The sequence below is a fragment of the Vigna umbellata genome, chromosome 11, assembly GCF_029865625.1.
Source record: "Vigna umbellata cultivar VRB3 chromosome 11, Vumbellata_1.0, whole genome shotgun sequence".
Taxonomy (NCBI): Eukaryota; Viridiplantae; Streptophyta; class Magnoliopsida; order Fabales; family Fabaceae; genus Vigna; species Vigna umbellata.
Window position 1 is genome coordinate 29,267,481 of NC_142175.1, and position 71,442 is coordinate 29,338,922.

Consider the following 71,442-nt stretch of genomic DNA (forward strand, 5'->3'; position numbering starts at 1 on the left):
TTAGTTAAAAACAGTCAAGTGATTATTTGAGATTTAGGGTGTGTTCGTTTGGAGTGATTTGGAGGAGATGATTTGGGGGAGATGATTTGAATGGATTTGAGTGGATTTGAGGGTAATTTTTTTGTTGTTTTTTTGAGTGGATTTGTGGGTAATTGAGAGTGGATTTGGAAGTAAAGTTTGTGAAAATTAGTGTAGGATTTGATTGATGTGATAGATTTTAAAAATTAGTTTAATTGATATAAATTGAAGATTACCAAAATGTCCCTAGTTATAAAATGTTATTTATAAATGTTATATTTAATTGTAAAAATGTTTATAAAGAAAAAAAAATTATGAATAATTTATAAAATTAATGTTTAAAAATTTTAAAAACTAAGTAATCAATTTTTTTAATAAATTAGAATACTAAATAATCAATTTATTAAAAATAAATTAGAAAATATAATAATCAATTTATTAAAAATAAATTAGAAAATATAGTAATCAATTTATTAAAAAAAATTAGAAAATATAATAATCAATTTATTAAAAATAAATTAAAAAATATAATATATCTAATTTTATTAATATTAAAATAATTATAAAAAAACTTGAAAAAAAAAATAAATAGGAAATCACGTAACCGGTTACGCGAACGCGTAACCGGTTACGCGAACGCGTAACCTGTTACGCGAACGCGTAACCGGTTACGCGAACGCGTAACCTGTTACGCGAACGCGTAACCGGTTACGCGAACGCGTAACCGGTTACGCGAACTCGTAATCGGTTACGCGAACGCGTAACCGGTTACGCGAACATGTAACCGGTTACGCGTTTCTAGCGTTTCTTAACCGAGGGCACACGCGACATTTCGCTCACAATCCGCGCAAATCTCTTCACAACCACGGGTGACTGAACAGTGCAACCATCCCGCATTTCATCGCAAATCCGTCCGCGCATTTCACTCCAAACGAACGCATAACGAGCTGAATTCTTCGCTCGCAAATTCGCATGAACAGTAAATTCCGTTCATGCGAACACAGCGTTAGATTTGCAAATGAGAATAGCTGGCCACGGTGTGGATCACGTTTCAGTTGTGCTTCTTCTGCGTCATTTATTCCTAGGAATCATGGCCAGACAGACACCAATGATTCAATTCTTACCTGTTCTTCACCTCATTCTCACACATAACGCCGTTAATTCTGCAACAGTATTCACCTTCCCTTAATTTAGGATACTAAACCCATGTTTATGTGTAATAACCAAGAAGAAAAGGTGAGATTATCAGATCAGGAACACGTTTTCCATTATGAATCACAATACAAATAAGGAATACTCATAATTTGATTACGCTGATTCTTCTTAAAAGGTATCCTATCTAACATTAAATCTGACTCTTAAAATAAAATTTAAACTCGTTTATATAATCTTATCCAACATTTATTTTTCAATTCATTAATTCTTAGTGTAATAAAGCACAAAAATAAAAACTGATATACACTCTTTCCTATTTTACAGTGGACCATTATCTTTTTTCTAACTTTCCTCCTTCCTACTTTCACATGCACTCTTTCATTTCCCTCTACCAAACATATCCTATTTTTGGAGTGATTAACGCCTACCCTTTTATTATCTTAAGGAGGTTCGTGTTTACAACATTCACACACAACTTGGAAATGGAGAGTTGACAGTAAAATCTTCTCTGTACAGTGAAAACTGTAACACTTTTCTAAATATGAAAAGTTTGGTTAAGAAAAAGTAGCATTTGGTTGTAATAATTTATCCTAGTTGCAGAGTCAATTGAATAGGCATGTTTGTACGTTAATAAATGTTAATTAACATTAGTGTAAAGCATATTCGAAGTCCAGCTAAGGTACAGTGAATGGTGAGAAATAGAGAGAGAGAGAGAGAGAGACAAAATAGGAGAAAGAGAATGGAAGAGAGATTTGAGTGATTGGTGTGATCAGTCACGTTGATGACGGTCTAATGCCTCATCATAGTCTATCTGTTCTTTCTGTCATGCATGCCTCTCTTTCTCTCTCTCTTTCTTTACTTTTTTATTTCACTCTTCTCTATAAAATTAACTCCTCACCTTCCTCCAAATTCTCTTCATCAAACTTAACGTCTACTCAACTCAACTCATCACCTTCACCTACACATCTATCTTTCTTCTTCCCTACAAACAAAGATCTCTCTCACTCAAACAACACCAGCACTGTCTATCTCCATGATGACCACCAACACAAATCCCAAAAACAACAACGTTGGAGAATTTGGGGACACCACTCTCACCAAGGTTTTTGTTGGGGGCCTGGCATGGGAGACTCCCAAGGATGCCCTCAGAGACCATTTTGAAAAGTATGGTGAGATCCTTGAAGCTGTCATCATTTCTGATAAGCTTACTGGCAAATCCAAAGGCTATGGCTTTGTAAGTACATCGTTTGTATATTGATTGAATGAAGGTAGCTATATTCTACAGCAGTCAGTTAAAAAGTTTGTTTTTTTTTTTGTTCTGAATAATATAAAAAAAAGGTGACTTTCAAAGAGGCTGAGGCTGCCAAAAAAGCTTGCGAGGACTCTGCAACTCTTGTTATCAATGGCCGTCGAGCCAACTGCAATCTGGCTTTCTTAGGTGCTCGTCGTCCAAGGTCTTCTTCCACTGCTTCACCACCTCCACACCCACAAGGTAAAAAATGAATCTTGTTTTTTTTAACTACTTTGGTAGAATCTTATATATTCTATGACAGACTTACATATTCATGTGCATGCAATGCAATGTAGCATTTTCAGTTTTTGTGGAAAGTAGTTTTTTCTGTATGTTGAATGAATGATGAATTGATAAATCTGAATGAATGATGGCCTTTTGGTGATTATGAACATCATGGGGGTATAACATTGAGATGCTACTGGCAGGAGGATCAAACAGTGGAGTGGTGGTGAAGAACAATGCAGCAGGGAATCACGTGCAGCCATATTATCATCCACTCAGAACAACTGCCATGCCCTTCCACAATCACCCTCTTCCTTTCTATGGGTTTGTCACGTGCTTTTCTCTAGCCATCATGAACTCAAACCTTTTTCCATTCAACTAACATACTTTTAACTTCCCTCTTCTCATTCAGGTACACTCCAACCTACATTGTGACAGACATAAACTACAATTACAACCAGGTAATAATGTGATTGTAACATAACATGTCGGCACTGTTCCATCAGTTCTTGAACAACAGCATTTTCTTTTTTGTTTTCATAGAAAGTGAATAATTATTATTGTATGTAACTTAGTAATACCAATAGAATGCACTTTTGTGGACAGAAACTGAGCTATGGCAATGGTGGGGCCTACCAGCAGATGTCCCATGTGTACCCTAGGCAGGGGATTGTGGGTGGCAACACAGTAATGCCAGTGTACCCTCTCTATCAGTATCATCATCCAACGGAGACCATTGGCCTACCAGCTCACAACTTTTATCCAACGGCACCCTGGGCCCCATTCACCATCATTTCCAAACCATCCTCTATAATTCCTTATACAGGTGTGTCTCGCGATAGCATGACATCTCCAGCCAGATCATGTGTACTTATAAATTATTCTTTTCACTTAGTTTAATTGCATTAGTTAATATTAATACCCACTTAATCATACCTAGTTTCTTTAGTTGCAACTTGATTATGACATATATAAAGTATAGTACTAAACACATGAGTTCATGTTCTGATGTTATTATTCTTATTGAGGAGACAGTTGTAGTAGAAAAATACAACTGCAAAAACATGTTAGCACTGGTACTATGAATCATTCTTTGATCAGATTTTGTTTTTGTTACAGGTACAGTTGGCACGGGTGAGTGCTTTAAAAGGGTTGTCTGACAGTTGAGCTGAGCTTAGTTGGCAAAAGAACAGGAGGGTGGCCTCGCAGACCAACATTATTATCTGATCTGTCATGGCTTTTTTACTTTGTTTCTTCTTTTGAATATTGTTTCATTTCATTATTAATTGTTAATTTAGGCATTTTGTTGATTGGTGAGATCAGATTCTTTCATTCTCTTATCTGTCTATCACCTCAGCATGTGCTGTTAACAGTTCACATTCAATTGAAACTACCCATTAATTCATCACTGTTGTAAGTAAAAAAAAATATATCATCTCAATGCTCATTTTTCTTAATCCTTCTAAACAACACTAGGATCAAAATAAATAAATAAAAATCATCAAATTCAATTCTTTTTATTATAGAAACTTGATTTCAGAAGAAATATATATATATATATATATATATATATATATATATATATATATATATATATATATATATATATGTAAGTTATTGTTGATAGTCTTAAAGGCTAAAATGGGAACAGTGAGATTTCATCGTTTCGTTAGAACATGTTTGAATGTACCTGGATTCCGTAAAACTGTGTACTACAACACAAGTTGTATAATAATAAGAAGACAAAAGCTGTATGTGTATTTTTTTAGCAATGCCAACTAGTGACACGTGTAGATCACATGCTGCATAATGCACTGAACTTCTCAGCTTTTAATTTGTCTTTTTACTCTCACCTCACCTATAAAGTTGTAGAGAGGAAATTCTTGATAGTGAAATAGAAAAATGAAAAAGATAATTACCAAAAATATGTTTTAGTTTTGATAGAAAGGCTATTTTAATTTTTTGAAATATGTAATAAAATTATATTAGTTTTCTAATTTTATAATATTATTTATCATCAGAAAAATTTATTCACTTACAATTTTTCTTGCATTAGCTCTAAATATAATATAGATTTCTATATATATATATATATATAAATATATATATATATATATATATATATATATATATATATCAAATACCAAATATATATGAAATAGTCTATTTGAATGAGATAATTTAGAAATTTAATTCATTTATTTAATGATTTACATATTTTTGGAGTGAAATGAGTTGTTTAGATGAAAAAATTAAAAGAAAATTGAAATTTCCAAATTTTTATGTAATATTTTAAATAAATAAAACAGAAAAAATTAAAATTCATTGAAAATGAGAAAAAAAATCTACAACTAGATATGATTTCTTTATATTCATCAGTATTTTATTGTAAAGCTTTGCTTTAAAATTGTATGTTTTAAAGTAAATATTTTCAAAGTAGAATTTTATCATAAAAGAAATTTTCAATTATTTTATGTAAGATATTTTAATTATTTTATTTAAATAATGTTTATGAAATAAAGTTACAAATAATTAAAATATCATACATTTCAATTTCTTAAATTATATAAATGCTTTATTAAAAAAAGGTAAGTGTTTTATTGAGTTCCATTTTAGTCTAACAGTAGACAGCCCCAATATCATGCGAGTTATCAAGTTATCTCACGTAAAAAATAATTATAAAAATTCTGAAAATTTGCTGGAAGCTGAGAAAAGTCTTTATAGACCTTAATTACACTGTTAAAATTAGAGAAACCCGTATAATTTGCAAAACAATTCCAAAACAAAAAATTGAAAGTCATTTAAAAATAAAATCAGCATAAATAGATTTCACAATTAAAATTCTGAATAAATGATTAGTATATTTTAAATAGGAGTGATAAAAAATGTTATTATTAATAAAAAAAAGTAATAGAAAAAAGGTAATCACCCATGAAGGCCCGAATGTGATCCAATCAACCCTTTTTGCTCAAGACCAACTAACATATGGGCTATTTAAGGTGAGCCCAAGATTGAAAGAAATTTTTACCATTTCATGTCAAACAAAAACAAACTTCTAAATGAAATTTTATTATAGTTCCAAATAATTTCACCAAGAAAATACTGAATTCAGTACAAATAATTTTTCCTAATATTCTCTAATGATTTTAAATATAAAAAATGTTTTTATTTTAATGATACTTTCTGGTTTTACTTTTTTAATCAATTAGTTACATAAAAGATATCAATTAATAATTTCTTAAAAATTGTGATTTTAGTCTTTTTTTCACTCTATAGATGTGAGGAAATTTTTGGGTTTCTTCTAAAGAATTTTTAAATGAAAGTGAGAGGATTTGGGAAAAGAGTCTAAGAAAGTTTGTGAGAATGTGATAGATAAAAAAAAAGTTTTAATAGATAGTAAAAATATAGTATCAAATTGTCCTTGATGATAAAAGTAATTTGAAATGATTTTTGGAGGAGTGAAAATGTTTTTTAAAAAAACTATTATTCAATAAATTTAATAAAAAAAATTAATAAATATAATAAATAAAAAATACATGTCATTTTTGGTAAAAAAAAATTTAAATATTTAGAAATTAATTATTATTGTGGATAAAAGTTGGTTGACATTTTGTATTATTTTTTGACATAAATAAAATTATAAAAGTTATGTTTTTTATTTGTAAAATGAATTATTATTGTTAAAAATCATTAATGATTATTGTTGCAATTAATTTAAATAAAACTGTGAAAAATAATAAACACAGTAAATATAATTTATAAAATTGGAATAAATCATTTTTGTTTTAAAAATCATGAATTGGTTCATCAAATTCATGAGCATGCATCATCCTAACTTGGAAGAAGATGATTATGGTGAACAGGGGATGACAAAGATAATGGTGCAGACAAATAAAAGAAGACAAAGAATCACAACACACTGACAAGAGAACCGATTTGTAAAGCATTGAAACCGGTTCCATCAATAAGAAAACCGATTCCCATTCATATATGGCATTTTTGGAATCGGTTCTCACACTATCGAAAACTCAGCCATGCATTCCTTACTTGAACGAGTCGTAGAAAATCCAATCAAAAAAGAATACAACATTAGCATTAATGTTGTTTGGCAACATATTCTTTAATAATCAACTCTTCTACTCAATCTTTAATGTCCCAAAATCAACCTCTACCAAACATAATTAATATATTCTGGAAAAAAGTCTATGTTAATATAAATGTTGATTTTTTTATTCTTTAAATAACAATTTTGACTAACTTTGCTTGGTTCAGTGTTCAACAATTAATTTATCCAATGCTTCTTGCCTTCACGTTTATAGCCAAATCTATCTTATTTTTATTAAGATTAGTTATTAATTTAATTATAAATACAAAAAGTGTCTTTAATTGTGGTATTTTTTAAAATTAATTCTAAATAATTAATAGACGAAGAAATAATAGTAATAATAACATAATTCTAATCAACTTTTCAATTCTTCAATTTTTGAAAAATCGAGATTTTAGATTTCAAATAATGTGAGTATCTTTCTATACGAATATCTTAAAATATAAACTTTAAATTTATACCTATTGTGCCTCTTGTGTTGGAAATAATTAACTAATGTATTGTAAGCCGGATCGAATTCACTTTTTAGTAATTAAAAATTAATCGGTTTAATTTTTGCGAGTTATAAATTTTGTAGTTAATGGGTTAGCTTCCTTAATAATATTTTGTTTATTATAAAATAATAGTTGAAATTTAAAGTATTAATCTAACAAATAAGTAAACATAAGTTAATTCACTTCAATTTGGTTCAAACTTATTTAATATGCTAAGTAAGTTCTATTCAGTTTGATCCCTATTAAAAAAATAATTTAAAAAAATCCAATTCAATTAAATTTGAACTCTTGATAAGTTAGATTTCCTTTTAATATCTTTAATTATAAGTATCTTAAAATCATTTTTTTTTATTAAAGAAAATTTAAAAGGAGAGGATAACGCCTAAGTTAAATGTAATTAAAAAAAATTTGCATTAAAATTTACTTTAAAAAAGTTATATTTACTTTATTGTAAGAAGACTAATCCCGTAACGAATTTTCGATTATTAAACTTCCTCTTAAAATAAATAAATTAATTATGGAATTTAATGAAATGTTAGAAAATTAAACGTGAATACATGACATAAAAAGTAATTAGAATGTCTTATTATATTGATGTGAAGGCTAAGTTTAATTAATAAAATGGATGATGCCAACGTGCTTTCTACTATATTGTTGTTATTGAGTTGGCCTTATAATATTTTTTTTTTGTGTATTTGAGGATGTCATCATAACTAATTTATAACATATATAAATAAAAAGGTTTGTGATTTTTCATATATTATAATTGTATTGTTTTAAAATACATAAGATTAAGTTGACGTTAAGTTAAACACATACCCACGTCTTTCGAGTATTGTGAAAAGGACACATCACCCTAAAATTCTGATTTTATTTTATTTTTTAATAAAAATAGAGAGGAAACAATTAAGATAACACACGTGCACACATATATTAATATGTGGATGGGTGAAGTAGGGTGATCTATCAACGTTTTAATAATTAATTAGCCACTAAACCACTGAATTAGAAAGCAATAACCCCTTTGAATAATGCTGCATAATGATGAATTGATTGAATGCCATGTCTTCCAAAAAGAAATTAAGTACGAGATTATGAATTCATTAAGGTCGTAATTATTCAAGTCTTTCTAAATTTAATAAAAAGATTTAAAATTATTTATTTTGTTTTGTTTTGTGAATTTCATAAAAATCTAACAAGGAAAGAGATTTTTTTTTCTTAGTATTTTGTTTAGTAAAACGTAATGCATTTAAAACTTTGATGTGAAACAATGTATATGTAATTACCATCCCTAAATTGTTCCAGACCAAACACGCTTAACCATGGAGTTCTTATGGGTCAGACTATCGAAAAGCAAATGCATTTTGGTGATATGAGTAGCCAAATCAATCCCTTTAAGCTATCATTCAACTGTATAGTATCATACCTATACAGTCTCTAGATCCCTCCTCATTCCGGTGTATGTTCGATTCGTCTATGTGCCCCTTCCACTGGAAGTCTGCCTGGAGCCGCTCCTTGTCAGTGCCCCTTGCACCATGCCTCTTGCACCGGCGATCACTCCCCGCCCTCATCAGTGTCCGGGTGTCTCATTATACACATTTTAACATTAATGGTAATTTAATAATGATTTCATACATAATGATACAACAAATTTAATAAATAAAAAATTTTATTAGAATAATTTTCAAATGATTATAAAATTATCTTAAAAAATAGATTTTAAAATTAATTCAATCTTATAAAATTAGTTTATAAAATGAGGTTTGTATCTATTTATAAAATTGTATTATTTTTATTCAATATAAAATTTTCAACTTAAACAATTTATCTTACTTAAAATTAAAAAAATTTAAACTTATCAACAAAGACTAGGCAAAGGTAAGAAATTACTTAGCTTTGTAAAAGCATTAGTAGCATATTTTTACAGTAGGAATTATATATTTTTACACGAGTCTTAAAACTTCATCTCTTTGAATGTTGATATTACATAAAAGAGGATGAGACATAAAGTCTTAAATACAACCATAAATCATAAAAATACAAATGATTTTTTTTATCTAGAAAATATATATTTATTCTATTTATAATACAAAGTTCTCTGGTAATATAATTATAATTCAATTTTAAATATAAAATAATTATAATTTTTATACTTATTTAGATTTAAATAAATGAGAGTAATTATTTCGAAAAAAAAAATTGAAAACTTTTAATAATATTTTCATAACTTTGAAATTATATATATATATATATATATATATATATATATATATATATATTCACTAAAAAGGATAAAATAATAACTTAATCTAAAACAAAATATGATTAAACAAACTTGTCCAATTTTTCACCAAAATTCCTAAAATAAACTATGACATACGAAGAATGAATAAATTCTTCAAGAATCTAGAAAGAAGTCAAATAAAATATAAAAAATAGAGAAACAATGATTTTTGTGAAATAAAATTTAAATAATTAACTCTGTTTTATTTATTTATAAACTTCATACTAAATTAAAAAGATATTCATAATTTCACATATATTTGTACTCTTAAATAATTTATTATACTCTTATAAATTTAATCTAGAACATATAACGTATCCCATTACAACTCTTTTTATCAGAGCACAAGAAAACTAAGAAAAGTGAAAAGAATTTACTTCTTATAAATTTAATAGTATCTAATCAGAACTCTTTGTTAGGGCACAGATAAGAGAAAACTAAAAAATAAAAATAGAAGATGAAGAATGAGGTGAGAAAGGGGACTCACTGGTTTGGTTGAAATGCTCCAAACCACTTTCACTTTCAACTAAACAACATATTATTGTGTTTATATTACTTTTAATTTGGCTAAAAATATTAAATTTAAAGAAAAAGTATAAGTAATTAATTTTGAACTCCATCATCTGATTTCTTAAATGAAACCAAACACTTGCATTAAAAATGTAAGTCAATGATAAAAAGGAGCACCACCGACACACATGAATAGCAGTTTAAGGTGCATGCAGGTGATTGACTGAGCGGTGGTTGACATCTCATCACACATTGTCTGACAATGAATGCAACTACTGTTCTGAGGTTGTTTCATGGCAATAACAAAAACCCTTTTCTTCCATTCAACAAAATGGACCACACCATAAATTATGCTTTTCTTTGCCTTTACCCTCATGCAACTTTCCATCTCACTTTCAACAACCTTATCAATACCAAAAAAATGCCACTAATTTTCAAGGTTCACTTTGGTACCAATTTACCAGTATTTTATATTCATTTAAAATGAAAACATGGATTTTGTCGATTCAGTAAGCAATGGTGAACACGTATGTTTGCAGATTTGGTTTCCTTTTTGTCAACATCAAAGAGAAAGCACTTTGGTATAGAAAAGGATTGCGTTTGAGTGAGTATTTGACAAAGGTAGAATAAATTATATTTCATATCATAGTTGCTGTCTCTTACGATGTTGGTGTAAATAGTTGTGCTGTATTTTTCAGACCATCACACGCTTAGATACGTGTTTTCCAATCCAGTGCCGTTAACTTAAAGAAAACTGCCCAAAATAATTTCCAAATTTCTTTACTTCGTTATGTGATGTTTATACATAAAATAACCAACATATTTTACTTGGCATGGAATCATCATTTCGTTCAAATATGTCATATTGGTACATGATGTTAGAGCTTCATTATATTTTCTTGTAGGATTACTCTTAATTCTTAAACCTTTTCAATTGTTAATTGTTCTCATTGAGTATATCTTATCTCGATATAGATCAACCGGTTTAAAGAACCGATTCCAATAACAATTTTTTTAAACTGATCAGTTTATATTCTGATTATTATGTATATTAATTTTTAAAATCTAAATCCAAACATTAGATGCTCTATGAAAATGAGAAATTTTCTAAAATAAAATTCGTATTTTGAATAACAAGTATTATTCCCTTAGTAGTTGGATTTATTAAATAAAATAGAATGAGAAAAAAAAACATAATTTATAAAGAAAAGCTACTTTTGTTTAGTTGATAATAAAAACATTTATATATCTGTTTATAAAAAACAAGAACTATATTATCTTTACTAAAATATTTAACTCGATATCACATTAATTAAGAACTATCATAATTTATAATGAAAACCTTATTTTAGTTTGAGAAAGTTGAATTCTGAACTTCTATTACGTGCAATGATGTCACTTTGGCTCTAATAATGACTAAAAAAAACTTAATCTTCTTCTGGTTACGCGTTATGATTCCCATTACTATGACTCCAATGGCCAAAAGTCAACATAATCCAACCCTAATTCTTATTTTTAATTGCAGAAAGGTTAAAGCCATTTTTGGAGAAATTTATATTGATTTAAATCTCTTCCGATCATTCTATCATAATAGTAGTTGAAATTAATAGATTTATTTTAAAAGACATCATTCTTAATTACAACGCCTAATTGTTTTTAATTTATAAACTTCTAAAACAAAACTTTATCCAAAAATACTTTTATAATATATATCGCGAAATGCTTATTAATTTAATTAGTTTACAACAGTGTAGAAGTTGTAATTTTTTTTTTTTTGGTAAATGTCTCGTTGTATTTGTTGTTTGTTGGCGGTGCTAATAGTAATTAAATTTCTCTTGTTTGAGTTATCATAAAAGCCACGTGTGCCTCTTCTCGTTTTTATATGTATTTTTTGTCAAATTTATTGCGACTTAATCGAGTTGTTTTCAACCAACAAACTATTAATTTATCTATTTATGTAATAATAAAAGAGAAGTACACTTTTACGAGAAATGACTCACACCGTTTAAAACCAATTTTATTTTAAAGTTACGGTTATAGTTTAATCTTAGGTATATTGTCAACGAAAGGAAAGTAACTATATTTATTGCAAATTTAAAATTTTATTTTAACTCTAATAGATTAGACTATTAACTTGAACATCAATTTATCTTTAACATGTATCTATTTATGTAATTTGAAGTTTAGACATGACATAGTGAAAAAAAAATTAACTAAGAACATTTAAGATAATAAAAACAGTGTGAAAAAATGTTTTACGATGACCATAGATTTTACACTCGAAACAAATATAGATAAAAAAATAAATAAAAATATATATTATTAGTTCAATATATTATTTTAAGATTTTTTTGTTTTTGTTTTTATAAATCTATTCTTTTAATTAATTATTGTTTTCGTTTTAATAATTTTTTAATTATATTAATAATAGTCTTTTAGTTAGATGTAGATAAACATCTGGTATATATCAGAACGATATAAAATTAAAATAAATTTATTATAAACAAGGAAACCTGATGGGTATTGTTTATTTATAGGATACACATATTGGATATATATTTGTGTTTTCTTTTATTTACTTTTATCTCCTTTTTGTAAATTAATTATAACTCTTCTTTTAATTGCATGTTTCTTTAAAGGTATGTTTGACTATATTATAATTGTTCGATGTAGAAATTTACTGGATTGTTTATAAACCTTTGTGAGACTCAGTCCTTTTTTTATCATGTGATAACTAATAGCTGTTTCTATTTTATTTTATTTTATCTTAAAAAATGTATTAACTCTACCTTTTATTGCATTTATATAAAATAAAATTTATTATAATTTTACTGTTTTCTTAAAGTACTTTCATATTGCATTGTTTATTTTGAAAAATCCGTTATTTATTGTTATTTTAGCATTACATTTCAAAATATCATAATCAATTAATCATGATAATGCCCATGTTTAATGAAATTGGTATGTCAATAAAAATAATAAAAGTAAGATATAAATCAAAATATTTATTTATTTTTTTGCAAACTTTATGGAGAGTATTTTAAGTTATAATATAATAGTATAGTAGAATTTACTATAAAAAATAATTATTTTATTCAAACACGATTAGAGATCAAAATCAATTAAAATTATAATTACTGAAAACATTTTTTGTTAAATAAAATTGAAATTTATAAAAAACAAAAAACATTTTTGTATCATTTCGTGCTTAGCAGCTATTTCGGCATATGATTTTCCTAAATACTAATAATTTAGCAAGTTACTTTAAAAATATTCAGTTTTTATGAATTAGTCATTCAATGTGATCTAAAAAATAGAAAAAAAAATTAAGCAAAAAAAAAGACAGAGGAGAAATAAACGAGTTCTTTAATTATTTTTACCAAATAATACTCTTAATTCAATAAAGGAAATGAGAAAAGATATCACAGGTTAATTAAAAAGAGAGGACAAAGATTAACAACGGAGTAAAATATTTATTTTTATTTATTGAAAAATAAGTTTGTAATAATTTATTTCCTTAATTAGACATGACGGCAAGGAAGGTAATAAATAATTTCCAAAATAATGTGATAAGGCGATTCGTGCTTGCCAGCTTTACTGGGCAATGGTGGCAACATATATAGCCATCACTAATAATTAATTTTGCGAAAAATTAAAAATTGGCAAAAAGGGGTTCATTGCACATCCTTTTTGCTTTCTGGGTTGAAAGAATTTTCGAGAAAAGATTGATTCACAGGAAAGATGGTGTTGGATCCAAGGCTGGTGCTGTTAGTGTTCATCAGCACCTGCATTTTGGCCATTGATGGTGACACAGATCCAAATGACGGTTAGTGTGTGCTCTGATCTCACTCTCAGCTTTGCAATTTTCATCACTCCCTCTGTGTGTTGCATTATGCTACTGTTAGTTACGACTGCTTCTTTCTCTGCTTTCTTCCCTTATTGCTGAGATGTTTTTATTTGATTGTCTATCATTTTGTATGGACAGCTCTGCCAATTCATCATCAGATTAGTTTGATTTGGCTTATGTTTTGTGTCTGGTTTTATTGGTTTTTAAACCATTGTGAAGTTTTCCAGCTGATCTCTTGAGTGACACTTGTTTACTTTAGTTGCCCTGAATGACACTGGTACTCAATGATTTCAGCAAATGGAAGGACTATTTTTTTGGGTACTTTTTCTCCTTTTGTTTTCAGCGATGTTTGAGCTGTGAGTTCTGTCTGTATGTAGCCGGTTGATGCAATTCTCACTTCTTCACTGTAGAGAATGTTGTCAATGAATATGGACTGATTGAACATCTGGAATTTGGTGCAACAATACGGTTCCTGTTTTCTTATATTTTCTTCTTATTTTTACAGTCGAACGAATTTCCAAGTTTTTAGAAAAAGGAAAAACAAGTTAGAATAATATCCACTCATCCTTGTGACAGCTGAGTGGGACCCTTAATCTTCGACTTCAATCCGCTACCATGTACTTGTCTTCGATAATTTGTGTGTCGTTTGTTTGATGTTCAGATTTTTCCGTTTTTTATTGTGATATCAAATGCATTGAAACCTTGAAATCTATGAGAAGATTGAGCTACACATATTGCAGTTCAATGTTGTGTCTGATCTCCCTACGGGGGTATGTAAAAATTTTAATAAAGTACTTAGACCTCGTGTCACTGATATCTTGGGCTGTTAAGCTCACCACTCTGTGGCTGCTCTCCATTTGTAATAGGTTTCAGTGAGATTTGAATTATTACATATTGATTGAAACAATTCCACCGGCATGCTACATTCTATCTTGAGCTGTATGGAATATCTGATATACCAATCACTAAAGTCTCGTTGTCTCCAGCTCTCAATGTAGGATTTGAGAATTCGTGCATGGACTAAATAAGCTTGTTTTACTGGTTTTTTCATCGTATTATTCTTTTCTGATGCTATCCTATAATATATTTATTCTTCTTTCGTTATCCACATCTGCGTACTTAACCAGCAACTTGCTCTGCTTCGTGACACTTAAAATATATAAATGTTTGCAAGGTGAACATATGATGTTTAAATTTCTACTAAACCCCCAATAATAAACTTTTGTAAATTTAAACATGTGATGGTTTAAAATCCTTTCATATTTACTCTGATTTGGTTGGTGGCTAGGTGATATATATGTGAATATATTTTCTTCATCTTCTCTGTAGTCAGTAATATTATTTTCTAGTGAACTCCCATTCACGCATTAATTTAATATGGTATCATGTATTTCGGCCCATCAGATTGCAGTGCATCATTTTAAGAATCCTCAATGAATCTGAGTTTCTTAATTATTACTTCTTTCTTGATGTTTAATGGATTAAAGTCAGCATCTCAAATAATCAATTCTTCAATGTGAACATTTTCTGAACTTGGGCTTTGAAGATTAATGATTTAATTTGTTACCTTATGCTTGTAAGTTCGAAGTGATATACTTGTAAATGCTATGATAATAGCTTCAATAGTTGGCAAGTACTTTATATCTTTAGATATGTAAAAAGGATGGTGGTGATTGATAAAGACACTAAATTAATAGAAATATATCATACAACTTTCTATTTAACATGTCTGGGGTTGGCAATTATCTTTTTCTGAATGTTTGATGCAGCTGGTGCTCTGAGGGCTATGTTTCAAAGTATGAACTCACCATCTCAGCTAAATTGGAATGGGGCAGATCCTTGTGGACAGTCTTGGCAAGGCATCACTTGCTCTGGCAATCGAGTCACAGAGATGTGAAGTCACAATCTTCTCCCTTTCACTTGATATGACTTGATTGTTATTGCTTTTGGTGCTGTGGCATCTGATTCATTATTTGGTTATTTTCACTTCGTTTCAGTAAGTTACCTGGTCGTTCACTTTCTGGATCTTTGGGTTACCAGCTAGAATCCTTGTCATCGGTTACAAACCTGTAAGTTATTCATCATTTAACTTGTTTTATATGTATCGTGGTTACTATTCTTGTGACCTTGTAAAATTCTGCAGAGACATGAGTAATAATAATCTTGGTGGCTCCATACCGTACCAACTTCCTCCTAGTCTGCAGTACTTGTATGTTTCTATTATCTTTTGCTACTTGTTTTGTTTTTTTGTTGTTTTTATTTTATAATTTTAATTTCTAACGTTCTTGTTGCTTTGGATGCAGAAATCTTGCCAATAATAATTTCAATGGGCAGATCCCTTATTCTCTTTCTCAAAAGGCTTCGCTTATTGTCCTGTGTGTAAACAATCTTGACTTCTTCTTGACATCTTATTGTATAAATCTCCTTCACAAGCAACTACATTTTTTCTAAGTTGATATTTTTAATGTAGGAATCTCGGTCACAATCAGCTCCAGCAAGCACTTAATGTTGATTTCCAAAAGCTTTCTTCCCTCTCTACATTGTGAGATTTCCTATTACTCCTGCACTTCAACTATGTAAAAGTATAAATGTCTATCAAGTTTATGTTAACCATAAAATAGTGATCTTTTTCTTTTTCATTCTGAGATTTTATGCTTTTTGCTATGGATTTTTTGCCCTGTTCATTTGATAATTTCACAATATTACTTTTGATCCCATTTTAGGACAATTTATGCTATTCTTCTGCAGAACAATTATCCCTATACACTGATTACACTATATTTCACATGTGCTTCTGTTAATTTAAAAACCCATGTTTTTCAAAAGTAAAAATTGAGGCTTTGTTTGTTTAATCTTCAAATTAAAGTATGCTAGAATTGCTTCAGTGACAATTCAGGGCCAGTTTATAATATCTATTGTTTGTTGCAGGGATCTCTCATTCAATTCTTTTACAGGTGACCTGCCTCAGACTTTGAGCTCACTTTCTAGCATAAGCACCATGTAAATGTCTGACTTTTCTTTTTCTTTTTTTTTTTCCATTTTTCTGCTTACGTTTACACGGTATTGATTGCATTCTGAGTTGAGTTGTTTACTAATATGTAGGTATCTGCAAAACAACCAGTTTACAGGCACCATTAATGTCCTTGCTAATCTTCCTCTGGAAACTCTGTGTGTTTCTGTTTCATATATCTGCTTGGAATGCTCTTTCGTATATTTCTAAAGAAGTATCTTTTCGGTTTAATTTATGTTCTTAAAATTATTTCAGGAATGTGGGAAATAATCATTTTACAGGCTGGATACCACAACAATTGAATAACATAAACCTGCAGTAAGCATTGTCATTATCAGCACCTTTTCCCAAGAATAATTTTTTTTTCATAAATTCTATAAATCTTGAAAATGGTCAAATTTAATGACAGAAAGGATGGTAATGATTGGAGCTCAGGACCTGCACCCCCACCTCCTCCTGGGACACCTCCAGTAGTACCAAGAAATCGAAATCATAAATCTGGGGGACATACCCCATCAGATGCTGGCTCAAGTGACGATGGAGGCAAAAAATCTGGTATTGGAGGTGGTGGCATTGCTGGAATAGTAATCTCCATCCTGGTTGTTGCGGCAATAGTGGCATTCTTTCTGGTGAAGAAAAGATCTAAAAAGTCGTCTGGTGATATTGAAAAGCTTGACAATCAACCCTTGGCTCCTCATACTTCACATCATCATGGTCTGCATGTTATTCTTGTATGCTATTGAAAAATCATTTTTATTCTATTATATAAGGTCTCCCTTATTTTAGATCACTTGTATATATTATATTCATAGAATTTCAATTTTCTTAGGTTCATCCTTCATTCTAAAGCTACCTTCTCTATTGGCACTTGGCAGATATTCTTAAATATAAAGTACTTAATTCTGGTTTTGATATATGAATTTGGTGATTTAACCTATAGTGTTAGAAGATAATCTGTTTTTTAACTGTAGGCCAGTTGGTGGCATTTACTTCAACACCTTTTTCAGGGACCAACGCATGCTCGGCACCATGGATGTGATTAGACTAGAGAAAGCATATTTTTGTTATGATTAATTAGTTGAGCCAAACTGCAACCCCAATTAGAAAATGACTGGACTAACTACATTTTTCTTTCTCCTAGTGGATATGACTACTTTGTCTTAATGCTTTCAGTTTAAATTTTAGCTGCTAAGTCATTCCGCATTCATTATGTTCTGATTGAAATTGACATATTAATCTGTCATAATGCAGAAATGAATGCCCTGCAAACTTCATCTGTAACTGACTTGAATACATTTGATACACCTACGGCCCCGATAAGTCTTAAACCTCCACCTTTTGATCGCCATAAATCATTTGACGAGGATGAGTTTTCAGTGAAGCCCGCCACTGTCATTAAGCCCACTACAGTGAAGAAGAACGTCACAGCTCCTACAAATGTAAAATCTTATTCTGTAGCTGACCTGCAGATTGCTACTGGAAGCTTCAGTGTGGATCAACTTATTGGTGAGGGGTCTTTTGGACGTGTATATCGAGCTCAATTTGATGATGGAAAGGTATTCCTTACCTTTTTGTTTTGTACATATCCAATCCCAGAGGCAGAGATATATGATTCCTAAATAGCATCACCACGTTACATAATTTTCCTAGGAATGGCTCTATAAAAGCACGTGAATGTATGTCTTTTTGATGCATATAGAAATTCCTATGGTTTTACAAGTATAAAATAGAAAACGTCTGAGAAGTCCTGGTGCATGTATATGACACATGTACAACCAATATAGACCACAATAAATGACAAGGATTTTCTATTGTAGATTGTGTCTAGAATCTATGAATATGCTTATTGATGGTTTTGATCTTGTTTTTCTTCTGCAAATGTTGTAGGTTCTTGCTGTTAAGAAGATAGATTCCTCTGTCCTTCCTAATGATTTGTCTGATGATTTTGTGGAACTGGTTTCAAGCATATCCCATTTGCACCATCCCAATGTGACAGAGCTTGTAGGTTATTGTTCAGAGCATGGACAGCACTTACTAGTCTACGAGTTTCATAAAAACGGATCACTGCATGACTTCCTCCACCTACCTGACGACTATAGTAAACCATTGATATGGAATTCACGCGTGAAGATTGCCTTGGGGATTGCACGTGCTTTAGAGTAAGTTAGCTGCTTGTTAAAGTTAACTCTCATTACTGAATCCAGTTTTCTATTCACTTTTTAGATCCTCTTTCTCTCTAATATTTCTTCCTGAGTCATTTTTCTTGACTTTTGCATGCTCACCTGTGTCTTATTTGGTTTGATATTTTTCATTTTTCATAAATTTGTGCATTTTCTCTTTGTAAATAGATCCTTGTAACCATATCTTTGTTTTCTAAAAGGTCAAAATGTTTAGATTATTGCTCTATCTAGCACCAACTATCCCAAAAGCTTAGTTGTTACGTGAAGGCTTATGCATGCTTTTATATTATCATGTTCTGTTGTACAAGAGACATTTTTTGCTTAAAGTCTGGACAATGCTAACATATCACCCTACGCTGGGATAAAACTCTTGTCCATTTAATAGACAACAATATACTGACAAGAAATAGTTTTTAATTTGAAATCTTTTGAGTGGTTTTATGTATAGCAATTACTAAATCTATGTTCAAATTTGAAAATGAAAAAATAGGATAAAATAGATTGAGGTTATAAAATTTATCTATTAATTTAAATTTTATACATCATCAGATCTTTAGTCAACACACTATCATCAAATAAGAAACTGCTGCTTGGCTGTAAGTACAAAGGACTTTTGTGGCAACTTTGGGGAAGAAATTAAGGACTTTTGTGGCAACTTTGGGGAAGAAATTAAGGGCTTTTACTACTAGTAGAAGTTTAAAACCTAATACAAGACAACACAGGGCTAGACTTCAAGCATCAATGTATACTTTTGCCGAGAAACCACAACCTAACTCTATTTACGTTTTTCCTAGGTATCTTCATGAAGTTTGTTCACCATCTGTTGTTCATAAGAATATAAAGTCAGCCAACATATTGCTTGATACAGATCTCAATCCTCATCTTTCTGACAGTGGATTGGCAAGCTATATTCCAAATGCAAATCAGGTGATTTTTAGTTTGTTGGTACTTTATGGTTTTATGCTATGAATTAGTGTTTATAATTGAACATTATGGTGTTTGGCAAGGGTAGTTTAATTTACTCTGTTTTTTTTGCTACTTTTTTCATTTTTATAGGTTTAACCACTCATTCTCACTTTCCAGTTTTGAAGTCTTTGTTTACTTAAAACTGTAATTTGTTGGCTCGTGTCATGCTCAAGTTATAACAATTAGGGAAAGAGAGTGTTTGGACTTATAAAATATTCTGCACTATTAATCATTGGCTTTAGTTGCCTAGCCTGTTTCTGAGACTCGTCTCTTTTAAAAGCTTAAGCTGTTAATCGGAGGCTCAATATTTGCACTTTAAGCGTAGACAATGCTCAAGCCACCCTCACTTAAAGCGTAGACAATATGGCATCAAGTCATAAGCTTGAACCTTATTGCCATCATTTTAATAAAAAATAAATTTATCCTAATTCTGAAGAACCAAGAAGAATTGAATTTCAGACCACTCAATCATGGTGAATCTAATACCATGTAAAAAACTAATTATCCTAAAAGGTACAATGTTCTCAAGATTGAATACATGTCATTGTCAAGAATACTGACAATTCTCTTACTGAATGATATTTCTCCTTTTTTTCCAGGGACCTTTTAATACTATAAGCCCTAACCTTTTTCTCTCATGTTCAGGTATTGAACAATAATTCTGGATCTGGGTATGAAGCTCCCGAAGTTGTCATGTCTGGCCAATACACTCTTAAGAGTGATGTCTTTAGTTTTGGGGTTATCATGTTGGAACTTCTTAGTGGACGGAAACCATTTGATAGGTGAAAGATTGATATACCTTCTAACGTGACAGTTTTTACATGTAAATTCACTCAAAACATAAATGGACTCATGCATAGTTGTTAAAACGTACTTTTTACAGCTCAAGGCCAAGGTCTGAGCAGGGTTTGGTTCGATGGGCAACACCTCAACTCCATGATATCGATGCTCTGGCTAAAATGGTTGATCCTGCATTAGAAGGACTATACCCTGTGAAGTCTCTTTCTCGATTTGCAGATGTTATTGCTCTTTGTGTTCAGGTAATGTCAACTTTGTTTGATTGAAAATTTTTATTTAGTAAATTGCCAAGGAATCCTTGTTTTGGCGATCTACATGAACTCCTATCAATAATAGTTGCTCAGGCAGTGGAGTGCACTTAGAGATGAAGAACATTAAAATGCATGAGTTTAATAGGAAGATTGTATAGTGTAGAAGTTTCTACATTTTAACCAATTAGAACTTATTATTTGTATGACTTCTATTACTGTTGTTACAAAAGCCAAGAAACATAAATGCATGATACTGTGTTTACACGGCAGAGTAAAGTCTCTTTACACTATCATTACATGGATTGTTTTACTCTCAATGTATTGACTTGTTATTATGTTATTCTGATTTTACTTTTGGGGCAGCCGGAGCCGGAATTCCGACCACCTATGTCAGAAGTGGTTCAAGCGCTGGTTCGATTAGTGCAGCGAACTAACATGAGTAAGAGGACGACGTTTGTAACTGATCAAGGAGTATCCAACCGAGGGGGAGATAACCAAGAATCACAAGACATGTAAATGGGAAAAAAGCCTTGTGTTGATAGAATGGCAGAAAGGAAAAATAATATTCTTCAGATTTTTATCATTTCTTTTTTTAACCCCTCGTTCAGCCAGTTTTCCTTATAAGTTAGATGATTGTACCTGTGATTATTGAATGTAGACACCTGTTGGTGTTTGTTTCTGAGCTATTTCTTTCATCTGTCGTATAAATTTCAATAATTTAACCTTTTGCAAGTTGAAGCTCGGTATAAATTGATGGTTGCCATGTAGGAATCATATTTTGTGTTAGTTTGAATAAATATTCAACCTATGTTGGGCTCATTTACCTCCACTGCTTAATCTTTCCATCTGACTCCGCTACCAAACCATGTTCTCAATTTGTCATGGGATGTTAGTTTACTAATTTGAAAAGACTAGTGGTGTTTCTTAATTATTTGAGTGTTTGAATGATTGCTTCTAATGGACAATAATTCAGTTGCGACTTGTACAGTTCTCATGGGGAATGAATACGCTACACTTCACATTCTTTTATCACTACTGCTTATTTTAACGTTATAAAATCAAATGCCATCGTTGACCAGTTATAGATAGAGATGTTTCTCATCATGTTGGTGTTTGCAATATATTTCTTCATACCAAAGTTGTTTCATATCTTACAACTTTTCATTTATTTTATTTATTGATGTAATGTTTTCCCATGCTACCATTTTTCCTTTCATCGATGAATGTAACTAGTTTTGATTTACCGTATTTTAAAACACTTCATTTCTTTTATTTACTGCTGTAACATTTTCTATGCTATTCTTTAAGTTTAAAGATAATGATACAATTGAATAGTTGATAATCCATTCTTAAACTATGACGGTAATAAAATGGAAAAACATATATTAAATTTACTATATAATTAAAGTAAAAATAGATGAAAAATGTGTTAGATATTCATTTTATTCTTAATTTGCTTGAGTTACTGAATGCTGAAAATATTTAAATTTAATAAAAATTGATGAAGACATAAATTTATTCAATAATTTAAATACCACAGAATGCATTTCCATTGTCTCTTATATAGCGAAAACAATTCTTGTTTACAGGAATAATATACAGAAATAATCATTAAAAATGAATGACTTCAGCGTATTATTTTAATCTGAACTACTGAAATACGATCCATTGTTTTTATTTTTCATAATAAAGCAACAGTTTCATCGAACAACTACAATCAAGTTTCCTAACAAATAAATTTCTTCGTACAAATGACACGACGAGGATTGTTTTTCCCCCAGTAACGAAAAACTTGCATTAACAATAAGTACAATTGTTCTCAATTTTGGATTTAAAGGCAAGGAAAAGCAAGGATGCATTCAAACAGGAGTTTCACATAAAGAATTACACGTCCTTCAATTTTCTCGGGGGAAAATAAAGATTGTACGTTCTAATATAGTCTGGGGAAAAGAAGACGAAAGAATAACTCAATTATAGACCATATATTTGGGAGTAGCACTGAACTTCTGGTATCCTTTGATGACTTTATTTACTGCATCAAGGAAGTCTTTCTCTGTTACAGTCTTCCTCCGGGCACGGATAGCATACATTCCAGCTTCCGTGCATACACTCCTTATATCAGCTCCTGGATGAGGCGATAAAAAGTATTTATGAGAAAACCAATGTCTAGAAATAATTCAGGTTCACAATGTCAGATACCAAAAAATCTCTCAAACCAGAACAAGTTTGACCAGAAAGTAGACTTGCTGAATACTGATCCTAGAAACATTGATGATGAAAAAGTAAAAGATAACATACCAGTGGAATTTGGGCATAGCCGAGCCAAAAGTTCAAATCGGATATCCCTTTCACAGTTCATGGTTCTGGTGTGTATCTTGAATATCTGTGTCCTACTCTCTAAATCAGGAAGGCCAAATTCAACTTTACGGTCCAATCGCCCAGGTCGTAGTAATGCCGGATCTAGAGTGTCAGGCCTGGAATTTGTGGACAAAGAAACCTAACGATAAGCAAAGCTTACAATAGCGATTAAAGTTCAAAATTGAAGAAAAGTATCCACAGAAGCATGTAACATTTGCAAAGGAAGTTGCAAAGGAAACCTAGATTTGACTTTTTTTTCCTTACAAAACTGCCACTTAGGGATATAACCTTACAATTAAAAAGGATTAAAAGGGCATTTGGAATGCATCATGATTATGACAAAACTGGCACAATAATCCTGAGATGCTCTACTGATAAAATGAACCAACCTGTTTGTTGCCATCAAAACTTTGATGTTTCCACGAGCATCAAATCCATCAAGCTGATTCACAATTTCAAGCATGGTGCGTTGAACCTCGTTATCACCACCAACACCATCATCAAATCGTGCACCTCCAATTGCATCAACTTCATCAAAAAACACAATGCAAGCCTTCTTTGAACGAGCCATCTACAAGAGAAAATTTTAGGCAAATGATTAATTTCATGGAAAGAATTACCAAAATCTAAGAGGTCTGGTGCTTTTTTACCTGAAATAGTTCACGAACCATCCTAGCCCCCTCGCCAACATATTTCTGAACTAGCTCACTTCCAATAACTCTAATAAAACAAGCATCAGTTCTATTAGCCACAGCCCTGGCCAGAAGTGTTTTACCAGTTCCTGGGGGACCATAACAAAGAACACCCTTTGGAGGATCAATCCCAAGCTTGACAAATTTCTCAGGATGAAGCATAGGAAGTTCAACAACCTTGCAACGAAATTAAAAATTTAGTGCCACACAACAGTTATAATGTACGATGATAAGTGAAGTTTCAATGACTTACCTCACGCATCTTTTCAATCTGCTCTTTACATCCACCAACATCATTATATGTCACATCTGGCTTCTCTTCAACTGTCATCATTGTGACGCTTGGATCAATTTTTGGAGGCAAAGGTATCTGAATCTGATATTTGTTTCTATCAACCCTGCAATGATAAAATGAAGGTCAAACAACTAGCACACAACATAGCTAGCTAACGGGTTCCTCTTTTCTATAAAGGTAACATTCTTGCATCAAATTACTTATAGGATACATACCCAACACGCATCCCTTCCTCTATGTCAGTGGGGGAAACCTTGTCTCCCAGCCCAACAACAAACTGTCAACATCAAGGCAGAAGGTATATTAGACCCAACTTAGCAACTCCGAAAGAGAAAAACATGTCATATCTTTAGCAACAAGAGATGCCAGAAATCTTCTTGAAAGAAACAACTATCAGATTGAAAAGGGAATCATGAAAAGATTGTTAAAATAATAAAAATATAGGCACCTTGGCAATCTGCTTCACATTGATAACGTATTTAGCATCTTCAGAGTTTGGATTTATAATCTTGGTGCATCGTGCCACCTAATCAACAAATAACCATAATTAGCAACAGATACTAAAAGCCCTTTAGAGCAAACTCTACCAAATAAAAATAATAATCACCTGAAGAGGCTGCTCCTCCTGCATCATTTGCTTATCAGAAACAAGATCCCACTGGCTTGGTGCAGCTAAACCAGTATCAGACTCCTTGATTCCTATTTATAGCAAAAGGAAGCAAACATCTAAGGAGGTATGCAAGTGTTAACGGCATTCAGTCATTCCAACTAGCACAACCAGTCGAACTAAAAATGCAGCAAAAACAAAACATCTACACAATAACAATCCTTTCCTTTAGTTTTTTTCCCTCCGGTTAATGACTGCAAAGCCACAAACTAATTCCATCACCTATAGGGTGAAACATGATAAATTTAATAATAGTAAAATTATCCAATTAAGTACCACTTTTATCCCATAAAAAAGAAACGAAGAGTAGAAGTGCACTGGCTAAATCTTTTGCACAAATAATGAAAGGCAAGCACAAAAATAGGTAAAGATGTAACTTTCTTTAGTTTAACAACTAAAATGATCTAGCAAGCACAATAATGAAATACACTAACAAACTAAACTCTTTACACTTACCACACAAGTCATTCACTTTCTTAGCCATGTCTTTGATTTCCTTCTCTACCTTTTTTATGCTTGTGGAGTAAGGTCCCAAACCCTGAGTAAACCAAAAAATACTATCAGAGACTCTATAATTTTAAATACACTACGATTAGCAAGAATAATCTGTGTACAGAAGTTATAAGAAGATACTGAGAAGGGGAATCAATAACCAACACACAAGTAAAACATCTTGAGAGACATAACTATGACTCATCATATTTGAAATTGCAGAGTAAAGAGACTCAGCATGATCGGTACTTCATATTTCGCCACACACATCAGTAGCACCTGAGCAACCCCTAATAAATATACATAATCATGCAAGCTTTACCTCGACAAGGTTAAAACTCAAATAAAACTTTGAGCATCTATATCAAAATCTATGAACAATTATCTTACCACATAGCTACCACAAGAACTAAAAAATCAGTAACCCCAAACTCTTGCCATCCGTAAAACCTATTGAAATCTTTATTTCTCTCTTTTTTCACGATCAAACCTTAAACTTCACAGGCTCCATAGTTAGTAAAAAGCTCAAAGCTACAAACTTTAACCGACCCCATGATCTAGAATCAGAATTACGTGAAAGTAGCTCAAGGCCAGCAAGATTCGCCCAAAACACTAAGCAAACGAACCCCGATAACAGAAAAGTCGAAAGCAGATTAGACGTGCGATTCATTTGGGATGCCATAGGAAATGGAACAAAACAATAAGAACTAGAACATTATACGATGCTCACAAAAACGGGGATCTGATTAGCCTAAAAGAGAAAAGGGGGAAATTGGGAAACTAGGGTTTTAGAGAGAGAGTGACAAAGAAAGTTACGTAGGTTTTGAGGAGGGCGATGTCATCCTCATCTAGCGGTCGAGGGTTCTTCTCGTCCTTGAGATCGTCTTCGTGTTCAATCGCCATTGATTACTCTTTCTCCGATTGTGAATTTCTTTCTCCTCAAAGTTTTCTTTGAAGTGAAGCCAAACAAACCTAAAGAAAGGGTTCAGCTATCCCCTTTTATACGAAATTAAAAATGGAAAACACCAGACATAAATAAATTCATATTAAATCTATTGTTTTAGGAACTCAAATAAAATAATTTTACCTTGTGAGGGAAGTATTTATGTTCTATCAATAGTGAAAATAAAATAAAATAAAAATATTGAATTCTCATCTTTATATATAAGTATTTAAATAATGAATAGCATCAACATGTCGGTTATGCATATGCAAGAGGATTATTGTGGGATCTTAAAATTTTAATAATTAAAAATATATATAAATATGGTTAATTATTTAAGTAAAAGGTGATTTTTTTTATTATTTATAATTTCAAAATTTATTTTATTTTAAAAATTTTAAAATTATGATTTGATGAATAACTACTTAATTAAAAAATATTATTGTATATTAGTTAACATTATTATATATTGATATATTGTTACAAATTGAAAATATTGTTAGATATGGTTAAATATTAAGAGAATAAAGTATTATATTTTTTAAAAAAATATTAGACTTATAAATATATGAGATGACAAAATTTAGGAAAGTGTTTTAATAGAAATCAGGGTAAGTGAAAGAAATGAGAGTTTAAATGTTGAGTTTTGAATTGGAAGAATGAAAGAGTGAAGAGTAAAAAAGAGGAGAAACTTATATTCTTGTATTCTTATTTTCTCTTATCTTTTTGTTTATATATGATATAATACTTTATGAGTCTAAATGGTAGAGTATATGTAATTTAATGCTTGTGTTGGGTGATTCAACAAAGGTGATGAAGAGTAACTTTGCATAGTAGTATGAGGAATGAATTTTGTTGGGAAAGCTATTGAGGAGAGTGGTAAAAAATTATATTTATATACTTTATCAAATAAACTCTTAAAGAAAGTAATGAGAAGTTGAAAACATGAGAAAAAGTAAGGGTGGATTCTCTAATGGTGAGTAATTATTAGAAGGATACATAAGAGAGTTACAAATCGAATCATAATATTGAATTCACTAGTGATTGATTAGTTATAATGATAACAAGTTTTGTTGGATTGTGTGAAACAGTCAATGTAATTGTATAATGTTCTAAGACACGTGACCGCAAGAGTTAAGTGGATTGTTATATTATGATTGATGTGTATTATGATATTTTGATATTTTCATGTTAGCTTACCATTCTATTTTGATATATGTGATTCTCATCTACGATTATTGTGATTTATTACGAAGTGTTGAGGAAGAAGATACACACTAAAAAGAATTGTCAATATCAAAAGAATTTAGAGATAATATTTTGAAACTTATGTTTTTTATTTGTACAACGATATTTTTTTTATTGAGATTTTCCATAAAATATGAATTAATTTTTATTTTAAATTATATAATTTGTGTTAGTTATAGAATTAGAAGTCGAAAAACAACTTGAAGTTTTAAGATTACAATAAACAAAATATTATGATTACTATGTTTGTTTGGTTTTATGATGAATTCCGAATTATAGACAAACTTAAAACTTTGTTTAATGTATGCAATAAAAAAATAAATATTTGTTTTGTTGTTGTTTAATTAAATTCAGCAAATAATGAAGGAAAAGAAGTAAATAAGAAATAGAAGTAATACAAAATGTTGGGATACAATATCATCGATTGCATATCTAGCAAATATTAAAACATGGTGTTTAACAATTAAAGTTTTATTGTATTTCCTTTAAAAATATTTTTAAAACTTATAAGGTCCAATTTTATCCTGTTCAAAATAAAAATTATTAGACTATTTATATAAATCCAAATTTAATATGTAACTCCTCATGTGAAATAAAGAATCAGGAAGGCTAATTTTATCGACATTGAAATGGACCCACTAATTACAAACAAATCAAAAATAATATTTCTATTATTGTAGTCAAGGTTATTGCAGAAGCAAATATCCAAATAGAGACTAAAGGTTATCACATTGAACTTTTTTTTTACTTTAGTTTTAATTCAAAAATAAAGTAATAATAATGATAAATTAAAATTTTAATAATTCCTAAAAAACAAGTAATTTTATAAATATTTTAACTAATCTAAGAAAATGATTTTATAATCAAATTTATTTTGTTAGGCTAATAAAAGATAATGTAAAATGACTTTACAAGTTATTAAAATTTTAATTCATAATTATCACATTAAATGATTTTATATAAATATTGTAAAAAAATTGTTTTATAATATTATTATCATTATTATATTAAATAGCTTGATAGAAATTGTTCTTCTTACACTTAATAGTCTTAAAAGTCAAAGTGAAACACAATTAATAGAATTCTAAAATAAATAATACTTAAATATATGATGAATATCATTTGCCTGTCCAACTTGAGATATGATAATGATGGTAGAATTGTTTCTCGATATTACTTTTATTATTATCATTTCTACCCTTTCATAAAATAAATTAACTATTTTTAAACCGAGTGTAAACTTTTAAGCTAGAATTTTGTACCAAAACAAATATTAATATATACATACATAAACATAAATAAATGAATTACGAAAGATGATGACAGTTACATTATTCAAAATGCAAATATTCACCTGTAATCAGTTGTCATAAGGAAAATTAAATTGTGAAAAAAAAAACTGTTCAGTTGAGTTCCAGGGATGAGTAATCCTAACTAAAATAAACAACCATAACTAAAACTATTTATTGAAAAGAAACAAAATTACATTCTATTATTGAAAAAGAAAGTAAAATAGAATTAAATATATGATTTGTCTTTCTCGTATTTTATAACATCAGTTGTATTTAAGCTATAGATCTTGCAAATTTTCATGATAGTATGTCTACTAAGCCCTTTGTGTACATCCTCATCTTCTCCTACATGAATCAATTGGTCTAATTCTCTGCATGGCCTCAATACCTGATATCGATATATATGAAATAATAATAAACAAAAGTGAAACATATAACGAATATTTAGTATGATTAGAGAACACCACGAAAGTGAAACATATTTTCTTTCTAAGAAGGAACCTTAACTAGTATTAGACTTGCTTATGGTAGAAAAACATATTAACAATAAAGACTAAGGTTTGAATTGAGACTAGCAGCGCTAGATTTATGAAAAGTGTTAGATATTTACCCTATGATTATATTGTGTTTATGATTACCTATCTATCATGATTATATTGTGTCTAAAGTTACCTTATTTATCATGTGTATCAATTTATTTTTATAAATAGAAGATTCTAAAAGAGATTAATAGTCCTCTAGAATTCTATGATTGAGGAAATCAATATTTTAATGTCAAATCAGATTGATCAATAGTTACTCCTATTTATTCTCTCGTTTAAATCATTTTTTAGCACAAATCTAAGAATTCCGGACTACAAGTTTTGAAAAAAAGTTTTCACTGCATAATTGATACAACAAAGCACATTAAACTGACTATCCAAAACATAATTGATACATATTTCTAATATTGTCTTCAACCAGCTTCGAAATTATACTCTTACATCCAAATATCTCAATACTGGCGCAGAAAGTGTAAATGCTTACCAAATTTTGATCATGTGAATTATGATGGCTTTGACGGTTAGAATCAGTTTCCTTTCTATCGGTAGGTGTTTGTAAAGTCTTGCTGCTGTTTGAGACCAGTTCAATCAATTTCTCACTCCCCTGAACAAAATTATACAAAACAACAAGAACTAGGGATCAAGAATGACATTTCAGGGATAACATTAAAAATAAAAATGGTAAGGCAGTTGTCAACTATGAACAAACAAACATGTAACTCTTAATTTCTGTAAAACCAAATGATGTCCACCATGATTTATAGTACCACCTTTCTACATTTGAAAGGTATATGGGTTGACTGGTTAAATTCCCAAACAGACATCCCTTAATATTCATTACTTTAGGAATTCAATGGTTTAATTACTCATTCATCCTTATAGTTTGTTGAAGTATAGTGCCTTTATTATTATTAATATTTATGTTAGGGCTTTGTTAGGGGCTTCCTGCCCTTTTACTTTTCAGAACTATTGTCTCCTATAAATACAGTAGTAAGTTGTATTAGGCTTTCTAAGTGAAAAATATAAGACTTTTCATCTTCTCTCAACTCTTCAAGTTGATATCAAAGCCATGGTTAGAGCCTATCCTAACGATATTTGTTGTTTGTTGAGCATATTGTTCCATCCGCTATCGGGCCGCTATCGGACCACCCATTAAAAATGTCTAATCCCACGCTCGAGATGTATATACCTCGGCGTAAGAGGGGTGTGTTAGAAGTCTCACACCAACTAGAGATAAGGCTAACTCATAGTTTATAAGTGGGTGCAAACCTCACCCTATAAGCCGGTTTTGTGAGGTTGAGTTAGACTTAAAGTCCACTTCTAACATAGTTATATAAATTTTATCTTTTAGTCCCCATAAATATTTGAAATAATTTATTTTAGTCTTTATAAATATGATTTTAAGTGATGGTTTTTAAGTATGTGGATCTAAGGTAAAGTTAGTTTAGCTAGAGTAATTTAGCTTTTAGAAAAAAGAAGAAGTAAGCTTCAAAGTAAATATAGAGTAAGCAATGTCCTTTGCCAATTTTACAACTTAACAAGAATATGACATCTATAAAACAAGAAACTACTCATAGAATTAGAAAATTAAGACTGAAACTAACAGTATAGAGTCCAAAGACATATAAACACAATGACAGAAAAGAAAAAAATGAATGGCAAGTATTGTGAATATAGCACAAACCTGGAGGGCTCTCCAATGAGAATATGTACGCAATAAAACCCAGAAGAATAGAAAAAAATGAATGGCAAGTACTGTGAATATAGCACAAACCTGGAGGGCTCTCCAATGAGAATATGTACGGAATAAAACCCAGAAGAATGGCACGTTAGGCAAGGGTAAAATCTGCCATGCACAAATAAGACATGGATATCAATTGTCAAAAATAAATGAATATAAATATCAAAGAGCAAAATTACAAAAGAATGTAACAAAGCAATAAAATATTGGTAGTTAACATTCACATTCTTACGCAAAGTGCAGCAGTCAATGGAATTAGTGAAACAGAACCGTAGAGATATTTCCGGTGGATAATTGATCCCCTGCAAATGGATAACAGATCATGTGTAGACATATAGTAAAACTTAAAATTAAATCACAAGAAGCAGCACAAAGGAAGGAGCAAAAATCACCTCAAAGCAATATGTCTTAGTCTCCTACGAACAAGTTGAGCATTCAAACTGCAAATATTTTATAATTGCTATTGTTATACAAGCTTGAAAAACAATGTGTGTACTTCTGCTAAATTGTCCTCTTCACATGATTTTCAATTGCAGATTATTGGATAGAACTAAACAACTGGCAAGCTACTGTAACAAATATGACAGTAATGCAAAACGGTTATGTCAAACAAGGATAACTGCAATGTTTAAAAAGAAAACCAAAGATAAAGTCATCATGAAAGGTCTCGGATAGAAAACAAACACAACTTCATCTCTCACTTCACACACCACACTTCCCTCTGCTCTTTTCACGTTGAAATATCAAGAAAATGTCGAAGAATTGAACAATGTAAAACACTACTGCACAAAAATTAAAAATTAAACTCGAAACAAATAACACTTCCCCAAGACAAGTATACAAGGCCAACCTTGATGGGTATATGACTTCAACCCCAGTGATTTCTTTCGATATAGACTTCAAAAACATCTCCGAAGGCGGAACCCGCGACAAGAGCCACAACCCCAAGCTGCAAAAAGCTCGAAATCAATATCAACCCAGTGAGAAACAACTTCATCAACGACCACAAAACAACAAAGCAAAACTAACCCGTGAGTCTTTTTCTTTAAAGATCCCTCTTGGGCTTTCTCCAAGCCCGTCCATGCTTTATTCATCTACGAAGTAAGAACCAGATATTAAAAACAAGAACCCCAGAAGGTGAAATTAACAGAAAAAGAAAAAAAATGTCACCTTGTTGGCAATGAAATCCACCAAGAGCTCAGCTTTGGCGTTAAGGGGTTTGGTAGCGGCATTTTTCCAAAAGTCCTTGAGGGTTGAAGGGGATTGAGAGAAAACAGGAGTGGCAGAGATAGAGTGATCGATTGTTCGCGTGAAACACCAATTCCTACCTCGTATTGGGAAGACGACTAATTTAGCTCTCATGGTGATGTGATGGCCAAGAATTGCAAGAAGAAACCTTTCGAGTAAAACCCTAGGAAAATGAAAAAGATGGAGATGCTTCTAAAATATTATTTCTGAATTAATGTGAGTTATGAGTTCAACACAAATATAAATAACTAAGAATATAACAATAATAAATTTTTAAATATGTCGAAATAAAAATTGTTTTATTAATATTGAAAGCGTCAATTCATTTATTTTTTTAATAAAGTTTTTGTAACCATTTTAAAACGTAATAACTACTTTGAAAAATTTTGCCCAAAACACTTTGAATTAGTCTATGATGTAAAAAGAAAAAAAAAATATACATGAAAATTAAGTTCTTCCATAAATATTGTGCGGAAAATTAATACTGAGAAAACCCATTCGAATAAAAATGGTCATCTTTGTATTAACTTCGTAAAATTCAACTTAGAAAATGAGGTGATTTGGTATATTTAGCTCCGTGGAAAATTTAAATGATAAATAAAAATTTAAAAATATTTAATTGAAGTTGACTTACAAAGATGATGCTCTCTCTGGCTTATTCCTGCATCCAAATTCTTCTAATTTTTAATTGGTTGGTATCAAAATAAGCATACATAACTGGAGATGACTTTATCCAATACAGTAATATGGGAGATATCTTTCTTCTGTGCCATAAAATAAAATAACTTAATTATTTGGATAGTCTTACTTTAAGTGAGCTAAGTTGGTTTCTATTTCTAAAAGTTTTAATTACAAAAAGTATTTTAATTACATATTTTTTTTTAAAAATATTGACTATAATGTTAACAACATGCTACATGTTAATTTATGTTTTTTTAATTAGGTTTTTGTTGTGACACATAATATTGTCAATGACAAGTATTATGAAATGTGATAAAATAAGTATGAGTGTCAAGTGTATTGTTAATGTTTTAATTAGGCTATATATATTTATTTTATTCAGTTTAATCTTAACTTTTTTAAAAATTGGTTAATACGACTTCATTTCAAATTAAAACAAAATTTATCAAATATTATATTTATATTTTATTAAAAAACATTTTTTACCTTATTATATTATTTTATATTATTAATTCATGATTTATGAATCATGACTTTAACCACTAAAAAATTAATATAAATATTAATATAACATTTATACTAAATTTATTATTTAATTTGTTTTTATAAAAAAACATAAATTAATAATATATTAGTTTTAAATACTTTTTTATTAAAATTTTTGAATCAAATTGAATCTATAAAACAAATATAAAGAATAAATCAAAATTAAGACAATGACACCTACTGTGATAAAAAAATTAACAAACAAAAAATTTAACAACCTTTTTAAATAATTTTTCTCTTAAAATAAACCAGTAATAACTCCACAATTATTTGGACTACTAGAGTATAATATTAAATAAATAAATGAAAGTAACTTCACAGCCCTACTACTTAATTCACTTCTTCAACCTTAAAACATATAAACTAATATAAATACTTAAAAAAAATGTTACACTTGTACAGCTCTTAAGGCCTCTTACCTTATGTATTGCACCATCATATTCATCATTGAGAGTTTAACATCATAATTTATTATAGAAGAGAAAATGCAATATAGTTTGTTATTAACCTCATAAATTCATAATATAAAATTATTTAATTATAACGTTGTTATTGATAGGTTAATGTATTAAAATAAATAAATAATGAAATGTATATTTATTTATCTTAATAATTATTTCAACCTTAAATGTCCATTTCCAAACACTAGAATGTTATTAGATCTATTTACTAAAAAGTATCCAGGTTTCACGGCCTAGTTAACCACTTCAATTATTATTATTATTATTATTATTATTATTTTACCATGAAAGCCTTTCACCAATTAACATTTGTCAACTTAATAAAGTCTATCCAATAACTTAAGTATTATCAAAAATATATATTGAACAATAAATAAACTAACGTCCTAATACTAAAGTGACAAAAAAAAAATATTTAACAAATTGTTAAAATAAATAAAAAAATAGAAAGACACTCACGACAGTCCCATGCTCCCATTTTATAATCTATCCACCCGAAACTTCTTCTTACAAAAATACTACACGACCCATTGTTAATTTATTATACGAAAGAAACATAAAGTGGTCTACTACTAACTTCTTTTCCACACTTAGTGAGAATTTCCGTAGCATCCAACTTAACACTATTTTACTTTTAATTCTATACTAATTAACTTTATCTCTTTCCATACACCATGATTGTGTCCTTGTCGGAACAGCATATACATAGTCGACAAATTTCTGGTTGTAGCATAAATTTATTACCCGTTAATGAGAATGATGCATCAAAGCTAGCTTCTAAAATATTATAAAAAAATGCAAGATCTGTATAAGGTCTGCACTAATTCAGAATATGAAACAATAACATCTATAGGATCAAGACATGTTCTGAATGAAAGTAAGTAAAGTGTACCAAGGAAAAATTAAGTGATAATTACTCCTTCTCGGTAGCCATATAGAACAACATTTTCTACTGCATAAAAATATAAGATGACTTTATGAAATAGCATGTCACTCGTTTGAATGGAAATATTTACTACACCGTGAGATAATGTCTCCAACAATGATTAAGTCCATTAGAATTTTATCTATCATGAACAAAAAAATGTAACCAGATTTATACACACCAAAATTAATGAACATCATTTAAATAAAAAAATAAATCAAGCTACCCAGAGTTATGACCAAAAGAATACTATAAATTACTAACTTATTGATTCTGCAACTATTGTGATTCCTGCAGTGAGGAAAAACATGGTGCATCCGTGAACTAAATTAAGATTGTAAACTAAAGAACATAGTATAGTAGACTAAATGGTGCAGAGAGGAATATAGTCATAAAATCTGACATTAGGCAAAAAGATATGGTTTGAAGATCAATCAAGGCATCTAAAGCCTTAAGACTCACGTACAATCATGTACCATTAGGAAAGTTATGTTTTCCCTTATAATAAATGCAAATACAGGAGCTAAGACATGATGATACTCATAAGTTTTTAAATAAAAGATGATTAAACAACACAATGGTACATGACAGGATAAATTTATTTACGTATAAGAAAGGTTTGTTCCATGACTTTCATTTAAGTCTAATATATAGAAATCATTTGAACCAATAAAGAATGAAAGCTTATAACAGATGCTACAGTTTTCGGGAGAATAAAAGATGTTCACGGTTTTTGGAAAGAAACATGCACTGAAAAGTTACTGCAAACACATGCCTTGTAAATTATTGCAACTAAAAGAAATAGAATAAGGTAGTGGAATACTACCATTTTAAAATTGGAATAGTAATTCGGTATTACAAATATGGCCTTCGTGATTTCTTAAACAGAATGTTTCTCTTCCCTTTTCCTTTCATTTATTCTCCTTTTTAGATGGTTTCACTATGGCATGGCCGAAGAAAATTTCCACCCAACGAATATATCATCATTCTAACATAGTCGTGGAGTTCATATCCATAGCATCAGAAATTCTTTGAAGAAAGCATGAAGTAAAGTTTCTATTAGCAACAAATTCACCACAAGATACAAGTCAGAAAATGACACTGCCATATAGAAATTTTCAAGCAAGACCAATTGGATATTTCAGATTGACTATTACAAGGAAATCATACTACCTATACAAGGTTTAGTTCTCCTACCTCAACTCCTCCAGCTCCAACTCATTTACATGGTCTAAGGTGTCTCCAAACATCTAGATCTACTGAGTTTGTCCAGCTTCTCTACCCTGCACATTTACATCTTCCCTCTCTATCTCACGCCCTCCTCCCTTCGCTTTTTTTCTCTATCCTCTCTTCCTCTCCTTTTATTAAGGGAAGTGTAAATGTTTTATTATCTGCAGCCTTAATGTTGCACGGTTCCTAAATCAAGGAGACTAATCTTCCTTAATTTCAGCTTAAAGTCTCTTCAAGTCTTGGATGTTTTGTCCTATTAGTTACATGAAGATAAATTTGGTGTCCAATCTCAACCAGTCAAGGATGCTACCGTGGAAAGGAGAAACCAATGAAAATGAGTGGGGAAAAGAATACAAAACACGTAAAGAAAGAAAATTAAAAGGAGGCTACAGTTTTCCTTAACCAAAAACAAGTATTATATGTGTTGTAATAAAATCAAAGACAGTATAAATTTCACAGACAAAAATTACTAGACTCATACACTTAACTCTTAAACACCGGACCACTATCATACAATAAGAAATGTTTATTATCTGAGTCATGCAGAGAAGAGGAATATCTATTATAATATTTTGGGGTCTCACATAACCAACCAAGAAAATTACAGCCAATACAAAAAAGACATAAATTGGCCTATTGACCAGTATTTTCTTATTGGTCTATCAACCAATACAAAAGCCATGAAGGTTTTGAAAACAAGACCTTTTCATTAACTTACCTGGTGGGACTTTCTACCTCGAGTATCTTTGAATAGACTCAATCCGTGTTCAAACTAAATTTTAAGTCCTAGTGTCCCCTCTTCATATCCCGGCAACAATATTTGAAGTGACGGCAACAATTTATGGGTATGCTTAGCGCTGGTTTAAACTCAGATAATCCATTCCATGCACGGCTACTCGTTAGTAATTTATAGTTAGCATGTGTCTCATAATTAGTATACAGAACGTTGAGGAATGAGAAATGGAAGGTTGAAATAGGGCAAATTCTGGATCAGTGTGTGGGTAATACAAATTATAATCATTATAACAAAAGAATGTATAACAAGCAAAACTTATCCATAACATTGCTAATTCTATTATCTTACATGACTACTCACATTGACAAATCTCCAATCATGGCACAACAAATACGTGCTGGTCCCGAGAAAACCGCTTCCGTTGTTATTCATTTTCCGCTACAATGTCTGGTTCTTCACCATGGCAAAGATACTCATCACATATCGATGCAGATCCCCAGCCCCTTCTCAGCCGCAGGATGTCTTCGGTGAAAGTGGAACCAGGGGCTCCGATGAACACGCTAGACATGGCACATATAGTCTTGTCCAGCATAGCTTCCACCTTCAGCAAGAAAATATTCACATGAGCGTCAGCGAAGAAATTAAGAGTGGTAAAAAACAGTGTTGTTGAGAAGAAAGAACCATGCAATTAGAAGTTTGCAGTAAATAATTTTTACTATAAGCCACGACATATTGTTTCAGTGATTGCACTGAATTAACTGAAACTATGGTACAGTATTCTTAGACCTCTACTCCTAAACAGAAGTCAATGTCACTGCAGGACAACTGAAACTAACAAAGTTGATAATGCCGAAGTTCTTAAATGTTTATATTTTTTTGGATGCAAAAGGTTGAATGACAGAAAGAGAATAGTTACATCTACAACAAATCAATGGTTTTCAAGGAATTTGGGATAATGCCAACATTGACTGGACAAAAAAATGTGAGGATTTTTCCAAATGTAGACCACAGGCAATTATGCAATGAAAAGCATGGTCAATTATATAGTCTTGTAAACAGTTTTATTTATTTAAAGCAAACCAGAAGGCCAAACATGGAAGGTATATTGAGGTCATTAACAGAGCTGGACTTAGACTTATAAGTACATAAAAGTAAAGCGAAACACTGTCATCTCACCTGTGTATCTCCTTCCAAACCATGCCTGTACAACAGAGCATCCCATTTTTCTGCTGAATTTCGAGCTGGACGCATTACAAGAGGAACAGGCCTGCCGTTCAGCACTACCAGAGACTGAAGCAGTCCAGTTTCACTTTCTGCTGCATCCGTAGAAAGATAAACAATAGGTGCATCAGCCCTTTCAACCACCCTCATGATGCAATCTGCAGCTTGAGGAATGGGGTAAAAGCAACTTGGCTTTTTAGCATTACTGCAAACATGAAAACGTATCATCAGAGACAACATAATAGTAGAAAAATTTAAGGATGAACAAACCAAATTGCAGAATTTCGAAATGTTGAAGAAATTGAGCCATGAAAATGCTGCTAGCAATTGACTTGTCACAAACAACCAGGTCACACATGCAAAGTTTAGACTTACATAATACATACATGATGCATATCATACTCAAGTAATATGAGAAAATGGTCCATGGCACTATCAATGTAAAGAAATTTTGCACTATCTCAAATATGGTAACTTTGCTGACATTTACAATAGCTACATTAAAAGTTAGTTATCATGATTTCTTACTAGATGAATAGTTTTCAAAACTTTTTACATTGACAATACATAGAAATTAAATTCCAACTTTATATGGGTTACGATAGATTACAAAGGGGAAATGAAAGAAAGAGAGGGTATACCAGAACTTCAAAAACCCGTGTCTTCGAAAATGCAATGCAATGAAGTTCCTTCCGAGAAATGTCTGAATAAACCGTTGGGCAGTGAGTGAAATAAGGTGATTAGGTTCAATGAGAGTCTTGCATTGGTGTGCAATTGGCCCACCAGGTTGCATCACCCATTCTGGCTCCACTTCAGCATAGAACACATCCCCAATTGCCATAACATCATCATCATAGTTAAACTTCCCCAGCACATCCTGAGCCGTCTTGTTCTTCGGATTCCGGGTATCCTCATCCCACACGGCCTCTTGTTTATTCATAGTCACACCTAAACCCCCCAACTTCTTCAACCATTCATCGTCCAAGTAACAAGGCGTGGGCTTCGAAAAGTAACACAAAAACTTATCAATGTGCATGTGACCCTTCTTTATATTCGAAAACTCCTCAAACGAAAACACCACTTTCTTCCCCAAGCACTTGTTAATGCGATCAATATCCACAACTCTATCGTACCGGTAATCCACCTTGGAACTAGGAATCACTAAAGCCCTATTTAGCAAAGCAGCGAAAAATATGTGTTTCTCCAAACAAATCAAATGGTTAGACATTTGCCCGGACACGCATATAGCAAGTAAAAATTTACCATCTCTAGGGTTCCACTGGATGGTTCTCCTCTGCGACAAATTCTGATCCACCGTTCTACACCTATCGTAAACAACGCCGTTCAAAGTAGCGTTTAAATCGAACTCAGGCTCAACTATGTTCCCCATGGAATGCGGGTTCAACAGAACCTGCTGAATCTCTTGGTTGAGGGAAATCTGCTTGAACAACGCAGATTTCAGATCCTCCAATTGGTTCGGATCCGACGCGTTGGACCGAAGCGTGGTGTTCCACGCGGTTAAGAGTCCTAGCTGCTGTCGCCGCAAGAGGTTAATGGCGCGCAATTCAGATTCCTTCATTCGATCAGTGACGGAATCGAATTGGAAGGAAGAGCTTGAGAAGACACTGTGGAAATTGGCGACGGAGAAGAAGAGGATGACGAGGAGGAAAGCGAGGATTGTGACAATGTACTTCTTCTGGTATATAAAATTCCGGCGGAAGAAGCGCGGAGAGCGATCTTCGACGTGGAAGACGGCGGCCGGGGACGGGGACGGAGGTTTGCGGTGGTTCTGGTCGACGAGGTTGCGGCGGTCGTCCTCCTCGTCGGAGGAGGAGTCATTGTGCATTAGTATATTGTTGGCCACGGCGGCGACTGAGTTAGGGACGAGTGAACGAAGTGAGTCGAGAGGGGTGTGTCGGTTGCGCGTGGCAGTGTGCAACGATACACCATAAAACGTGTGTGTGCTTGCGTGGAAGACATCCCAGCAGTAGAAGCAAGGTGAGTGAGTCGGTGGTTGAAAATGATTGCATCAAGGAAGACGCCGTGGGCCCCATTAGACGTTTCAACAACTGCTTGTTGGGTTCGCCGAGCCCAACTTCCCCGTGAGTATGGGCTTGTTTCACTAAGGATATTAGGGGCTTTCACCCTACACATTCAAGATGAGTTTCAGGCAGTTCCTCCCTCCACCACCACGTAATACTCCATGCACCTCCCTACTTTTCATATATTCCAAAAATACCCCACAGTAAATATAAGTTTTAACTTGATTAAATTTTTTTAAAACCCTAAATCTATCTCCCTTTCACTTTTTTGTAGCAGTGCAGCAGTTCGAGTGAGCGAGGCGAGAGGATAGTACTTTTTATATGTTTGCATCCATCGTCTGCTTAATAATGGAGTCCGAAAGTTGTATCCATCGTCCATTCTCACTATCCCTTGACTGTAAGTATTCTCGTGATTATTCTTTTGTATGTTTATATTCATAACTACCACTGCAGTGCCTTTTTTTCTTCTTCACAACTTTCATCATATCATACCAAATTTCACACATCAAAATATAAAGAGTGATTCTCCCTGCACCTCACCGGCTTCGTCCTGCACCTCCAAAACATATTTTAATTCCGAGGATACCCTTCGTCCTTTCACACAAAGACAATATGCCGCATCTCAAATATCTCAAACTCAAATCCTACACCCCCCTTCCAAATCAGTTCTCATTCTTTTTCTCTCCCTCATTCTGCTATTCTTCTTTCTGCCGTGTACCAGTACCTTCCATTCTTCTGGCGTCCAGGTTAGTACCTTCCATCTGCTTTCTTTGTTGTTCTATGCATGTGCTTGGTGGTTGGGTGTTCCTGCGCCGGAGGTTAGTTCGTGTTCGTCGGAGAGCGTTTGTTGGAGTTGCACAGGGAAACCGCAGTTGGAAGTGCGGTCAGGGAAACCGCAGTTGGAAGTGCGGTCAGGGAAACCGCAGTTGGAAGTGCGGTCAGGGAAACCGCAGTTGGAAGTGCGGTCAGGAAAACCGCATTTCGAACTGCGACAAAGACAAACCGCAGATTCACGAACCCACTCACCGCAGTTTGAAATGCGGCACGGAGAATCCAATTATTTTTTTGAATTATTTTTTTTCTTTTGTTAAATTTTGTTGAATTTGTTATTTTTCAATAAATTTAATTTTCATAATATATTATTTATTATGTATTTAATTTTATTTAAGTATTTTAATTTTTTATGAAATTGAAATAATTATTAAATTGTTTATTGAATTAAATAATAATTATTATCTGTAAGTTAAATATTATTTTGGATTTATTTATAATAATTTAATTATTATATATGTAGTTAAAATACTGTTAAAAAAATGCGGTTAAAAAATAAAAATAAAAAATAAAAATCGCATTTCAAAATGCGGTTAAAAAAACGCACTTCGAAGTGCGGTTAACATAAAAACCATATAAACAACGCACTTCAAAGTGCGGCTACAGAGAAAACGCACTTCGAAGTGTGGCCACTATTTTCATCACTTCGAAGTGCGGTTTGGTGATTAGACATTAATTCTTTAATTAAGTTTGACTTTTTATTAAATGAAGGGTAAAAAGGTAAAATTGGGGGTGCAGGAGGAAGGAAGTGAGGTGCAGGGAGAATCGCTCAAATATAAATATAACTGTAAGCAAATTTAATTTAATTTGTCTTTATCTGTTTTATCTTATCTTCACTATTTTCACACGATAATACTTTGTGGCGTTCCACATCACACTGTTAACGAAACGTGTGAGGACAATGATAGAAGAAACTTTTCTCGGAACTTTGGACAGAGGTCGTCTCTTATTTTTCTTTCCTTAAGAGTGTTAGAGCAAAGGAAAAATTATTCTGTTTGGATTATTTCATTTTGTATCGATAATGCATTTTTCAAAATTTTATTTTGAGATATGTGATTCATTTGTTGTTTTCATATTAAGAATTTAGCATTGAGTTAAATTATGTTTAATAGTTTTCATGAATGTGGATGTGCAGAAGAAGAAGAAAGTGAAAAATGGGAGAAAGACACTGAATCTGAAATGAAATGGACTGGACATGTATATTACTGGTGAGAAGAACATTTTAACCCTAATAAGAACAAAGTCAAGTCAAAAAGTGGAGTTTCCGTTTTCCATTTTTCACAGAAAGACATCATTGCTACGTCACACGCAGAAAGACACAAAAACATCATTTCATTAACGAATGTCAACATTCGTCCGGTTTCCCATATTCGTTCTCTTACCAAACGCATGCTGACATCCGTTGCACAATATTAAGAATATAAACCAATAAAAATAACTAAAAAAATATAAATATAAAAATAACTAATAATTAAAACACTGAAACGCATAGTCAATCCACTCTTCAACGAATCTCCATATCCGTTCACGCATTTTGATATCAGTTGCACACAGTTATGGATATTGACATCCATTTCATTTATCCACACCTATTTTTATCGCTCTGCTTAATTAACCCGTTGCACGACCTTCAACCACCTTCAACAACTAACACTGCACCACGCCATCATTGAAGCTTTCCATCTCCAATAAAACACACCAAGGAGAAGAGAAACACACAGGGAGGAAAGGAGAAGCAGAGAATTTGAGCTCAAACATCAAATACATGGGGTGCAGAGTCTATATACCGGTGGAGATGGGTGTAAATATTAATGAAAAGTAATTGGAAGTTAAAAAATATTTACTAGAAGGATGAGGGGTAAAATTGGAATGGGATGGTGCAAGTAGCGTTCTGTTGTGGTGGAGGGAGCAACCTCCTGAGTTTCATCCTGAACCTCCAAATATTTTGAAAAGCACGATTTTATCCCTCAATTAAAAGCAATTATAATGTTATTAACTTTTAATAAAAAGAAGAAAAATCTTTGAACAAATTCTTTTAACAACTTTCATCTTTTAATAACTTTATCTTTCTTCATTGTTTTTTTTTTCGGATTTTAATTTCTTTTTTCTTTGTTTCCTTTGATTTCTCCACATATATTTATTTTAATTAATTAATAATTTATATTTTGATTAAATTTCGTTGTTTTCAATTATTTTTCTTCTAGTTTTTAATTTTTAATTATTATTTTATTTTAATTAATTAAATATTTATAAAAATGTTTGAATTAATTATATTTTTTGAATTAAATATTTTAGTTTTTAAATATTTAATATTTATTTTAATTTTTTTAATTTATAGAATATATAGTTTTTTTATTTCTAATAATATATTAATGAATTAATTAAATTGATTAAATTTTTTTTGTTTTGAATTATTTAATGTTTAGTATTTTAATTTTTTATAATTTTTACATATTTTGTTACTTTTCTTAATGAAATATTAGGATTTTATAATTATATAAATATTTTAATTAATTAAAATTATTTTGAATTAAAATTAATTCTTTGTAATTATTTAATATTTATTTTAAATTTTTATAACTTCTTATAATTTAATGTTTGATTTGTTTGATATTTAATATTTATTTAAAACTACCTAAAACTCATATAAAATTTTCGTATCAATTTTACATACCAATCTTATTTTAATAAATTAAAAAAATGTCACACAATTTATTGTGTAAAAAAAATTATGAAAATGAAAAACTAATAAAATAAATTAAACATTTATAATTAAATTATAAAATCAATAAAATAATGTAATAATGTAATAATGTAATAAACTTAAAAAATAAAACACCAAAATAATAATATTTAAATTGAATGATCACGAAACTTAAAACTTAGCATAAGCCAAATATGGTACAGGTTTTTTTTAGAGAATTTATGCTAAATTTATTTAATATCATTTCTTGTAACGTGAATCGTGCATAATATTTAAAAGAACTTAAAAATCATGTGTTTGGACTTCGACACCAATTCTTTATTTATGGGATTTTGACATAGGAGAATCGGATTTGAAAATCTAATTTTGTTTCTTTCGGATTTTCATGTTGGATACAAGTTTTTTTTTTTCAAATTTGATTTATTCTTATTTGGATATCGATATTTGATTCACATTCATCGTATATCAAAATTCAATAAAAGAATAATTATATTTTTATATCTGATTATTTGTTCATTAAATTTCGATATCTGACTACGATACGTGAGTTTTATTATAATTTTATGCATATGTCTAACACAAAGAATCTTAAAAGAAAAATATTTTCCATATGAGCTACCAACATAGCATCAACACTCTCATTCTTTCTAACATGAACAACTTCTCTCAAATCTATCTTAAAGAAGGAAGGAAAGAAAGAAATAAAATGGGATACAAGAACAAAAGTGAAAACTGAAATATATATTTAACGCTTTACATGGCTTAAATTCCTTCTGTTAAATTTTTTTAATGCATAATAACCTCATTAATTACGAGAACATTTATAAAAATTGAGAGTAGACAGGTTAAACCCTTTAGAAGTACAAAATGAAACACCTTTTATGAAATTATAAAATATAAAATGTTATTTATTTTTGTTTTTCTCTTCCTCCACTTCCATCATTCTTCCTCTATCTCTATTGATACCACGATAAAAGTTGATCATTACAAATATAATCTTAATTCTCATCATATAAATTAAATATTTATCATAACTGTGTTCATTTAAATCTATAAAAACTTAAAGGAAAATCACAAGTTAAAAATTTAAGACATTGCTAACTTTTTGTTAGCAATTACATTTAACTTTTTGTTAAAATATATCTTCAGCAACCATGACAACTCAATTAGACCTCACTACAAGAATGATTAATAATACTAATAATTAACAAAACTTGTATCAACATCTTACAAAGCTATAAAACTTATTCTAGAAGCAAAAATAAGAATTGAGAAAATTAAATGTATATATGTTAGAGGGAAAAAAAATACACTATTAAGAATTATTGTATAGTGGTGGTTGTGACTTCACGGCAGCAATGTTAATAAGAAATAAAATGTTGATATGAAAATCAATTGTCTTTAATATTTGAAAAGGATATTTTTGAATCTTCTCATGGATTCAAAATCATTGATTATTCTCTGATTGCGACATTTAATATGATTTATTTCTTTTAACTTCATTTTTCTTCTTTTGTACTAGTTTCTTAATCATGAAGCTAATAACTTGTAAAATTCTCAAACAAGAAACCCTGCTTTGAAATATTTAAAGACTTGTTAGATTATACTTATATAGCTAAATGTGTTCACTGGAAATAGAATCATCTTAATATTTTTTCTGGTGTTAAAAGGGAAAAAATAGTATTATATAAGAAGGAACATTCTTTTAAAAAAGAAGAAATATATATAAAAGAATATTGTAATAAACTATGCAATTAAATATGCTTTGAAATATTTGTGTTGGTTTAACAATTAATATTTACTTGATTAATACTTAGTCAACATCTTCATATTTTTTTTTATGTGAACAAAGAGTGTTTCACTACAATACATGCTAATTTATCAGATAAATATTAAGAAAAATAAATAAATAATATCAAGAATTTTCAATGGTAATTTATGACAGTCATCTTATGCTTCCAAGTTAGAAGTTTCCATTGAATACATCTTCTCTTCTACTGACTCACTGATGACAACTTTTCTTTCTAAAGAAAAATACTGCAGAGAAGAAAAACGCAAGTTGTTAAGTGCTTTTGACATTTTAAGCACTTTTATGTTGTTGTAAACCAAACACGTCGTAAATAAATGTAATTTGAACGAAAAAAAATTGTAAAAAAAATAACATGACATCAAATTGTTTCACAACATAGTGAATATAATGCAACATTTTTTTAACAAAAGAGACAGTTTTGTTGGAAGATGTTATTACCATGAATATCAATTTTCTTAAAATATCCGAATGATGTTACATATTGAAAAGTAAAACTCAGAAGTTACTCACTAAATTCTGTTGTTGGTGTTTTTAGAGACAAGTTAAACCTATAATATATAAATAGTTGCATAGATTTGGAGAAACGAAAATAACAAGATTTGAAAAAGAAAAGAAAAGTGAAGATAATGTTATTTAGATTAAGGGAAAAATAATAATAAATGAGAAGAAAGTTTATAAAATAATTTGATTAATTTATTATATTATTAATATTAATGATAATAATTGATATTATTAATATATTTATAATTATTATTACATTGTGTGTAGACTTTTTTTTTTGCTTTTCTCTGTAAACAAGGAAAGAAAGTTTAAAAAAATATATCACATCCTATTATATCTTGTTTTTCCAACTTTAATCTCAAATTAGTATCTCCTATTTTTCGTTATTAGAAATAAATAAGGATGGAAGATTGAATTAAACATAAAATTTAATAATTAAAGATGATATTGAATCATTTAAAATTGATTATAATATTTACTATTGGTTGAATTTATTATAGGATAATGATATTTGGACAACATTTTTTTGACAATATTTTAACATCTTTTACGTGTTATTATGTGATTGGTCCATGTTAGTGTTTATGATTATTATTATTAATTGTGGAGTAATTTTGGTCCATGGTAATGTTAAAATGTTGTCAAAAGAATGTTCTCAAATATCATTATTCTTTATTATATCATTTATTATTAATTTTACATTTATTATTGTTATTTTAAATAGAAGGTCTTATTTAATTTTGATAATAGAAGTCAGTTATTTATTTTATTTTAGTAGTAGTCCTTCAATCCTCAATCTATTCCCTGCATAAAGAACAAAAGATGATAACAATGATTCGTTTTAAAAAGACAACGATGCAAAATATCTTGTTTACAGTATCTTAACATCGTCTATATATTATTTTGTTATTGATATAAAATTAATCAATAATAATAATTATAAATATTATTGATGAATCATAAAATGATAAATATTAAAATGTTAGTTAAAAAATCATTGTGAAACTATCGTTATCCTTTTAAAAATTGCATGTCTTTTGGCGCATCCAGTCACACATGATGCGATATCAATCATAGACCTTGGAACATTTTTCAACCTTTCCAACGTTAGGTTACTTGACAGACATAAAAGGAAAAAGCCAATTTAAACTCAACTTCCGTTGTGCTTTTCTCAGAACTCAATCTTCAAGAAGCAACAGCATGAGCAGTACCATTCTCATGACCTTCCTCACAGCCATTGCTTTTCTGGCACAATCCTTCCAAAACTACATCATCCGGCATTCTGGATATCCTGCTGCAGTGAACGAAAACGAAGATCACGAAAGTGATTATTGTTCAGTGTGTCTGAGCCAAATCTGTAAAGGGGAAAAAGTTAGGTCTCTTCCAGTATGCAATCACAGGTACCATGCTGATTGTATAGGTGCTTGGCTTAAGAACAATACCACATGCCCTCTTTGCAGGAACAAAATCACTGATCACAGCCTCCAAAAGCATAAACAGGTGAAGAACTTAGCAGAATCTCTGTTTAATCTTATGCAGAGTTTCACAGATCTGTTGGTAGCTGTTCTCTACATGGTACTTCCATCCACCGTCACTCAGAGTTTCCCTTTGGTTCACTGATATGAGACTGTGAATTGTATTGTAATCATGTATGCAGTATGCAGAATAGTGCAATTGCTGATGTTTTTTGAGTTTTGCTTGTTTGGCATGGGAACTCTGTTCTGCATAACTATGATTTTTTTGGAAGGTACAAAAGTTGGTTATGTCAGATTTGGAAGTTCCTAATGTGTGGCTTATTCTGGGAAATGTTATATGCAGTTCTTATTCCCGCTCAAGAAATATAACTGGTATAGGTATAAAGGTAAGAGGTCATTTTCATGCTAATGCCATTAACCTTAAATTTTCAATCTATATCCTCTGTTATCTACCTTGAATTCTTAGTCTATAACATATTTTGCAACACACTTTTCATACTTTTCTGTCTTCTGTTTTCTTTCAGTAAAGTTTCTGTGAAATGTTTATCTGTAATATTTCTATTATTCGTCTATATATAGCATCCAAATATAAATTATTGAAAGTTTTACATAGATTAGAAATTAAGTTTTACACCATATTAATGGGTATATATATATATATATATATATATATATATATATATATATATATATATATATATTTTATCTTACATTCTTATTATGTGGTATTGAATTAAATTTAAATTCTTATACGTAAAAAGTTTGGTGTAATTAATTTTCAACCAAATACTTTGTTTTTTCTTTAACATTTTATTTGTACATAACCATTTTATGATATCGGTGACATTATAAAAAATAATTTTATGTTTCATTATGTAAGTATTGTTTAGATTTATGCTATAAGGGCCTTGGTACGTACTTTATATAAAAGTCAAGAACTGGTAAATATGTTTACTTTGAAATGCTTTAGTCCAATTTAATTATGAATGAGTATAATTGTTAACTAGAAAAATGGTAAATTCCATTCAAGTAAAATATTTACAATTAAGAAATTTACAAAATGTTTATAGTTCTTGCCGATAAAAAAAATGTTTATAGTTCTATAACAGTTTTATCATAGTATCAGTCAGTTTTATCATATTATCTTAAATTTTGGATTACATAAAAATTATACAAAATTTCATGCAATCCAAATGACACGCTTCCTTGTTCTTCGGATTAACCATTTCTTTAGTTTTTTTTTTAAGAATTAAATATATATATTTTTTAGCTTTAAGGGAAAAGTGGAATTAATTTTTATTTAAATTTAATCTCTAAATTTTAAAAATATGTGAATTTGATTTTTTTTTAATTTTTCTTTAAAATTTATTTATTTATTATGTGTGAAATAAAATAAATAACTTAAATAATTTTCGTTAAAGAAAAATGTATTAAATAAGATAAATAATTCAAATAAAATATCAAAAGTATATACATTCAAATTTCATCATGAATCAAATTTAAATAATTAAATAAAATTAAAAAAATTTGATTAAAAATATTAAATTCACGTATTTTTTAAATTAAAAAATAAATTAAATCAAAATTTTGAATAAGAACTAATTTTAATTTTTAACTGTTAATGATAATTTTTTTAAAGAAAATGAATTTGAAAAGAAAAATTAAAGTACTGGAAAAGTTCACATTATAACCTCAATAATCATAATGAAGAAGAAGAATCATTCTGTCTATTTGTTTAGGGCAATTAAGCCGCAAATCATGGGAAAAAACGCGTTAATTAATATGGCTATAATCACCAATTTTCAAAGATGAAATATAGAACTTAATTCCACATTATTTGTTGGGAGTTTAATGTGACATGTAATTTGTGATAATTAATTTCTGAGAAGTTTACTTAGATGAATGATAATTTAGATTCTGCAGTAGTAATTTAAATGTTGTTAAATTTGATATAAATTATCTCCTAAACTCTTGGAATTCGTTTGGCTTATGAAATTGAAGACTAGATTAATTTCGTCCTTAAATTATGACGATTAATTAAAATAAACTCCAAAGCTAATAAAATAACAAATAATTAACAGAAGAATTACATCATTCTCTAATCATAGAGTCTAGTTGCTTTTCTATTTTTTTTTTTACTTTTTTTTATTGTTATAGACCATTTCTCAATTTGATTCACGTGAGTAGACTATTAAAAAAATTATTTCTGGACTATTTTTCTGTTCAAATATAATTATTAAAAATTATTTATTACATAAATTATTTTAATCAAGTAAATATAAATTTATAAAATTAATCTTAAGAAAACAACCATAATACAATATTTTATTATAATAAATTTTCTGTTATATAATTACAGTATATTTAAATTATCTTATTTATTATAATTACTATTCCAATTTTTTATTTTTGATTAATTTACAAATATTAAATTAAATATATTTTTAAAATTTATAAATTTGTAATGAATTAATTTATTATATATAAATATGCAGATCTATTAAATTAGAAAAAAAAAACTGTTGCTAAGGATTAGTTTCTAAAAAAACAGAATTTCAGTAGTAAAGAATATGTAAAATTTTAAAAAAAAATATTATGGGAATTTAGTCTTTCAAATGGTCTAGGTTTGGAAAATAATTGTTTTTTTTTAACCTAGTAACGTTAATAAAGTTTATGTTCTTTTGGATAATTATATTAAAGACACGCACAATATAACATCCCATAATTTCACACTCGACATTTAATACCACTCATAATGAATATAAAGGACTTCATACAAGATACCTATGTGTGTGGGTGTGTGTGTGTATATATATATATATATATATATATATATATATATATATATATTTAAACTCAAGTTTCAACTAAAAACTCATAAATACAACTCAAGCTCTTCTAATTTATTCTTATATCTCTTCCTTCATTGGCACTGAATCGAACGATATTCCTTCCTCTGCTCCCGTATAACGAATTATACGATCATCGCAAAAACACAAACACAAACAAGTAGGGGTGAGCTAACATTACACAAATCATTTGTAAAACATGCATAATTACATTGATACACTTAACAAACATCATATAATAATTATGTCATACACCCCACATACTATCATACAACAATCGCACCATAGACACTCATCCCATCATACCACAATCCCTAATAGACAATTATCCCACAATATTCCTTGTGATGACTTCTACTTATTCTTACAAATACACTTCCAAATATTTTATATCATCCACAAGGTTAGTCCTCAACACTATGTCCAAAACCGGCACATAGACCAGGACCTCCTGTCCCTCTCACCACATAATTCATCCTTCTCTACTTGAGATTGGATGATTATTAGAGTATTAGGATAACGTCCAACAACAGGACCCTCAACGTCAACATATACACTAATACCATATCATTACAGAATCTCTCCATGAGACTCATATCATGCTCATATTCCTCAACTCATATCATACCATTACAAAATCTCCCCATAATACTCATATCATGTTCAGATGCATAATTTCATATCAACATCATAAAATACATTCATCACAGAAATCATACAAGATAAATATATTACAAACAAATTAACAATAATAAAATATTACTATAAATGGTCACCGGAGAAGAATCAAATGTTTGACAATCATTAAAATAATCTTAATATATAAAAATTTTTGGAGAAACAAGAAGTTGAATCTCGCAGAGCCGGTTAGACAACTTCTCATCCTTTCAGGAAGATGCAATAAAAATTAAATAGAACAGTAAAAGTTATAGGGAAACAAAAAGTTGAATATGGCAGAGCCGGTTAGACAATTTCTCATCCTTCCAGGAAGATGCAATAAAAATTAAATAGAATAGTAAAAGTTCTGGGGAAACAAGAAGTTGAATCTGGCAGAGCTGGTTAGACAACTTCTCATCCTTCCAGGAAGATGCAATAAAAATTAAATAGAACAGTAAAAGTTCTGGGGAAACAAGAAGTTGAATCTGGCAGAGCCGGTTAGACAACTTCTCGTCCTTCCAAAAAGATGCAATGAAAATAGATAAAATAATAAAAGTTCTGGGGAAACAAGAAGTTGAATCTAGCAGAGCCGGTTAGACAACTTTTCATCCTTCCAAAAATACAATATAAATAAATAAGAAAAACAATAAAAGGTATGGGGAATACAATAAGTTGAATTTGGCAGAGCTGGTTAGACAACTTCTCATCCTTCTAAAAATGCAAAAGAAACAACTAAATGTTCTGAGTAATAATAACGTACAAACAGTATAGCAGAATCAATATCACGTTTTACAATTATCAAACTTGGATCTCGGCACAGAAACATGTTCTTATTCAAAATTCAAGATCATACAGAAATAAAATACTCCATATTCAAGATTTAAGATCAGACAAAAGCAAAATATTGCATATTCAAGACTCAAGATAATACAAAACGAAATACTCAAGGTTAGCTCCCCTTACCTCTATTCCAGACGTAATCTCCTGCTTAGAAGTTGTTCCCCGAAAACTTCCAGAATTTCCCCTTTGCAACTAGAATTTCCTCCAACTCTCTTCTCTCAAAATTTTTCTCAATATTGGGTGCAAGTTTCAGTCTTCCTCATGCTTGCTATTTATAGGCTAAGATTTGGCACTATTTAGGTTTTTTTTTTTAAATAATATTTTATTATAAATAATATTTAAATCCCATTACAGAAAGTTGTTCGCCCTTCTGAAAGTAGTTTTGTCTTTTTATTTATTTATTTATTATTTTTTTAATATTTTATTAAAAATACTATTTTATAAAAAAATAATATTTTGACTTCACCACCAAAAGTGTCTTGCTCACCATTCCACTTCTGAAAGGTTCTTTGTCATTTCGCAATCATATTTTTTTATTTATTTTATATATAAATATAGGGTTAAATATGTTTTTAGTCCCTAAACTATTGGCCGTTTGTGGTTTTCGTCCCTCTTTCAAAGTAAGGTACAATTTGGTCCTCATTCTTTCTGAAAATGTTCGTTTTAGTCCTCGAAAACTAACACCGTTTAAAAATTTGGTCCTCATTTAGCAACAAAATGAGGACTAAAACCAAAATTCCGAGGACTAAAACGAACGTTTCGAAAAGAATGAGGACCAAATTGTACCTTACTTTGAAAGAGGGACAAAAACCAGAAACGACCAATAGTTTAGGGACTAAAAACATATTTAACCCATAAATATATATATATATATATATATATATATATATATTTAATTTATTATTATTATTTTTAATGGACTTTACACACAAGATATTTAGAATACATTTTAAAAGGTTAAAAAAATATTTAGTTTTAATTTATATATAATGTGAAATTATTAAGAAGTTAAAATTAAAATAATAAAAACTATATTAACTATTATTTTTCTAATGTAATACTAGTAGAAAAATATTAATTTATTTTTTAGTAGTACATTGATACTTTATATATATATATATATATATATATATATATATATATATATATATATATATATATATATATATTTATTAGCTAAAAACATTGATAATTATTTAAAAGTTCAGCATCTCTTTTTGGGATATTTTTCATCAACATTATTAACATGATAAAGCAAAATCATAGTCCACAATCCATGCATGCATGTGACAATAATTCCATTCATAATTTTTTTTTCCTAATATGTGCCACTTCCTTGAGTAAAATGTTATTTTCCCATAATGATGATAATCAAGGGTAATTAATAAAGACACCAATGTTTAATATTAATAATTCAATTTGTTGCTAATAATTAATTAACAGGAACAAAATCTTCCCTCGTTATATTGTCTGCAACCACTTCCATATTTCTGTCAATAAATTAATCAATTAGTTTTTTTTTTAAGTTTTAAACAAGAGTTGGGATCAAAAGTAAATTAAATTATATTAAGTTTAACAAAAATCAAGCATAATTATTATTCAAAGAATATATATATATATATATATATATATATATATATATATATATATATATATATATATATATATATAGGTTTAATAGCCAATTTAGTCCTCACTTTGGTTGAAAAATCTCAATTTAGTCCCTCGTTATAAAAGTGTTTTGAATTAGTCCTAACTTTTAAAATAGTGGGTCAGATTGGTCCTTTCTGTTATATATATTCTTTGTTGATATGCAAATTAAATATTTTAAGAGTGTCTTCAATTCAAAACTTTATCTGTAAATTTTTTTGGTAGTAATTAAGTTGATTGAGTATATAGATTAATTAGCTTACTAAAAGAAAAAACAATCAACTTAAATTAATGTATAAATTAGTAGACTTAAGCTTTTAAATAATTAATAACTATATATATATATATCTATTAATTATTTAAAGATTTAAATTTATTAATTTATACATAAGTAAGTAACTTTTGTATAGTTGACCTAAATTTATGCATAACTTAATAGACTTCAACCTTTAAATAATTAATAACTATACATAGAAAGCTGTATATGAAAATACATTAGTTGGAATAACATATTATTATTAATATAGCTTTAAATAATTAATAGCTATACTTAGAGGGAGAGAGAGTAAGTATATGAAAATACATTAATTGAAATAACATATTATTATTAATATAGCTTTAAATAATTAACAGCTATACTGATAAAGAGAGTGTGAGTATATGAAAATACATTAATTGAAATAACATATTATTATTAATATAGCTTTAAATAATTAATAGCTAAACTGAGAGAGAGAGAGGGACAGTGAGTATATGAAAATACATTAATTGAAATAACATATTATTATTAATATAGCTTTAAATAATTAACAGCTATACTGAGAGTAAGTATATGAAAATACATTAATTGAAATAATATATTATTATTAATATAGCTATAAATAATTAATGTCTTTAACTTTATTTCATTTTAAGAAAGCATAATTTTCAATTTTCTTCTCCTCTTGGTAAATTTAGTGATAATTGACAACTTATAGTCAAAGATGCTCTTTATTTTAATTTGACTTTTTCAATATGAATTTGACTTATTTAACACGAAGAATGTGCCTTGAAACAACCCTCACTAAAATAGTTAGTTAGGTGAAGAGTACGACACTTTTTTTCAAATTATTAAATTAAAATAATAATAATAAAATAATTATAATCCGTGATGAAGAAAAAGTCCCAGGAAAAAAGAAGAAGCCAAATTTGCACATTAGACACTCATTTTTTTTTTCAGCAAATTTTAAAGTTTGCATATTTTTTTTTTCATTTGTAGAATGCTAAGAGTTACTATTACTACCTTAAATGTTAGGGTTTATAGTGTCCAAAATTCGGGTCAATTTTTAGAGTTTAAAGGTCAAAAATTTAGGTAAAGTGTAGCTTAAAATTCTACATATACAGCATTCCAGAGAATGGAATAACAACAACTTGCTTGCGAGTAATACAAAACATTATGAGCAGTTTTGAATCTTTTTTCAGTTGGATCCAATTTCATTTTCAATATATATATATATATATAATTTCATAAGTATTTTTTCTGTAATTTTTTTTCAAAATAAAATTTTATTTCCATAATCTACACAATAAAAAATTTGACTAAATATCAACAAATATTGTTGTGAAAATAAAACTTCAATTACAACAAAAGATAACATTAGAAACATCTATCCAAGTTTATGTTTTTTGATCCAAAGTTGCAATTTTTGTGTGCCCATTTGGGAAGTTAAACATCTGAATCTGAGTCATTAGTGGTTAAATTCAATAGACGGGTCAAAGGGGAAAAGCAAAGAAGTTATCTTTATAATTTCAAAGTCTTTCTAACAATAAATAAAAGGTAAAGTTAATAGTTTCAAACAAACAAGTCCTACCAATCTGGTAGGATAGAAGCAGTTGAATAAAGCCACAATTTTGAATCCATCTTTTCTTTTTATTTAATTAAATAATTGTAATGAAATCAAATTAAATTTTAATTTTGTCTGTAATTAAGTCATTGACTATTGACTCCAAATCCATCACCTTCTTCTTCTTTCCTCCTTTGTTCCAAAGTTGAAGTCTTCTTATTCCCTTCACCTTCCTAACTTCTTATCTCAAACCACATTTACAAGCCAAAGTGTCAAACCCATTTTTCAACTTCTCTCCTTCTCTATTCACTCTTGTTTACCATTCCCATTCCAACACTCTGACTATACAAAGCATTAAACTTTTTCGGTCTCTCTTCAAAACCCATAATTTCAAGACTAATTCTGTGTTCTGGGTGTGTTTAAACCTTCACCTGAATCAGAAAGTTTCGGTTTTTGAACATGGGTTCAACTCCGACCGCCGTGTCTGATGACAACTCATTCGGTGAATCTGATACGATTGAGATAACTGGGAAGGTCATGGTGGTGGCTATAATATTCCTTTTCATGGTGGTTGTGTTTGTTCTTGTGCTTCATCTCTATGCAAAATGGTTCTGGTGGAACATGGGGGAGAGCGCCGCCCCTCAGCCTCGCCAGCGGCGGCGGAGGCGCCGCCGGTTTGTCTTCGCCCCCGGGCAAGACCCGGTGGTCTATGAGAGTCACCAAGTTGGGCTTGACCCTTCAGTTTTAAAGTCCTTGCCAGTGTTGGTGTTCCAACCGGAGAACTTCAAAGAAGGTTTGGAGTGTGCAGTTTGTCTCTCTGAGATTATTGAAGGGGAAAAGGCCAGGCTTTTGCCGAAATGCAATCATGGGTTTCATGTGGATTGCATTGACATGTGGTTCCATTCGCACTCCACTTGCCCTCTTTGTAGGAACCCTGTTGGTTATGAATCTTCTAAAACAAGTCAAGAGAATGATTTCTCAGGGAACACTGAAACATCATCATCATCAATTGAAGAGAATTCAGGTGCTATGAATGGTTTACAGTCTTCAATTTTTCCCACAAATGTGTTGGTTTGGGGGAACCACACACAAGTTAGTTCTTTTGGGGTTTCCTTGGAAGAGGAAGAAGGTAGTTCTCAGCAGCCAACTTCTCCTCCATCATCTACACCACCTTCTTCTTCTTCAGATGGTGGCAATGTTAATGGCAGATGTCATGGAATGTTGGTGATTGATATTCCAAGTGAGTGCACTTCCTCCTCTCTATCCCCTTCTGGAAGTAGGTGTGTTGAAGATGAGGTGAAATCACCAATGGCTGTCACATTGAGGTCATTTAAGAGGCTTTTGAGCCGGGACAAAAAGTTAAGTCCTTGTAGTCCAAGTTCTGTAGATGTGGAACAAGTACAGAGCTAGAAATTTGTGGATGGAATCATTAATTATTATTTTTAGAAGAGTTTTTCATGAGAGATGGCTCTCAAAGAGTCATTGGTCTGCCACTTCCTTTCCAATACTAGTGCACATAAATGGCTGAGGATGGTTGCTATACAGTATCTCGTTATACAATCATTTTTTCCTTCTTTTTTAATGTCTGTGCTTGAACTTTGAAGCACATTAAGCCAATTTGTCTGAAATGTTTATATTGTATAAATGACAAATTTCTTCCCAGTAAAAGGGGAAAATGACCCAGTTTCTTTTGCACAAGCTGAACTTTATAGTATTGTTGACTTAATTTTGATCCTTCCCTGCAATTAGCCTGATCCAATGCTAACTATATCTTAAATATAAAATGGTGAATGCAATACAATGACTGAGTTTGACCCCACGACAACATTTTTTCTTTGATGAAATAAAATGCGGTTATCTAATTAATCATGCAACTGATATTTGCAGAATAAACAAAAAAACAGACCCTATTATGAATAGAGAGTACGTTTTTCTAATTTTCAGATGTGAACAGTGTTGGGAATGCGATTGCTGCAAATAGCAGAGGCTCACTGTTACTGGTTTGATAGTATAATTTGAATAACATGTTTTCTATTGTCAACACTATCCATAACTATCCATAACTCGAGATGATGTTGATGGTGCTATAACCACGATCAGGATTTGATAAAATATACATTAATCTAAATCTTTCTACCAAAAGGAGCCCAAAAAGTATGGCCAATATTTGATAAAATAAGTATTAATTCACATCTTAGTACCAAAAGGAGGCAATAAAAAGGGGTAAAGAAGAATAAATTACTAAGAACTTCAAGATCATTGCGTTTATGGTCTCGAGTAATCTTTATATGACATATAACCCGATTTTTTCAAAGGAGAAAGGGAGTGTTCATATTTCTTATATCAGGGAAATTACCAGTAGATCCTTTTGTGCTTGATGAAAGGTTGAAACTTTACCAAATAATTGGGCATTTCACTGTGAATATAACAGATAAGCTAATGTTTAAGGTAGTAGTCCACTTTCGGTTGGTTAGTTAGCCCCTTGATCAAGCTATCCAAACCCGACAAAGAAGTTTTATTGACAAATATTCTGCTTAGTTCAGTTGCCTAGATAGTGGCAGGCACAAATCCTAAATTTTCTCAATCATGTTTTCCTTTTCATACATACCATGGCATGGCCAATGCCTTTTCACTTTTCTTCCCAATGCTTTTCTACTTTTTGCCTCTTCACTTATTGTCCATCATCCCTTTAGGCCCTTTTTCCATGGTCATCCCCATTTCTTTGGCATGCTTAAACCAGTTCATGGATTCACACATAGTTTAGTGGCATGAACATTGGGAAAAGATTGACATTTGGGGGGTCTTGAAAGTTGGGTGATGTTTACATCTTCTTTTCTTGCTATATATTTTTTTTTTACCAATTCAATTTTACTCATTCTGTTCATTTTCTTATCTCCCTTTTCTCTCCTATCAGAGAATAGAATTTATCTTTTTTATATGTAGCAGAAAAGAGTTGAAAGCATAGCGTTTTGTAGGCTTTTGCAGCAAAATATGCTTTTTGTCAAAGCCATTGTCTGATTCTGTGCTTTCACTTTGTTACCTAATGACATCTGAACTAGTAAGACCTTAGCAGGTAAGAAATCCCTCTTCCACCTACATGCTAGAATGGAACAGCTTCTTTGAAAACTAGAATGTAAAAAGGAACATTGACTAAGAACATAAAACAAAAGAGGGTGGAAAAGGATAGGAAGAAACTATGTTAGGAAAAAGAGAGTTTTTTCAAATTTCTCAGGAAATTAGGCAAGTAGAGAATTACATGACTGTGCATATAGTTTTTATTCTTTGGTTTCCTGATTAAGCAAGATAAAAACTAGCATCCTTACTATAAATGAAACTTGTCTGTGAAGGGCATTTTGCTACTGCTGTGTTATAATATATAAATACTGTAATGGTTTCAGCAATCTCATAACATTACTTATAACTGTTTTGAAAATTATAAATTGGAAACAGGATGAGTTTCTAGAACAAGGAACAAAGGTTGCTTATTTTGAACTACCTTTGTCCACTATCAAATCCAACAAGGAGGAAATACAACTCATTCAAAACCAGAAACATAAAATTCTTCTCAAAGTTGTTGTACTACATTGGCCAGCAAAATTCTCTAGACAACCAAACACATTAGAAAGCCTTTCTCAGTGAAGTTTGTGTCACCACAATCTGCAACTGTGCCAGTGATCACAAGTCAAGTGACCACATAGAGGGGTCCATAGTTCTGATCAGCAAGAGGGCTATTATTTTGTTGTTGGAGAGAAATATAGGGTATCTCATTTTCCTCTCTCTTTGTAGGTTTGAAAAGGCTTACAAGAGGACCAGATGAAGGACGCCAGTGTTTTCCATCAGAACTTTTGCAGGACTTATACATTGGACCAGAAGAATAAGCATGCCTTTTCCCAGAACCACCCCTTGGTTTAGAATTCTTGGTGGTTTTTTCACCATGCTTGCTTTTCCTATCAGATTTCCACCATGAAGTCAGAGAACTTTTCCATGATTTCTTCCCCTTTTTTTCTTTCTCCGATCCTGCTTTCCTAGATTCCTCTGGGTACACCGATGAACTCTTTAGTTTTGCTTCCTTTCCATGTTGCTTTGCTTCCTCCAAGAACTAGTCAAAACCATAAAAAAACCATAACATAATATACAACATCATATTTTCTGTCATTGTCTCATTTGTTAACGAGTGCACAAAGAGCAACATTTAAAATTCAAGAACCAACAGTGAAGTAAGTATCTAATACCTGGCAAAAGTCTTGTTGCAGATCAAATCCATAGTCATAAAAGTGACACTCTTCAAATGTTGCTTGTGATGGAGATTTCATCATTTTCAGAAAAAGCAAAACTTGAGATGAACAAAATGAAAAGCAGAAGACCCAAAGAGAATGAAAAAAAATGAGGCTTTCAAGGATTATCCAAATTCACTGTATAACTCTTCCTAGGGACAAGCATTTGCATCATTGTGAAAATCCCTTCAAATGGAAAACAATGGCTTCTAACTTTTACATCAAATAAGTTCACATGGGGGAATTTACTAACTTGGATCACCAAAGGCAAAGTTCAACAACTCCCCATAAAAATATCAAAGTCACATGGCCAGTTATGGAGATGACAGTAACTGTGGTAGTTGAAATGGCATTGCAGTTTTTGGCTTATCATTCACATTTTTCTCATACAGGAAGAATTGGCGTAAATTGGAAGATGCATCAATATGAGAAGTGATTGTCTTATATAACATAGTACATCAAATTCAGACTAAACATAGGACAAAGTTGCCAGTGGGAATATGGTAGAAATTAAAATTGAAAAAAAGACCAGTACAATACAAATAGTATTTGATTTGGCATTTAGAGTCTACAATTTATAATTCTAATGTAAAAAATAAAGTTACACGGAGTAATTTCAACTTGAATATAAATCATAAATCCACATAGTTTGATTCTATATTGTAAGTCCAACTTCACTTTTAATGTAGAAGTGAAATTAAAGAAGCAATTGAAGAAAATGATTAGTTTTTTATGGTAACCAAGCATCCAAATATCCTGACATAAAAGTGGGTTAAATATTGATAATTATTATGACAACCATTTTTTTCCTCATCTGGGACCATATTTAATCACTACATTTCACTTTATCTTCACCTTTTCAAATAAAAGAAAATCTCATTCTTCACCCAAATTAATTCTTTCTAAGACCATTTACTAACAATACTACTAAACTAAAAAAAACCAATGGAAATTCAAAAGTGAAGAAGAGAGAAAAAATTAAACTTGAATTTCACTTTGATATTAGAAGTTAAGGTATAAGTAATGGCAACAGTCTGGGTACTTGTTAAGACTTAAACATGTTTTTACAGCCAAAATGTTTATTAAATTAAAAGTGGAAAATGTAGCTTCTGAATTGAGTTAAGAATATGAACAAATTATGAAACAGTTTGTAGACAAAAATCTACTTCTAAATACGTTATAAAACTTTAGATCAAGATGTGTTGTCGAACTCATGTGATATGCTTTATTCTTTGATGATACATATACACACTTTTTTCTTTCTACTTCATAGTTTGTCTGGTCATCAGAAGGAAGGGTAAAATTTTTACTTTTTAGTGAAAAAAATGATTTTTTATTAAATAGAGAGATTGTTGTACTATTTTTACTTATTTTTTCTAATATCTATTTGTCATCTTTATTTATATTTAACAAAACTTTGGCTTTATTTCTTTTTACATGTTGGGTAACCATTTTTTATTCTATTTTCCTCTGTCTATCAATTACGGCAAATGTGAAATAATTAGATGGAATTAATGTATAATAAAAGCATAAAATATGAGTTTATGCGAAAATGTTAGTGGGTATTATGAAAAGAATTTTGAAAAATAACGAAAGAAATTAAGTGGCAAGTAGTCCCACATTGTGAGGAGAGATAGGTGCGTCAATTACGGCGAATGTTTGGGAAGGAGCATGTTTTAACGGAGCATGTTCTTGCCCTATCAGTCTATGCCATTCACCACACTTCACTTCCCACATGTTTAGCTTTTTTGAACAAGTCAATAAAAAGTGCATTGCTTACGTCTTGATAATATTTTTATTTATCAACGTTTTCTTTGAGATTTAATTGATTTATAATTATGAGAATCTCTTAGTGGATTCTTATGAAAAAGGATATATAATTAAAATTTTCTTAATGTGTATATTATCTTAAAATAATAAATAAAGGAATATTTATGGAATATAATAAACACTTTGCTAACTAAACAATTAGGGATGAAAAAATGGAATTGGTTCGACAAGTTAGCATATCAATCCATTCAAAAGATTCACGTTGTGATAGAATTTTGAGTTTGTGAACCCAATCTAATCCAGTCTACCCATTCCATTAAGTTGTCGGACCAACTCGCAGTCTATTTTTGTTAAAAAAAGTTTGGAGTATCATGTGTTTGCTAGTTGTCCACACAGACGCATATTCTTTCACTTTCCTCATTTCATTTTCATTTTCCACTTTGAGACACTCACTTCACTCAACTCATCTCCTATCTCAAATCAACTATTGTTTCATCTCATATAGTCATCATATCATCTCATATTCATTGATAGACACTAACTCCCACTACCACCACGAACAAACCACTCCACAACCAAGCAGTTTCCCCTTTTGTGATTTCGTCCTAATTTGTGTTGAGGCAATTCTAGATTGTGTTGAGACATTTGCAATTTGTTGTTTTTGTCCTTATTGTTTTATTTTGTATGTTTTTTTGCAAATTACGATTCTGTAATAAAAATTCTTATTATTGCATATTGTGTTATTGTGTACAAGTGAGTTGTGATATGGATATGAATTTAGATTCATTTTGTAACACTGTTATTGTGTTACTAATTAGGATTTTGGTTCATTTTGATTTGGCCAGGAATTAGTAAATTGTTATTCTAAATTTTCGTTGGTACAACTACTTGTATCACAAGCTAAGTTTTTTTTTCTTGACAATGCATTAAATGATGGTTAACAAGTTAATTTTTGAATGTTTGATTTTAATTCAATTTGAACACTATAAATATTACACTTTACTAAACTTGTGAAGGAAACTAAGATTGCATATACAACAAGAAAACATCTGCAATTTGTTATTTTTGCCCTCATTGTTACATTTTGTATGTTTTCTACAAATTGCGATTCTATAATAAGAATTCTGATTATTGTGTATTGTGTTATTGTGTACGAGTGAGTTGTAATATGGATTTGGATTTAGATTCATTTTGTGATACTGGTATTGTGTTACTAATTACGATTTTGGTTCATTTTGATTTAGCTAAGAATTAGTAAATTCTTATTCTAAATTTCATTGCTACAACTACTTGTATCTTAAACTAAGATTTTTCTCTCTCTTGATAATGCATTAAATGATGGTTAACTAGTTAATTTTTGAATGTTTGATTTTAATTCAATTTGAATACTATAAATATTACATTTTACTAAACCCGTGAAGGAAACTAAGATTACATATACAGCAAGAAATCATTTGCAATTTGTTATTTTTGCCCTCATTGTTACGTTTTGTATGTTTTCTACAAATTGCGATTCTGTAATAAGAATTTTGATTATTGTGTATTGTGTTATTGTGTACGAGTGAGTTGTAATATGGATTTGGATTTAAATTCATTTTGTGATACTGGTATTGTGTTACTAATTACGATTTTGGTTCATTTTTACAACTACTTGTATCTCAAACTAAGATTTTTTTCTCTCTTGACAATACATTAAATGATGGTTAACAAGTTAATTTTTGAATGTTTGATTTTAATTCAATTTGAATACTATAAGTATTACACTTCACTAAACCGGTGAAAAAAACTTAGATTGCATATATAGTAAGAAAAAAAATCTCAAATTGTATCTCAATTATTAAATCAATGAAATAAAACAGATCAAACTTACTTACCAATCCATCCTTCTACACATCTGAGTTTTAAGTTTCAACCCAATTTTAATGGTTGTTTCACCTTGCACTTCCAATCATTTTATCTTGTACCTCTAATTTTCAAAAATAGTTTTTGGATTACATTTTTCTTCATCAGAATTCGAAATTCGATAAAAGAATTTTCAAAGACTTCATCGAATTTCAAAATCCTTTATCAAATTTCGAAACCAATAAAAAAAATCCTTCATCAAATTTTGAAATCTGATAAAAGAATAAAGAAAAAATTCTTTAGTAGATTCAAAAAGTGAGTGTAATTTTTTTTGAATTTAAAAAAACAGTTTTAAAATTTAAAAAAAAAAATTGAAAATGCATAATGAAATTATTAGAGATACAAGATGAATCAATCAATTTTAATTGACAAACTATCTCAACCTAGTCTGTTTTCGACAGGTCAACATGAGGTTGGACTATGATACATTTTGCCACCTGTAACCACAATGTGAGAATTTGAAAAATGATTTTTGATTTCTATACATCCTAAAAGATGTAGGGATTGGGTTTGGTTGAGTGGAAAAAGGGAAGGAAAACGACATGAAGAAATAATGAAGGAAAAAAATGAAGAAAAAAGTAATTTAATAGGGTAGAAGAGAAGAAAAATAATTAACACCGAAAAAAGAAAACCTAACAACTTTTTTCGCATAAAGATGTGAAGAAAGAGAGAGAATGAAAACTTGTAATTAGGTCAACCATTTTTTCCACATTCAATGATTGGAAACTTTTTTTTTCTTCTATATATAATTAGAAATAAAGAAGTTTCCTTTTTTTAATTTTTTTTAATTTCTTCTAACTATTATTTTGTTGACACAATTTTTTGTCAACTTTATTTTTTATTAATGTCTCATTTTATTATTTTATTATTTTACTTTTTAAGTTTTATAAATATTTTTTTTTAAATTCAATTAACTATTTCCAATCTAATAATATTTTTTAATCATTATAATAACACTTTACCTTTTATTCTTTTTCTTACGAGAAAAAAGAAATAATAGAATACAATAAAATCCACAACATTTTGTAAAATCTAGTTGAAATATAAAAATAAACCAGAGTCGTGACCCCTAGAAATAAATCCCAATGCTAAAATTTTATTGTGCAACGAAAATCGTTTATTAAAATTGGCCAAAATCAGAAATGAGAAATAAAAAATGGCAATATTCCACATTTCTTCACAGAAAGTGGACACATTCCATTTTGAACGTTTCACTCTTTATATACAGATTGCCATTAAAGGGATAATAGTTTTACTGCAAATTACGTTTGTACGTTTTCTTTTCGTTATTGTTACATATCTCAGTGGTTTAATCGGATATAATTTTAAAAAGCACAATGTAGCCAAGCACATGTGTGCAGTGTGAGCAACAGTACGGTGCAAACCTCAAACATTTAGAAGAAAATGAAAAGTAGCAAACATTTAACTTCTTAACATTCACCACCAAGAAGCTGGCAAAATAGACACAAAGGAGTAAAATCAGCCCTCAACATAGTAAACGCAGCCTCCATGTCCATCATTTCCCTATACAAATTCTGTTAGACATGACAAACTAAGCAGAACATTTGCAGGAGAACACTTTGTGGACCCTTATACCTCCTATAAAGATTTCTTTTGCCTATCATCACAGCTGAAGCAGAGGTAACGCCATTACAACCCCAAAGATGGAGAAGAGTAATAACATCATCCATGTAGGAAATGGTTTTCTGTTTTTCCTCATCTCCTTTAACCCATCCACTCTTCTCGTGTCTTCTCCTGAAGATTCTAATTTGTTCTCCAAAACTGACTTCGAACTCTTGTCAGGAGACGCCTCTGTTGAGACCCGCTCTTGAGCAGCCTGTTCAGAAAGTTGTTGCTGGTTGTACTTCTCCACATACTCAGGGAACATCTTCCTGAATGTTGCGCTGCGTGGAAAATAATCAAAACACCAGGAATCAGTTGTGATAGACAAGTTACAGAGACATTGCTCACTTCCATCTTGAGTTCCATCTGAGTAGCTGGTGCAAAATACTTACTTCTTACAGTTGAAAGAAAGGGAAGATTTTGCTAGACGTTGCTTCTCAGCGGTAGTTGTGTTTACGCTGCCAGTGGTTGGACTGTTGTCCATCTGAAAAACAGAAGTATGTCAGATATCGAAAAGTCTTGATTGAACACTGCATACATGGTGAAGTATCAACTGCACAGGTTAACCATAGTAGTCTACTGATGAACTCTATTAGCTATGATCTACACGTAGCACTTGCAAAATTGGAAAAATCATTTAGCTTTTTTGGCTACAATATAAACAACAAAGACGAGTAATATTGTTGGATTATTGAGTTTCGTGTCAGTGGTAGAATAAGTCCATGGCATGTTGAAGATCACACAGGTTTAACTCTAGCCCCACCCACCAGTACACCATCCACGAAGAAAACCCAGAGAATAAGCAATAAAAAGAGAAATGTCTTCAGAGCAAAGAGCACACAGGAAATGGAAGAAACCTAAAGTTCAATTACAATATGAGGAAACTACAACATACCATGAACGAAAGAAGTCCTGTTAATATGCTGCATTCATAAATTGAAACATCAGTATAAAGCTATAAAGTGAATAATAATCAACATCTACTGTTATTCGCAGATATCAATTCCGCAAGAAAAAAGAATATATAAACACTTTCAAAAGTCAAAGGAGAATAAACTAGAACTTCATAACTAGAGCTTTCTGACCTTGATACAGACCACATGGGATTCCAACTTTCTGGATGAACTGCAAGCGCAACAAATCCCACGTAAATATAAAATTGTAATATGGGTTACTTGTGATATTATTTGTTCTGGGCGGTAACATATAAAAAAGAACATACAGTCGCTCATAGACAAACAGATCTTTTTTTGTGTCATGAACCGTCCATTTGGTGTAGTCATGCTACATTACAGAAAGTTGTAACTTTGTCAAAATTAAAATGAAACAGATAAATGAAAATAGAATGAACAAGCATACTACAGCAAGAAGGATCACCTGATTCCAGGAGGTTTATACGGATATTCAGGGGGAAACTTGATTTTTCCATAGTAATATCCACCTAAAAATGGAGTAAAAGAACAAAAATACTATATAAATTAAAACGCGATTACTTAAATTGGGACATTACAGAATGACAAAGCACATGGTGAAATGGTCAATATGCAATGATCAAAACTTGCTAAACCTGCAAAAGGTGTTCCTTCACTTCCCTCCAACACATAATCTGATGATGCATTAACATACAATAAGGTCAGTATCAAGTATCAACCATTCCATAACAAACAACTTAAAATAAAATTACTGACATTGAAGTAAAGGCTCTACAGCATGGATATAACAACACAGAGAAATCTCAATAAGCACTTAAAGGAGAATAAAATAAGAAAAACTGAAATATATTTCTCTCGTGAACTAAAACTAGATTCTGAGAAAAGCTAAGTTTATCTTATGCACAGGTTATTTTTAGATTATAGAGGAAACTTCATTTCTTTCTTATATATGAGGTTCAACATTTTTTTCTTCTTTCTAAACATTAGAGCTCCACATAAATTAATATATGAAATGTAGTGTGAAACAAACTTACGCCACTCAAGAATATCACTCGGTGAAGGACGAGCCACAACATGAGAAACTGGCTCCTGCAAACACAATTTAAAGTTAAGCATTATTGAGTTGACATATTTTTTAAATACCATCAGTTATTTATCTTTTCATTGCAAAGAAAAGGAAATTCCACGTCAATTTTTAAACTGACCCAAACAATCCACCATAGTAAATTATGCATTTTAGACTAACTAATCATGTAAAAAAGGGAGACAGAAGGAGAAGAATCGCGATAACAGAACAAGCATAACTATACGGCTCCAGCAACAGAATAGGTAGGCTGACACTCTGAACCCCCCAGAAAAATAGTGAAGCGCAAATTTAAATGACAGAACATGCCGGACGTACTTTACAGAGGGCCCTATATTCCTTCTGAAGGCGCTTGATGCATGATTTCTCCGCCATCCAACAAATTAAGCACGGTATCAAGAACAAGGCCCTACGCTACGCTCTGTTATGTTAAGCTCAGATGCAATCTTTGTTTCCGGCAAAAACTGATCAAGAAAATAAATATTAATAAATTGAATATAAATAAAGAAAAACACAATAAAAAGCCACTGTAAAATAGAAGTGGAAATTAATAAAACAATCAACGCCACAAGACCGAAAGTAGATTCTGTGTAAATAAAAGGTGACAGAGACATACGTTCATGCGTGTGTACTCGCTAGCAGAAGTACATAAATTGAAAAACATACAAACACTATAAACTGTCATCATTTAGTTTCAAGGATCAAACCATATTTGATGTAGAGAGTGGAATTAACACAAAACTATTCACAAATGCGATGATAATAGTGGCTAAGCCGATCACTGAATTATTATCTTCTAAACAGAATTCAACAAATCACAATTGCCCCGCTCATCTGTCAACTGATTCGTCATATGACTAACTTTCTCTCTAAGGATCCACTAAGAGCAAGAACAAAAGGTGGAAGATATGCTCTACAAGAACCAGAACAAAAATATCCATCTCTCTCTATAAAAACCATATAGGAGACAGAACATAAACATCACCGTCCTTAAAAGGTTTGAGTTATCACAATTCACAAGCCTATAGGGTGCATCTTCAGAGACATATAACAGTATCTATCAAATTCACACAGCAACACATACTCCCCCTACACTTAGCCCGATAATTTACGGAATGCTTTTAGAATTACACTATCGCCAATTTCCCATGAATTTGTTCTTAAAAGCAGACCACTCCTGTAAATTACACTAATAACCGACAACAGCAGCAAACAAAATTCGTTTAAATCTCAACATATGCCTATATATTGGCCAATTCTAATTTCCGCTCCCAATCACTGTCAGAAAAAGTCCTACCCTAAATTACAACATCTCCCTGGAATTCCTCCTTTCAATACTACGTCCCTTCGATTCCACAACTTCAACGCCAAGCCATTAAACTAATTCTACCCACACAAACCCGATCCGCACAGCGATAAATTGATTATTTGGGTGATGCACTTCCCATTGTATCTACCACCAATTCTAAGGTCAAGAATGACACCCATAAATAATTAATAAATAAAAATAACACAATCAAATAATAAAGATCAAACCTCGATCAAACCCCAACTCAAAAAGAGAAAGAAAAAAATCGATTAAAGATATATAAGAAATTGGAATCTACAAATTAAACTAGGAAAACCGAAAAAACAGAATTGATTGATTCGTTTACGTCGGCATCGAGAGAAAGAGGTGGGGAAATTGACCTGAGATCCAATTTCTGGTTGTCCAATTCGACGCAGAAGAATTGGTTGCGAAATCGGCGTTTAATTATTTTTCCCCCTTTCGGTTACGAAGACAGAGAAGCGAAGGGAACAGAGTTCTAGAAACGACGGCGTTTAGAGTGAGTCTAGAGAGAGAGGACGTGAAGCTGCGTTTCCATAGTTATATTATTGCTGTGCTGGATCGAGTGTTATACAACACTTTCTCCATCACATTTTTCAGACTGAACCTTCCTCTCCATTGACAATTTTACCCCTCTTTACCTTTCCCAAGTTACCCTCACAAATGAGGGTTTTTTCGTACTTTCATCCATTCCATCGTTCATGGAAATTTCTTAACCGTAGGATTCGTGGTACGAGCATTTGACTCTGGCACAGATATCTCTTTTTGGTGAAAATTATTTAGTGGACCGTGAACGGCTAAGATTACGATCTTCCAAAATAGAAATGCATCAAAATAAAAAATATTTATAACATGTAAACGAAATTTTAAAATATTTTGAAATTTAATCGAGTTTTCATAGGCTAATAAAACAATAGTATAAAGCATTAAAAATTAAATGGCTGATCTGACTTATATTGTAATGTTATATACTTTCTTTTTAGTTATAATTGTTATGATATTATCAATTATATATATTTTTTAAAATTATTTTGACACCTAATAAATTTTTATACCCACCTTAATTATATTCACTATTTTATCTTATAATTTAATAAATGCAAAAACTTATTTTTTTTTAATAATTATATTATTCCTTTTGTCAAGTGGTGTTTTGGGTGTCAAAATATTATTTTTTTTTTAAAATTTAAATGATTAAATCAATGATCGTGTAGTTCTAGTCGTAACAAATTGGTATCTCGACCAGGTCAATAACAAACTGATTTTCACACCATTTTATGTTCGTAACAAATTATTTATAATTATTGATATTTGGTTGATTTGTCTAATGAAATCTCTATCTTAAGGATTTGTTATTTGTACCTACCTCCTATTCTCCATTACAAATTTCGCAACTTCTTGCAGGTAAAAAAGGTGAGAAATTCCGAGAAAGACAATGACAGAATTTACGAGATCACGTGACGCATTCAATAGTTGTAGTTCAGGTTTCAACCATTGTGAATATAACGGAATTTACCACAAGGTCCTCCACCAAACACAAACCGCAACACCACCAACTATGTCACAGATGTTCTTTTTCTTTTGTGAAGGTAGAATTAGTGGATATTTATAATTTCATAATTAGTTTTTTATGTTTAGTTATAGTGAAGAGAGTCTCCAAGAGACTGACTATTAATCGTGTGACAAATAATCTATATTGCATTCATATACTAGTAATACGAATATGAAAAATGAAGAGTTTACGAATAAGAAAAATGAAGAGTTTACGAATAAGAAAAATGAAGAGTTTTTTTCAATGTTTGTTACCATAACTTAATCTCTTAGAATGTATAAGAGTTACCATAACTTAAATCTCTCTTAGAATGTATAAGAGTTACCATAACTTAAATCTATTGAATGTATAAGAGATTTGATAGTTATTGGTCGACCAGTCATGCTTACTCAATACCTAGTAAGGGGACCGACACTCCAATCCGTCCAATCGGGTCTCTCCAGCCTGGAGACAACGTTTGAATGTTCATGAATGCGTAATTAATGAGGTAACGGTCAGTTAAGGTGAGCATTGATCGTCATTAAAGAGGTAAATTAATGGATAATATTCTCTGAAACCATATAAATAACAATTGAGAAGGTAAATTATCTGATTTTGATTATTTTTCACTAGAACTTGCATAGATAAATTCTGACTTGAGCAAGGACCGATCGGAGAAGGAAGAGCAAGAACCGATCAGAGAAGGAAGAGCGTTCCCGAGCGGTTGAGGCAGGAGTTTCCCTCGGTCCCTTTCAGCAGAAACAATTATGTTTTTCAATAAAAGAGTTGGTAGGGTGTATGGGGAGTTTCGATCATTTACCATTTTTTTTCATAAAAATTATATGACGATGGTTGCAATATTTTATACAAAAGGATTGTAAAATTTTTTAAATAAAAAAGGAAGAGTAGTAGGTAGTGTTACTTGTTTCTTTACAACGATTTTGTTTATGTATGTGTGATGAGTTTAACTTAATTGGGAGATGTTGGTGATGAATTTCATTGAATAAGTTATTAACGACAATGATGTATATGAGAGTTGATGAAGGAAAGAAAGTTGTCATCATATATTTGTTTCAAAACTCTAAGGAGAAGAAAGGATGATAATGAAGTTTTATTTTTTTTGTATGCGAAAGAATTTTGGTGAGAGGATAAATAAATATTTTTCAGATAAGTATTCACTAAAGTCTTACATTAGTTAACAAGAGAAAAAGAAAAGTGGAAAACTAATGTAAACATTAATAAGAAATTTGGATATGTCTATCGTGATAATGTTTGTTTTATTGGTTATACTAATTTGGATCATATTTTGATTTACCTTACAAATTTATGTTTGTCTTTGATAATTTACTTTGCAATTTACATTTT

At 30.6% G+C, this 71,442-nt stretch overlaps 9 protein-coding genes across 9 annotated transcripts; 4 read left to right on the forward strand and 5 right to left on the reverse strand.

Moving 5' to 3' along the window:
- The first annotated feature begins 2,002 nt into the window (after window positions 1–2,002).
- ARP1 (RNA-binding (RRM/RBD/RNP motifs) family protein) lies at window positions 2,003–4,094 on the forward strand. Its single transcript, XM_047300762.2, has 6 exons — window positions 2,003–2,407; window positions 2,512–2,665; window positions 2,893–3,013; window positions 3,102–3,150; window positions 3,296–3,515; window positions 3,809–4,094. The coding sequence occupies exons 1-6, from the start codon at window positions 2,207–2,209 to the stop codon at window positions 3,847–3,849; spliced, it is 786 nt and encodes a 261-aa protein (XP_047156718.1). The 5' UTR covers window positions 2,003–2,206; the 3' UTR covers window positions 3,850–4,094.
- Window positions 4,095–13,683: 9,589 nt separating this feature from the next.
- On the forward strand, window positions 13,684–21,953 carry LOC124827659 (protein STRUBBELIG-RECEPTOR FAMILY 6). Its single transcript, XM_047300763.2, has 16 exons — window positions 13,684–13,908; window positions 15,699–15,822; window positions 15,927–15,998; window positions 16,073–16,138; window positions 16,233–16,304; window positions 16,400–16,471; window positions 16,858–16,929; window positions 17,032–17,097; window positions 17,195–17,257; window positions 17,349–17,653; window positions 18,191–18,495; window positions 18,827–19,098; window positions 19,914–20,046; window positions 20,731–20,867; window positions 20,969–21,125; window positions 21,498–21,953. The coding sequence occupies exons 1-16, from the start codon at window positions 13,824–13,826 to the stop codon at window positions 21,648–21,650; spliced, it is 2,154 nt and encodes a 717-aa protein (XP_047156719.1). The 5' UTR covers window positions 13,684–13,823; the 3' UTR covers window positions 21,651–21,953.
- Window positions 21,954–22,900: 947 nt separating this feature from the next.
- Window positions 22,901–26,622, reverse strand: RPT1A (regulatory particle triple-A 1A). Its single transcript, XM_047300764.2, has 10 exons — window positions 26,455–26,622; window positions 25,603–25,684; window positions 25,087–25,178; window positions 24,928–25,005; window positions 24,695–24,756; window positions 24,438–24,582; window positions 24,143–24,361; window positions 23,882–24,063; window positions 23,433–23,608; window positions 22,901–23,259 (listed from the first exon to the last, which is right to left on the reverse strand). The coding sequence occupies exons 1-10, from the start codon at window positions 26,539–26,541 to the stop codon at window positions 23,102–23,104; spliced, it is 1,281 nt and encodes a 426-aa protein (XP_047156720.1). The 5' UTR covers window positions 26,542–26,622; the 3' UTR covers window positions 22,901–23,101.
- A 2,647-nt stretch (window positions 26,623–29,269) lies between these two features.
- LOC124827661 (K+-H+ exchange-like protein) lies at window positions 29,270–36,602 on the reverse strand. The gene is made up of 9 exons (XM_047300765.2): window positions 36,463–36,602; window positions 32,575–32,815; window positions 32,434–32,498; window positions 32,255–32,353; window positions 31,797–31,844; window positions 31,637–31,706; window positions 31,438–31,509; window positions 30,148–30,267; window positions 29,270–29,509 (listed from the first exon to the last, which is right to left on the reverse strand). The coding sequence occupies exons 1-9, from the start codon at window positions 36,513–36,515 to the stop codon at window positions 29,348–29,350; spliced, it is 930 nt and encodes a 309-aa protein (XP_047156721.2). The 5' UTR covers window positions 36,516–36,602; the 3' UTR covers window positions 29,270–29,347.
- An 844-nt stretch (window positions 36,603–37,446) lies between these two features.
- Window positions 37,447–40,455, reverse strand: LOC124827662 (O-fucosyltransferase 36). The gene is made up of 3 exons (XM_047300767.2): window positions 39,094–40,455; window positions 38,408–38,657; window positions 37,447–37,832 (listed from the first exon to the last, which is right to left on the reverse strand). The coding sequence occupies exons 1-3, from the start codon at window positions 40,296–40,298 to the stop codon at window positions 37,656–37,658; spliced, it is 1,632 nt and encodes a 543-aa protein (XP_047156723.1). The 5' UTR covers window positions 40,299–40,455; the 3' UTR covers window positions 37,447–37,655.
- A 6,986-nt stretch (window positions 40,456–47,441) lies between these two features.
- LOC124827644 (uncharacterized) lies at window positions 47,442–48,313 on the forward strand. Its single transcript, XM_047300747.2, has one exon. It carries the CDS (start codon window positions 47,541–47,543, stop codon window positions 47,958–47,960), a length of 420 nt encoding a protein of 139 aa, XP_047156703.1. The 5' UTR covers window positions 47,442–47,540; the 3' UTR covers window positions 47,961–48,313.
- Window positions 48,314–55,830: 7,517 nt separating this feature from the next.
- LOC124835239 (RING-H2 finger protein ATL60-like) lies at window positions 55,831–57,251 on the forward strand. The gene has a single exon (XM_047310141.2). It carries the CDS (start codon window positions 56,094–56,096, stop codon window positions 57,042–57,044), a length of 951 nt encoding a protein of 316 aa, XP_047166097.1. The 5' UTR covers window positions 55,831–56,093; the 3' UTR covers window positions 57,045–57,251.
- A 1,772-nt stretch (window positions 57,252–59,023) lies between these two features.
- LOC124835241 (uncharacterized) lies at window positions 59,024–60,323 on the reverse strand. Its single transcript, XM_047310144.2, has 2 exons — window positions 59,867–60,323; window positions 59,024–59,733 (listed from the first exon to the last, which is right to left on the reverse strand). The coding sequence occupies exons 1-2, from the start codon at window positions 59,948–59,950 to the stop codon at window positions 59,317–59,319; spliced, it is 501 nt and encodes a 166-aa protein (XP_047166100.1). The 5' UTR covers window positions 59,951–60,323; the 3' UTR covers window positions 59,024–59,316.
- Window positions 60,324–64,943: 4,620 nt separating this feature from the next.
- LOC124835240 (ubiquitin-conjugating enzyme E2 34-like) lies at window positions 64,944–69,113 on the reverse strand. The gene is made up of 10 exons (XM_047310143.2): window positions 68,909–69,113; window positions 67,538–67,683; window positions 67,170–67,224; window positions 66,771–66,809; window positions 66,581–66,644; window positions 66,426–66,487; window positions 66,289–66,328; window positions 66,099–66,126; window positions 65,596–65,687; window positions 64,944–65,484 (listed from the first exon to the last, which is right to left on the reverse strand). The coding sequence occupies exons 2-10, from the start codon at window positions 67,592–67,594 to the stop codon at window positions 65,205–65,207; spliced, it is 717 nt and encodes a 238-aa protein (XP_047166099.1). The 5' UTR covers window positions 67,595–67,683; window positions 68,909–69,113; the 3' UTR covers window positions 64,944–65,204.
- Between the last annotated feature and the right edge of the window lie 2,329 nt (window positions 69,114–71,442).

Coding starts and splice junctions, on each gene's coding strand:
- ARP1 (XM_047300762.2), top strand. CDS start 2,207: ATGATGACCACCAACACAAATCCCAAAAACAACAACGTTGGAGAATTT. Junction 2,666..2,892: donor ACCACCTCCACACCCACAAG/GTAAAAAATGAA, acceptor TGCTACTGGCAG/GAGGATCAAACAGTGGAGTG. Junction 3,014..3,101: donor CACCCTCTTCCTTTCTATGG/GTTTGTCACGTG, acceptor CTTCTCATTCAG/GTACACTCCAACCTACATTG.
- LOC124827644 (XM_047300747.2), top strand. CDS start 47,541: ATGAGCAGTACCATTCTCATGACCTTCCTCACAGCCATTGCTTTTCTG.
- LOC124827659 (XM_047300763.2), top strand. CDS start 13,824: ATGGTGTTGGATCCAAGGCTGGTGCTGTTAGTGTTCATCAGCACCTGC. Junction 17,098..17,194: donor AATCTTCCTCTGGAAACTCT/GTGTGTTTCTGT, acceptor AAATTATTTCAG/GAATGTGGGAAATAATCATT. Junction 18,496..18,826: donor CTCAATTTGATGATGGAAAG/GTATTCCTTACC, acceptor CAAATGTTGTAG/GTTCTTGCTGTTAAGAAGAT.
- LOC124835240 (XM_047310143.2), bottom strand. CDS start 67,594: ATGGCGGAGAAATCATGCATCAAGCGCCTTCAGAAGGAATATAGGGCC. Junction 66,810..67,169: donor GAGTGATATTCTTGAGTGGC/GTAAGTTTGTTT, acceptor ATGCATCATCAG/ATTATGTGTTGGAGGGAAGT. Junction 66,329..66,425: donor CTGTTTGTCTATGAGCGACT/GTATGTTCTTTT, acceptor TTGCGCTTGCAG/TTCATCCAGAAAGTTGGAAT.
- LOC124827662 (XM_047300767.2), bottom strand. CDS start 40,298: ATGCACAATGACTCCTCCTCCGACGAGGAGGACGACCGCCGCAACCTC. Junction 38,658..39,093: donor CACGGGTTTTTGAAGTTCTG/GTATACCCTCTC, acceptor TCATGTTTGCAG/TAATGCTAAAAAGCCAAGTT. Junction 37,833..38,407: donor GTTTGGAAGGAGATACACAG/GTGAGATGACAG, acceptor TTCTTGCTGAAG/GTGGAAGCTATGCTGGACAA.
- LOC124835239 (XM_047310141.2), top strand. CDS start 56,094: ATGGGTTCAACTCCGACCGCCGTGTCTGATGACAACTCATTCGGTGAA.
- LOC124827661 (XM_047300765.2), bottom strand. CDS start 36,515: ATGTTTGGAGACACCTTAGACCATGTAAATGAGTTGGAGCTGGAGGAG. Junction 32,354..32,433: donor TTAAAGAAAAAGACTCACGG/GTTAGTTTTGCT, acceptor AGCTTTTTGCAG/CTTGGGGTTGTGGCTCTTGT. Junction 31,707..31,796: donor CTAAGACATATTGCTTTGAG/GTGATTTTTGCT, acceptor ATCCATTTGCAG/GGGATCAATTATCCACCGGA.
- RPT1A (XM_047300764.2), bottom strand. CDS start 26,541: ATGGCGATTGAACACGAAGACGATCTCAAGGACGAGAAGAACCCTCGA. Junction 25,006..25,086: donor AGGAGGAGCAGCCTCTTCAG/GTGATTATTATT, acceptor TTTGTTGATTAG/GTGGCACGATGCACCAAGAT. Junction 24,064..24,142: donor TGGTTCGTGAACTATTTCAG/GTAAAAAAGCAC, acceptor TTTCTCTTGTAG/ATGGCTCGTTCAAAGAAGGC.
- LOC124835241 (XM_047310144.2), bottom strand. CDS start 59,950: ATGATGAAATCTCCATCACAAGCAACATTTGAAGAGTGTCACTTTTAT. Junction 59,734..59,866: donor TGCAACAAGACTTTTGCCAG/GTATTAGATACT, acceptor GGTTTTGACTAG/TTCTTGGAGGAAGCAAAGCA.